At 39.6% G+C, this 72,089-nt stretch overlaps 6 protein-coding genes across 6 annotated transcripts in view; 1 reads left to right on the top strand and 5 right to left on the bottom strand.

The window, feature by feature from the left end:
• Positions 1–688, bottom strand: part of LOC131362546 (polyadenylate-binding protein 3-like) — a 1,535-nt gene extending 847 nt beyond the window's left edge. The window contains exons 1-3 of the mRNA XM_058404604.1: positions 459–688; positions 267–346; positions 19–114 (exon numbers count right to left, since the gene is read on the bottom strand). Of these exons, the coding sequence (XP_058260587.1) occupies positions 19–114; positions 267–346; positions 459–687 (405 nt within the window). The 5' untranslated portion in view covers position 688. The remainder of the gene's footprint in view (positions 1–18; positions 115–266; positions 347–458) is intronic.
• Positions 689–9,885: 9,197 nt separating this feature from the next.
• On the bottom strand, positions 9,886–11,451 carry LOC131362547 (polyadenylate-binding protein 3-like). The gene is made up of 5 exons (XM_058404605.1): positions 11,222–11,451; positions 11,030–11,109; positions 10,782–10,877; positions 10,205–10,454; positions 9,886–10,017 (listed from the first exon to the last, which is right to left on the bottom strand). The coding sequence occupies exons 1-5, from the start codon at positions 11,448–11,450 to the stop codon at positions 9,986–9,988; spliced, it is 687 nt and encodes a 228-aa protein (XP_058260588.1). The 5' UTR covers position 11,451; the 3' UTR covers positions 9,886–9,985.
• A 5,303-nt stretch (positions 11,452–16,754) lies between these two features.
• LOC131362549 (polyadenylate-binding protein 3-like) lies at positions 16,755–18,320 on the bottom strand. The gene is made up of 5 exons (XM_058404606.1): positions 18,091–18,320; positions 17,899–17,978; positions 17,651–17,746; positions 17,074–17,323; positions 16,755–16,886 (listed from the first exon to the last, which is right to left on the bottom strand). Exons 1-5 carry the CDS (start codon positions 18,317–18,319, stop codon positions 16,855–16,857), a joined length of 687 nt encoding a protein of 228 aa, XP_058260589.1. The 5' UTR covers position 18,320; the 3' UTR covers positions 16,755–16,854.
• Positions 18,321–28,370: 10,050 nt separating this feature from the next.
• On the bottom strand, positions 28,371–29,554 carry LOC131362555 (polyadenylate-binding protein 4-like). Its single transcript, XM_058404616.1, has 4 exons — positions 29,484–29,554; positions 29,236–29,331; positions 28,690–28,939; positions 28,371–28,502 (listed from the first exon to the last, which is right to left on the bottom strand). The coding sequence occupies exons 1-4, from the start codon at positions 29,535–29,537 to the stop codon at positions 28,471–28,473; spliced, it is 432 nt and encodes a 143-aa protein (XP_058260599.1). The 5' UTR covers positions 29,538–29,554; the 3' UTR covers positions 28,371–28,470.
• Positions 29,555–46,829: 17,275 nt separating this feature from the next.
• On the bottom strand, positions 46,830–57,786 carry lin28ab (lin-28 homolog Ab). The gene is made up of 4 exons (XM_058404615.1): positions 57,777–57,786; positions 56,730–56,905; positions 49,669–49,847; positions 46,830–47,046 (listed from the first exon to the last, which is right to left on the bottom strand). Exons 1-4 carry the CDS (start codon positions 57,784–57,786, stop codon positions 46,830–46,832), a joined length of 582 nt encoding a protein of 193 aa, XP_058260598.1.
• Positions 57,787–68,504: 10,718 nt separating this feature from the next.
• The window catches only part of maneal (mannosidase endo-alpha like), a 9,941-nt gene continuing 6,356 nt past the window's right edge, over positions 68,505–72,089 (top strand). The window contains exons 1-2 of the mRNA XM_058404599.1: positions 68,505–69,621; positions 70,176–70,285. Of these exons, the coding sequence (XP_058260582.1) occupies positions 69,135–69,621; positions 70,176–70,285 (597 nt within the window). The 5' untranslated portion in view covers positions 68,505–69,134. The remainder of the gene's footprint in view (positions 69,622–70,175; positions 70,286–72,089) is intronic.

Below are 72,089 nucleotides of genomic sequence, written 5' to 3' on the forward strand. Positions count from 1 at the left end.
TTAGTAATTATAGGTGACCTTTGCACTGATGACTCTTCCACATGGCAGGAACGCTTCATGCAGGCGCCTGTCGTCCACACTGTAGTCCAGATTTTTTACAAAGACTTTACACTTCTACAGAACAGAGAGCAAAATCAACATCCAGCGTTTGATTTAGTATTTTATAGAAATCCATCACTCAGTATTAAGACAATCATTAAGCTAAAAATGTCTGACCAAAACATGGGAAATATCATTAAAGTCCTGTAATATAATCAGAAGAATACCTGTGCATCCTGGGACTGCAGTGTGGTTTGCGCTCTGCATATGTTCCTGTCCATGTTTCTCCTCAATTCTGGAGATGCATCTGTAGCCACAACCAAACATTTCACTTTATCATCCAATCAGTATTATAATTGGGACCTACTGAGGCCTTAACAATGTTGTAAACTTAACACAAATTGAGAAGTGTGACTTACTCTGTGCCTGAATGTTCTTCTGAGCCTGGTGTGGATTTGGACAGGGTTTCAGGCTACTCTCTGCCCTCTCTCTGTGCCTTCCTCCATGTTCCTCCTTGCTCTGGACCACACTAATATAAACTGGCCTGCTTCCCAACACCCTGCCGTTCATCTTCATGATGGCATTTCTGGCTTCATCAGAAGATGTGAAAATGACAAAGCCAGTGCCTTTGGGATGGCCATTCTCCATATTGACCTGCGGAGGAAACAGATTTAGAGATGCGAAAAGCAAAGAATGAGCATTACGTGCACTATATGGGAACAATATAATAGATTTCCACATTCAGAAAATAAACCGGTTAAATAGTTAGCAATAAAAAACCCTCTGCTACACACTCATCTTCTTGTGCTACAAGTGCACGGTGATTTTAACCTAAAAGAGTGAGTATGGGGAAGTGAAGGTAGTAATTGAAATTGACCTCTGCACTGATGACAGTTCCAAACGGACGGAATTCCTCGTGTAGTTGTCTGTCATCCACACTGCAGTCAAGGTTCCTCAACAGAAGTTTCACTGTCTGCAGAACAGGGCAGAGTCAACATCCAGACTGTTAATTACGCCAATTTGTTAATTAAAAACAAACCAACAAAAAAACAGAATAGCACAGTTTGAACAATAACTGATACAAATTCTGTATGCTAAATAGAGACACACAAACATGTCCTTATATGGAAATGAAGCTAGAAATAAAGCATGTCCTCTCAGGCCTTGATCTGCAGACAGACTTTACTGTAGTACCTTTTTATTCTTGCAGAGGCGTTCTTTTGGGAGCTTTTTATCACTAACAGGCAGCTGCTGGACTCTGGCCTGCTCCTCTACCTTCTGCTCCTCTACCTTCTGCTCCTCTGCCTTCTGCTCCTCTAAGTTCTTCTCTACTTTCTGCTTCTCAACCTTCTGCTCCTCTACCTGGCTGATGGTATCCATGCTCCAGGGATTCTGGTTTAAACAAAAAAAATGAGAGAGAATGAGAGGATGAAAGACACAACATCCTTATGTTATGTATGCCCAACATATTCACAAGCTTATTGTCTTACATAGAAAGAGAAAGGCTCGACATTCTCCATCTCATTGTCCTCAGCGTCCATGATTTCACCCCACGTGAGTTTTGCAGGAGCTGGAGATGGACACTGTGGTAGATCAGACATGGACTCAGGCTCCATAGTAGGCAGAAAGTTGTAAATGGCCTCTGACTGGAACTGAATAAAGAAAAAGAGTTAGCTTTAAAGAAACTTGGCTCTTGAGACACATAAAGGTAATTTATGTAATCAACAAAACTACTAACATAGCATAGCATATTTGGTTACAATTACCCCCAAAAAAACCCTGAATAGCACAGCTGAACAAAAACTGTTAGAAATGCTATATGCTATATAGAGACACAAACTTGTCTTTATATGGAAATAAAGCATGTCCTCTTAAGCCTTGATCTGCGGACAGACTTTACTGCAGTACCTTGTTATGCTTGCTGAGGCGTTCCTTAAGGAGCTTTGTGTGTCTAACAGGCAGCTGCTGGACTTTGGCCTGCTCTTCTGCCTTCTGCTCCTCTATGTTCTTCTCTACCTTCTGCTCCTCTACCTGGCTGATGGTAGCCATGCTCCAGGGATTCTGGTTTAAACAGAAAAAAGAGAGAGAATTAGAGGATGAAAGACACAACATCCTTATGTTATGTATGTCCAACATATTCACATAGTCTTACATAGAAACAGAAAGGCTCTACATTCTCCATCTCATTATCCTCAGCATCCATGATTTCACCCCATGTGAGTTTTTCAGGAGCTGGAGATGGACACTGTGGTTGTTCAGACATGGACTCAGGCTCCATAGTAGGCAGCAAGTTGGAAACGGCCTCTGATTGGAACTGAATAAAGAAAAAGTTAGAGAAAGGCGGCACTCGCCTCTTGAGGCACATGAAGCTAATTTATATAATCAGCAAAACTACTAATTAACATAGCTTAGCATATTTGTTTACAACTTACCGTTGTACCAAGTCTGAATGATAAAAACAAGAAAATTGTTGGCTCTATCTGAAATCAAATCTACTTTCTGGCGGTGCGATGTGAACTGCTGCTTGTTTTTGCCGAACTCGCCGATGCTCTGAACTGGACTGTGGCTGACCAACACTACGTCATGTTCTGATTCTTTGTATGATGCGTTGTTCCGTCATTGCCATAGCAATGCTGATCTCTCCACTACCCACCCGTCACCTGACCCCCCCCCCCACCCCCCCACCAACATAAACCCCCCCCCCCCCCCGCGGGTCATCAGAAGGTCATTATCAGTGATGGTCAGTAACGAAGTAAATGTAATTCGTTACTGTACTTAAGTGTCTTTTTCCAGTATCTGTACTTTACTAAAATATAACATTTCTTTGAGACCTCTTACTTTCACTCCACTAGATGTTGAAGTAAAAATATCGTACTTTTTATTCCACTACATTATCCCACATCTCTCGTTACTTGTATTAGAAAAAAAGAAATAAATAGCAGTTGTCCAATCACAGCACAGCAAACCGAGCTACAGCGCGCGCAGTGTTTTCGAACCTAGGTATCGTTCCGGTTTCATTAAATGCAGCGAGTGTTAACGGTTCGGTAGAAAAACCCTGACCCCATCCCGCTACCTGCACACACATGACCCATGACCTGACCTGCAGGATTTGTTTTAAGATGTAGAACAGAAGAAAGACTTCATATTCAGATACCTGCTCTGTCTCACTAACATCATCTTTGTGAAAATGTAGAGCTGTAGCACGTGCTGTAATTAACCTTACTGATGTAATACAGCATAATTAACCTTACTGATGTAATACAGCATTATTACTGATGTAATACAGCATAATTAACCTTACTGATGTTATACAGCATTATTACTGATGTTATACAGCACAATTAACCTTACTGATGTTATACAGCATTATTACTGATGTTATACAGCATCCCAATAACCCAATAACTCAACTGTTATTGTTGATATTTGACCAGTCACCAAGTAACATTCCTTTTTTATAGTTTTTTTTATTATGTAATGCAGAATAAGATTACTGCACAAATACTGTAATTGCCCATCACACACCAAAGCATTAGTTACTGAATACTGAAATACTGACTTTGCTGAATTTGAACTTTTTTCCTCTGAATCTGTAGAGCAGCAAGTTTCTGTTGAAGTGAAGCTGCTTAGATCCTCGCTGGTCATTTGTTTAAAAGGACACAGTAGTGTCCAGCACACATTACTTATTCTTTATGAGTTACCAAGTCAGACTGTCCAGCTGTAGTGCTTACTATTTTCTTCTGTCGTGATGTATATATTTTTATTTTTAAGCACTTTATTTAGGAAACAATTTACAAGCTACAGACCCTGTCTTTATATGTGTCCTTTTTCTTTTGTAGTGTCCATGCATATATATCTGTGTCCTGTAAACACTGACACAAATACCCGTGCCCTGTAAACACTGACACAAATACCCGTGCCCTGTAAACACTGACACAAATACCTGTGTCCTGTAAACACTGACACAAATACCTGTGCCCTGTAAACACTGACACAAATACCTGTGTCCTGTAAACACTGACACAAATACCTGTGCCCTGTAAACACTGACACAAATACCCGTGCCCTGTAAACACTGACACAAATACCCGTGCCCTGTAAACACTGACACAAATACCTGTGCCCTGTAAACACTGACACAAATACCCGTGCCCTGTAAACACTGACACAAATACCCGTGCCCTGTAAACACTGACACAAATACCTGTGTCCTGTAAACACTGACACAAATACCCGTGTCCTGTAAACACTGACACAAATACCCGTGTCCTGTAAACACTGACACAAATACCCGTGCCCTGTAAACACTGACACAAATACCCGTGCCCTGTAAACACTGACACAAATACCCGTGCCCTGTAAACACTGACACAAATACCCGTGCCCTGTAAACACTGACACAAATACCTGTGCCCTGTAAACACTGACACAAATACCTGTGTCCTGTAAACACTGACACAAATACCCGTGCCCTGTAAACACTGACACAAATACCTGTGCCCTGTAAACACTGACACAAATACCCGTGCCCTGTAAACACTGACACAAATACCCGTGCCCTGTAAACACTGACACAAATACCCGTGCCCTGTAAACACTGACACAAATACCCGTGCCCTGTAAACACTGACACAAATACCCGTGCCCTGTAAACACTGACACAAATACCCGTGCCCTGTAAACACTGACACAAATACCTGTGCCCTGTAAACACTGACACAAATACCTGTGTCCTGTAAACACTGACACAAATACCCGTGCCCTGTAAACACTGACACAAATACCCGTGCCCTGTAAACACTGACACAAATACCCGTGCCCTGTAAACACTGACACAAATACCCGTGCCCTGTAAACACTGACACAAATACCCGTGCCCTGTAAACACTGACACAAATACCCGTGCCCTGTAAACACTGACACAAATACCTGTGCCCTGTAAACACTGACACAAATACCTGTGTCCTGTAAACACTGACACAAATACCTGTGCCCTGTAAACACTGACACAAATACCTGTGCCCTGTAAACACTGACACAAATACCCGTGCCCTGTAAACACTGACACAAATACCCGTGCCCTGTAAACACTGACACAAATACCCGTGCCCTGTAAACACTGACACAAATACCCGTGCCCTGTAAACACTGACACAAATACCCGTGCCCTGTAAACACTGACACAAATACCCGTGCCCTGTAAACACTGACACAAATACCCGTGCCCTGTAAACACTGACACAAATACCTGTGTCCTGTAAACACTGACAGACACACACATTTCAACAGCAAAGTATTTTATCATCTTTTAATGGTTACTATCTTAAGTATAACATAAATCTTAACAGGAAAACCAAACTTATCTAATGTCCTGCTGTTTTATATAATAACAATAATGTTAACTGACATCTGAATCATGATCATTTCTCAGACCTTGTATTAACAGGCATGTGTGAGCAGAGTGACAGATTCTTCTGACATAAAATGAATATCTCATTACAAAAAATGACAACATTAGAGCTGGGATAAATACTTTAATCAAGTAAAAATTCGAATTGAGGACTTCTACTTTTACCGGAGTAACGTTTTAACTAGAGTATCTGTACTTTTATTGTGTACTTTGTGTACAATAATGTGTACTTTGCCCACCACTGGTCATTAGTGACCTTCACTAAAGCAGTTTCCGTACTGTGTTTAGTACGGAACTCAGACTTGAATTATTATTTGTGTCATTATAAAACGATGTGGTGGCATCATGAGTAGTTTTGAACACCATTTCTGTTTTTGGTCTGATGAAGTAAGGTTTTAACAAGACAAGAAGGGTGCATGGTTTAGGTGTGTCTGTTAAGCATGAACAGTCTTTGTGTCGATGATGAATTAACAGTAACTTCGTATTGCAAGTCTTATCAAAAATAGACGCAGCCTGCACAGCAGCATCTGTTGGAACTCCTCTAAAGTTAAAGTTAGAGTCAAAAAAGCACATATGGGTAAGATGGTCAAGTGCCAATAGACAACCGGAATCCTTAAAAGGTATATTTTATTGTAGTAGATTATGGAGATAGTTACATTTTCTATTACTTTTGTTTCTTTAAATGCCAGATGACCTTGTTCTAAACACTACTATAATACTGGATCTAGAGGTTTAGGTTTGTTTTTTGAGTCCATATAACAATTTCAGATCCATTTTAATATACTACCCATGGTACATTGCTATCAACACACTGAATATGTTCAATGTTGTCTTCTTTCTTTAGAGAACATTGTGATCTGTGAGCAAGGCTACAGCACGCTGGATCATCCGTCATTGGGCTACAGCAATTTTACATGTGTCTCTGTGGAGGAGATGAATCAATTTGGATCAGAAATGCAATCTAAGGATGGGCTGTGGAATTAGAAGCAGGCTTACTTATACTTGTTCACATTTTTTACTTCCATTTAAAGTTGTAATGGAAAGAGGACATGCACCACCTTTACAGATCCTTGTGCTGGAACTGCTAAATACCTCACTGTCTCCTACATCTTGTGGGAGTAATTTTTGAATGGTTTAGAGTGTTTAAGGTGTATATGAATGCATTATGTATAAAACAATTAGAATCAGAGGACAGCATGATTGAGTTGTCAGGCACCACCTCAATTTATTGATCACCTCTATTTACAGGTTTAATAATGTAGGGTTTAACACAAACGTGCGGGATGAGAGGTTTGGGCAATGCTTGTTAACTCTGGGCCGAGATTGCATAGCTGGTATGGAATGAGAAACAGTGAGGGTAACATCAGTTTGGTAGGCCTTTTCAGTGGTAGACCAAACTTGGAGCTGTGCCCAGGGTCATCGTAGCCAGGCCCCGCTATATGGCTGAGAGTACGTGAGAGAAAACGCAATTAAAACTGCAGGCTAGTGCAAATGTAAAGAAAAATACAGCAATAAATTAAACTCAAGCAATCAAAGATGGAGCAGAGGCCCCGAAACTCAACCATGCTGTCTTCAGAGGTCCAGAGTGAACTGGCAAGGAGTGAGGCAACACCCTCTGCAGAAAACAGGAAGCAAAGCAGCGTCCCTCACAGGAGTAGAAGCAGAGCGATGTCAGGGAAAGAAAAAAAAAGATCCTTGAAGGCCAGACTTAAATTGTCCAGAAATATATGCTCCAGAAAACCCTGAGGAACCTGGCTGGACCTATCCCGCTGGGTCTGTGAGTGGCTGAGACTTTCTGTCAGGAGTTGGTGCCTCTACTGGTGCAGAATCCAGACCCAAATGCAGGGATAAGATGAAAAAAACATGCATTTTATTAACAAATGACAAAAACTACAGAGACATGGAAACACTGGGATAAACTAGGCAACTAAGTACAACATAGAAACAAGCAGCAAAAACCAGGAGGCTAAACCACATAACAAATGACAAAGATTCAGCAAAACACAAGCACAAGACAGCAGGAATAAATAGGGAAAGTAATCACTGAAACAAAAGGAACAGGTGTACAAAGGCGGGGAACAGGAGGAAGGATTGGGTGGGGCAAAAACAAAAGCACATGGGAACATCAAGGAACCCTGCTAGACCGCCCTCTGGTGCTCTGGCAAGGAAAATGTCCAGCAGTCCATGACAGCAATGGACTGAAGAGTTGCACTGTCGAAGCTTCCTCCACGGCCTTTACAGATCCTTGTAAAACTACTGCTAAATACCTCACAGTGTCCTACACATGCACCACTGGGCAGTCTTTTTCTTTCTTTTTTTTCTTACCTCTTTTCAGAAATATTGGGTAAACAGGAAAGAAATAAAGTTCTAATGAACTCATGAATGAAATTAATAAATTAAAAATATATATTTTTTAGTCTTATTATACACTATATTGCCAAAAGTATTCGCTCACCCATCCAAATAATCAGAATCAGGTGTTCCAATCACTTCCATGGCCACAGGTGTATAAAATCAAGCACCTAGGCATGCAGACTGTTTTTACAAACATTTGTGAAAGAATGGGTCGCTCTCAGGAGCTCAGTGAATTCCAGCGTGGAACTGTGATAGGATGCCACCTGTGCAACAAATCCAGTCGTGAAATTTCCTCGCTCCTAAATATTCCACAGTCAACTGTCAGCTGTATTATAAGAACATGGAAGTGTTTGGGAACGACAGCAACTCAGCCACGAAGGGGTAGGCCACGTAAACTGACGGAGCGGGGTCAGCGGATTCTGAGGCACATAGTGCGAAGAGGTCGCCAACTTTCTGCAGAGTCAATCGCTACAGACCTCCAAACTTCATGTGGCCTTCAGATTAGCTCAAGAACAGTGCGCAGAGAGCTTCATGGAATGGGTTTCCATGGCCGAGCAGCTGCATCCAAGCCATACATCACCAAGTGCAATGCAAAGCGTCGGATGCAGTGGTGTAAAGCACGCCGCCACTGGACTCTAGAGCAGTGGAGACGCGTTCTCTGGAGTGACGAATCGCGCTTCTCCATCTGGCAATCTGATGGACGAGTCTGGGTTTGGCGGTTGCCAGGAGAACGGTACTTGTCTGACTGCATTGTGCCAAGTGTAAAGTTTGGTGGAGGGGGGATTATGGTGTGGGGTTGTTTTTCAGGAGCTGGGCTTGGCCCCTTAGTTCCAGTGAAAGGAACTCTGAATGCTTCAGCATACCAAGACATTTTGGACAATTCCATGCTCCCAACTTTGTGGGAACAGTTTGGAGCTGGCCCCTTCCTCTTCCAACATGACTGTGCACCAGTGCACAAAGCAAGGTCCATAAAGACATGGATGACAGAGTCTGGTGTGGAGGAACTTGACTGGCCTGCACAGAGTCCTGACCTCAACCCGATAGAACACCTTTGGGATGAATTAGAGCGGAGACTGAGAGCCAGGCCTTCTCGTCCAACATCAGTGTGTGACCTCACAAATGCGCTTCTGGAAGAATGGTCAAAAATTCCCATAAACACACTCCTAAACCTTGTGGACAGCCTTCCCAGAAGAGTTGAAGCTGTTATAGCTGCAAAGGGTGGACCGACGTCATATTGAACCCTATGGATTAGGAATGGGATGTCACTTAAGTTCATATGCGAGTCAAGGCAGGTGAGCAAATACTTTCGGCAATATAGTGTATATTTTTTTTTTTTAAATCTGTCATCTGAATTACTTCAGTTCTCAAGTACATACAGTACACGCAGTATGAAAGGTATTTTAAGTGCTGCACTACATAATTATTTTCTTTCCTGTTCTTTTTATCACTATTGACAGAATACCTTGAAGGATTTGATATTAAAGTGTGAAAAGGAATCAAACCCTGTCAGCTCGATGAGTTTTGGTGTTGGTGTGCTTTATATTTGCATGTTATCAACTGCTGAATTAGCCCCGCCCCCAACCTGTTTATTTGCTTTTACATGCAATGAGTTCTTCCATAATGAATTTTTCTTCAATAATGATTCTGCAATAAATGCAAGCATAACATGGATGAGCATTATGTGTGTTTATATGCCGAAAATTCAGACGGTTCATGTGATCCAGTGCAGTGATTTTTCTGATCTGGGATCTGATAAATAAAGCCCAATAAACATTTCAAACACAGCGTTTAAGAAAAAAGGTGCAAAAGCGTAAAATGCAGGATACAGATCTAGAGCCCACGGCTGTAATACGATCACACGGTGTAGAAATGAACAAATTAGACAAATGATCTTATTTTACTGATGAGACTTTGATGGCTTCAGATTCATTTCCTTAAACATACACATACATCTATATACACACAGTAGCACCAATAAATATTTGGACACTTAACCATTTCATAAATAACAAATATATGAGTTTCACATGCCAAACAAAATTTATAATAATAATTTATTGATAAATATAAATCAATATATATAGATAGATAGATAGATAGATAGATAGATAGATAGATAGATAGATAGATAGATAGATAGATAGATAGATAAAAGGAAGTATGAAGTTTGAAGTATATGGTTCATCTGGTGGCCGGTGCAACAGTGGGACGACCTGAAAGAGAAAAGCAGAGTCATATTACTCTATTACTGTCACAGATACACGCTGTGTGTTCAGAATTATTGTGTAGCTATTCATTTATATATCACAGTAATTCTCAAACTGTTTATCATAGTTTGTATAACCATTACACTTGATATTTTTCATATCTTCTAGTATTACAAGGTCAGCTGTGACTCACGATGTGAATGGACCCTCTGCAAGAAGCTGTGAGGTCTTGTGTGTGGCTCAGTTGGACCGCTGCTTCTTGTACACTGCTCAGTCCGGGTGAGGGAAGCCTTGCGCTGCTTACTGTTGTTAGCCAGCGTCACATACAGTGGCTTCCTGCCCATCATCCTTCCGTTCATCTCTTTGATCGCTTTTTCTGCTTGATTTGGAGAGGAGAAGCTCACAAATCCAAAACCTCTGGAGCGGCCATTCTCCACAGTCACCTGTAGGGGTCAGCAAGGAAATATAGCAAGCACAAAAATTGGTATTACACACACCTACTGTATGTGGCTAATCTTGAGGAAACACTAGCACTGTCATTACATCAAAACATAATGAAAATAGCTATATGTTAGTATCAGGGTTCTGGTATTGCACATTCAATATGAATCTCTTCAGTGTTAATAGTAATTTGAGGTAGCAACCATTCGAAAAAAGCACCCAACTACACACTCCTCTCCTTGTGCACACTGGTTTTGACATAATAGAGCAGGTAAGGAGAAGTAAAAAAATAAAGAAATAAAATGTAGGGTTTAGTAATTATAGGTGACCTTTGCACTGATGACTCTTCCACATGGCAGGAACGCTTCATGCAGGCGCCTGTCGTCCACACTGTAGTCCAGATTTTTTACAAAGACTTTACACTTCTACAGAACAGAGAGCAAAATCAACATCCAGCGTTTGATTTAGTATTTTATAGTAATCCATCACTCAGTATTAAGACAATCATTAAGCTAAAAATGTCTGACCAAAACATGGGAAATATCATTAAAGTCCTGTAATATAATCAGAAGAATACCTGTGCATCCTGGGACTGCAGTGTGGTTTGCGCTCTGCATATGTTCCTGTCCATGTTTCTCCTCAATTCTGGAGATGCATCTGTAGCCACAACCAAACATTTCACTTTATCATCCAATCAGTATTATAATTGGGACCTACTGAGGCCTTAACAATGTTGTAAACTTAACACAAATTGAGAAGTGTGACTTACTCTGTGCCTGAATGTTCTTCTGAGCCTGGTGTGGATTTGGACAGGGTTTCAGGCTACTCTCTGCCCTCTCTCTGTGCCTTCCTCCATGTTCCTCCTTGCTCTGGACCACACTAATATAAACTGGCCTGCTTCCCAACACCCTGCCGTTCATCTTCATGATGGCATTTCTGGCTTCATCAGAAGATGTGAAAATGACAAAGCCAGTGCCTTTGGGATGGCCATTCTCCATATTGACCTGCAGAGGAAACAGATTTAGAGATGCGAAAAGCAAAGAATGAGCATTACGTGCACTATATGGGAACAATATAATAGATTTCCACATTCAGAAAATAAACCGGTTAAATAGTTAGCAATAAAAAACCCTCTGCTACACACTCATCTTCTTGTGCTACAAGTGCACGGTGATTTTAACCTAAAAGAGTGAGTATGGGGAAGTGAAGGTAGTAATTGAAATTGACCTCTGCACTGATGACAGTTCCAAACGGACGGAATTCCTCGTGTAGTTGTCTGTCATCCACACTGCAGTCAAGGTTCCTCAACAGAAGTTTCACTGTCTGCAGAACAGGGCAGAGTCAACATCCAGACTGTTAATTAAGCCAATTTGTTAATTAAAAACAAACCAACAAAAAAACAGAATAGCACAGTTTGAACAATAACTGATACAAATTCTGTATGCTAAATAGAGACACACAAACATGTCCTTATATGGAAATGAAGCTAGAAATAAAGCATGTCCTCTCAGGCCTTGATCTGCAGACAGACTTTACTGTAGTACCTTTTTATTCTTGCAGAGGCGTTCTTTTGGGAGCTTTTTCTCACTAACAGGCAGCTGCTGGACTCTGGCCTGCTCCTCTACCTTCTGCTCCTCTACCTTCTGCTCCTCTGCCTTCTGCTCCTCTAAGTTCTTCTCTACTTTCTGCTTCTCAACCTTCTGCTCCTCTACCTGGCTGATGGTATCCATGCTCCAGGGATTCTGGTTTAAACAAAAAAAATGAGAGAGAATGAGAGGATGAAAGACACAACATCCTTATGTTATGTATGCCCAACATATTCACAAGCTTATTGTCTTACATAGAAAGAGAAAGGCTCGACATTCTCCATCTCATTGTCCTCAGCGTCCATGATTTCACCCCACGTGAGTTTTGCAGGAGCTGGAGATGGACACTGTGGTAGATCAGACATGGACTCAGTCTCCATAGTAGGCAGAAAGTTGTAAATGGCCTCTGACTGGAACTGAATAAAGAAAAAGAGTTAGCTTTAAAGAAACTTGGCTCTTGAGACACATAAAGGTAATTTATGTAATCAACAAAACTACTAACATAGCATAGCATATTTGGTTACAATTACCCCCAAAAAAACCCTGAATAGCACAGCTGAACAAAAACTGTTAGAAATGCTATATGCTATATAGAGACACAAACTTGTCTTTATATGGAAATAAAGCATGTCCTCTTAAGCCTTGATCTGCGGACAGACTTTACTGCAGTACCTTGTTATTCTTGCTGAGGCGTTCCTTAAGGAGCTTTGTGTGTCTAACAGGCAGCTGCTGGACTTTGGCCTGCTCTTCTGCCTTCCGCTCCTCTATGTTCTTCTCTACCTTCTGCTCCTCTATGTTCTTCTCTACCTTCTGCTCCTCTACCTGGCTGATGGTATCCATGCTCCAGGGATTCTGGTTTAAACAGAAAAAAGAGAGAGAATTAGAGGATGAAAGACACAACATCCTTATGTTATGTATGTCCAACATATTCACATAGTCTTACATAGAAACAGAAAGGCTCTACATTCTCCATCTCATTATCCTCAGCATCCATGATTTCACCCCATGTGAGTTTTTCAGGAGCTGGAGATGGACACTGTGGTTGTTCAGACATGGACTCAGGCTCCATAGTAGGCAGCAAGTTGGAAACGGCCTCTGATTGGAACTGAATAAAGAAAAAGTTAGAGAAAGGCGGCACTCGCCTCTTGAGGCACATGAAGCTAATTTATATAATCAGCAAAACTACTAATTAACATAGCTTAGCATATTTGTTTACAACTTACCGTTGTACCAAGTCTGAATGATAAAAACAAGAAAATTGTTGGCTCTATCTGAAATCAAATCTACTTTCTGGCGGTGCGATGTGAACTGCTGCTTGTTTTTGCCGAACTCGCCGATGCTCTGAACTGGACTGTGGCTGACCAACACTACGTCATGTTCTGATTCTTTGTATGATGCGTTGTGTTCCGTCATTGCCATAGCAATGCTGATCTCTCCACTACCCACCCGTCACCTGACCCCCCCCCTCCACCCACCAACTAACCTAACCGCCCCCCCAACCCCAACCCCCCCCCCCCGCGGGTCAACAGAAGGTCATTATCAGTGATGGTCAGTAACGAAGTAAATGTAATTCGTTACTGTACTTAAGTGTCTTTTTCCAGTATCTGTACTTTACTAAAATATAACATTTCTTTGAGACCTCTTACTTTCACTCCACTAGATGTTGAAGTAAAAATATCGTACTTTTTATTCCACTACATTATCCCACATCTCTCGTTACTTGTATTAGAAAAAAAGAAATAAATAGCAGTTGTCCAATCACAGCACAGCAAACCGAGCTACAGCGCGCGCAGTGTTTTCGAACCTAGGTATCTTTCCGGTTTCATTAAATGCAGCGAGTGTTAACGGTTCGGTAGAAAAACCCTGACCCCATCCCGCTACCTGCACACACATGACCCATGACCTGACCTGCAGGATTTGTTTTAAGATGTAGAACAGAAGAAAGACTTCATATTCAGATACCTGCTCTGTCTCACTAACATCATCTTTGTGAAAATGTAGAGCTGTAGCACGTGCTGTAATTAACCTTACTGATGTAATACAGCATAATTAACCTTACTGATGTAATACAGCATTATTACTGATGTAATACAGCATAATTAACCTTACTGATGTTATACAGCATTATTACTGATGTAATACAGCATAATTAACCTTACTGATGTAATACAGCATAATTAACCTTACTGATGTTATACAGCATAATTAACCTTACTGATGTAATACAGCATAATTAACCTTACTGATGTAATACAGCATAATTAACCTTACTGATGTAATACAGCATAATTAACCTTACTGATGTTATACAGCATTATTACTGATGTTATACAGCATCCCAATAACCCAGTAACTCAACTGTTATTGTTGATATTTGACCAGTCACCAAGTAACATTCCTTTTTTATAGTTTTTTTTATTATGTAAAGCAGAATAAGATTACTGCACAAATACTGTAATTGCCCATCACACACCAAAGCATTAGTTACTGAATACTGAAATACTGACTTTGCTGAATTTGAACTTTTTTCCTCTGAATCTGTAGAGCAGCAAGTTTCTGTTAAAGTGAAGCTGCTTAGATCCTCGCTGGTCATTTGTTTAAAAGGACACAGTAGTGTCCAGCACACATTAGTGATTCTTTATGAGTTACCAAGTCAGACTGTCCAGCTGTAGTGCTTACTATTTTCTTCTGTCGTGATGTATATACACTATATTGCCAAAAGTATTCGCTCACCCATCCAAATAATCAGAATCAGGTGTTCCAATCACTTCCATGGCCACAGGTGTATAAAATCAAGCACCTAGGCATGCAGACTGTTTTTACAAACATTTGTGAAAGAATGTGTCGCTCTCAGGAGCTCAGTGAATTCCAGCGTGGAACTGTGATAGGATGCCACCTGTGCAACAAATCCAGTCGTGAAATTTCCTCACTCCTAAATATTCCACAGTCAACTGTCAGCTGTATTATAAGAACGTGGAAGTGTTTGGGAACGACAGCAACTCAGCCACGAAGTGGTAGGCCACGTAAACTGACGGAGCGGGGTCAGCGGATGCTGAGGCATATAGTGCGAAGAGGTCGCCAACTTTCTGCAGAGTCAATCGCTACAGACCTCCAAACTTCATGTGGCCTTCAGATTAGCTCAAGAACAGTGCGCAGAGAGCTTCATGGAATGGGTTTCCATGGCCGAGCAGCTGCATCCAAGCCATACATCACCAAGTGCAATGCAAAGCGTCGGATGCAGTGGTGTAAAGCACGCCGCCACTGGACTCTAGAGCAGTGGAGACGCGTTCTCTGGAGTGACGAATCGCGCTTCTCCATCTGGCAATCTGATGGACGAGTCTGGGTTTGGCGGTTGCCAGGAGAACGGTACTTGTCTGACTGCATTGTGCCAAGTGTAAAGTTTGGTGGAGGGGGGATTATGGTGTGGGGTTGTTTTTCAGGAGCTGGGCTTGGCCCCTTAGTTCCAGTGAAAGGAACTCTGAATGCTTCAGCATACCAAGACATCTTGGACAATTCCATGCTCCCAACTTTGTGGGAACAGTTTGGAGCTGGCCCCTTCCTCTTCCAACATGACTGTGCACCAGTGCACAAAGCAAGGTCCATAAAGACATGGATGACAGAGTCTGGTGTGGAGGAACTTGACTGGCCTGCACAGAGTCCTGACCTCAACCCGATAGAACACCTTTGGGATGAATTAGAGCGGAGACTGAGAGCCAGGCCTTCTCGTCCAACATCAGTGTGTGACCTCACAAATGCGCTTCTGGAAGAATGGTCAAAAATTCCCATAAACACACTCCTAAACCTTGTGGACAGCCTTCCCAGAAGAGTTGAAGCTGTTATAGCTGCAAAGGGTGGACCGACGTCATATTGAACCCTATGGATTAGGAATGGGATGTCACTTAAGTTCATATGCGAGTCAAGGCAGGTGAGCGAATACTTTCGGCAATATAGTGTATATATTTTTTTTTTTAAAATCTGTCATCTGAATTACTTCAGTTCTCAAGTACATACAGTACACGCAGTATGAAAGGTATTTTAAGTGCTGCACTACATAATTATTTTCTTTCCTGTTCTTTTTATCGCTATTGACAGAATACCTTGAAGGATTTGAGATTAAAGTGTGAAAAGGAATCAAACCCTGTCAGCTCGATGAGTTTTGGTGTTGGTGTGCTTTATATTTGCATGTTATCAACTGCTGAATTAGCCCCGCCCCCAACCTGTTTATTTGCTTTTACATGCAATGAGTTCTTCCATAATGAATTTTTCTTCAATAATGATTCTGCAATAAATGCAAGCATAACATGGATGAGCATTATGTGTGTTTATATGCCGAAAATTCAGACGGTTCATGTGATCCAGTGCAGTGATTTTTCTGATCTGGGATCTGATAAATAAAGCCCAATAAACATTTCAAACACAGCGTTTAAGAAAAAAGGTGCAAAAGCGTAAAATGCAGGATACAGATCTAGAGCCCACGGCTGTAATACGATCACACGGTGTAGAAATGAACAAATTAGACAAATGATCTTATTTTACTGATGAGACTTTGATGGCTTCAGATTCATTTCCTTAAACATACACATACATCTATATACACACAGTAGCACCAATAAATATTTGGACACTTAACCATTTCATAAATAACAAATATATGAGTTTCACATGCCAAACAAAATTTATAATAATAATTTATTGATAAATATAAATCAATATATATAGATAGATAGATAGATAGATAGATAGATAGATAGATAGATAGATAGATAGATAGATAGATAGATAGATAAAAGGAAGTATGAAGTTTGAAGTATATGGTTCATCTGGTGGCCGGTGCAACAGTGGGACGACCTGAAAGAGAAAAGCAGAGTCATATTACTCTATTACTGTCACAGATACACGCTGTGTGTTCAGAATTATTGTGTAGCTATTCATTTATATATCACAGTAATTCTCAAACTGTTTATCATAGTTTGTATAACCATTACACTTGATATTTTTCATATCTTCTAGTATTACAAGGTCAGCTGTGACTCACGATGTGAATGGACCCTCTGCAAGAAGCTGTGAGGTCTTGTGTGTGGCTCAGTTGGACCGCTGCTTCTTGTACACTGCTCAGTCCGGGTGAGGGAAGCCTTGCGCTGCTTACTGTTGTTAGCCAGCGTCACATACAGTGGCTTCCTGCCCATCATCCTTCCGTTCATCTCTTTGATCGCTTTTTCTGCTTGATTTGGAGAGGAGAAGCTCACAAATCCAAAACCTCTGGAGCGGCCATTCTCCACAGTCACCTGTAGGGGTCAGCAAGGAAATATAGCAAGCACAAAAATTGGTATTACACACACCTACTGTATGTGGCTAATCTTGAGGAAACACTAGCACTGTCATTACATCAAAACATAATGAAAATAGCTATATGTTAGTATCAGGGTTCTGGTATTGCACATTCAATATGAATCTCTTCAGTGTTAATAGTAATTTGAGGTAGCAACCATTCGAAAAAAGCACCCAACTACACACTCCTCTCCTTGTGCACACTGGTTTTGACATAATAGAGCAGGTAAGGAGAAGTAAAAAAATAAAGAAATAAAATGTAGGGTTTAGTAATTATAGGTGACCTTTGCACTGATGACTCTTCCACATGGCAGGAACGCTTCATGCAGGCGCCTGTCGTCCACACTGTAGTCCAGATTTTTTACAAAGACTTTACACTTCTACAGAACAGAGAGCAAAATCAACATCCAGCGTTTGATTTAGTATTTTATAGTAATCCATCACTCAGTATTAAGACAATCATTAAGCTAAAAATGTCTGACCAAAACATGGGAAATATCATTAAAGTCCTGTAATATAATCAGAAGAATACCTGTGCATCCTGGGACTGCAGTGTGGTTTGCGCTCTGCATATGTTCCTGTCCATGTTTCTCCTCAATTCTGGAGATGCATCTGTAGCCACAACCAAACATTTCACTTTATCATCCAATCAGTATTATAATTGGGACCTACTGAGGCCTTAACAATGTTGTAAACTTAACACAAATTGAGAAGTGTGACTTACTCTGTGCCTGAATGTTCTTCTGAGCCTGGTGTGGATTTGGACAGGGTTTCAGGCTACTCTCTGCCCTCTCTCTGTGCCTTCCTCCATGTTCCTCCTTGCTCTGGACCACACTAATATAAACTGGCCTGCTTCCCAACACCCTGCCGTTCATCTTCATGATGGCATTTCTGGCTTCATCAGAAGATGTGAAAATGACAAAGCCAGTGCCTTTGGGATGGCCATTCTCCATATTGACCTGCAGAGGAAACAGATTTAGAGATGCGAAAAGCAAAGAATGAGCATTACGTGCACTATATGGGAACAATATAATAGATTTCCACATTCAGAAAATAAACCGGTTAAATAGTTAGCAATAAAAAACCCTCTGCTACACACTCATCTTCTTGTGCTACAAGTGCACGGTGATTTTAACCTAAAAGAGTGAGTATGGGGAAGTGAAGGTAGTAATTGAAATTGACCTCTGCACTGATGACAGTTCCAAACGGACGGAATTCCTCGTGTAGTTGTCTGTCATCCACACTGCAGTCAAGGTTCCTCAACAGAAGTTTCACTGTCTGCAGAACAGGGCAGAGTCAACATCCAGACTGTTAATTAAGCCAATTTGTTAATTAAAAACAAACCAACAAAAAAACAGAATAGCACAGTTTGAACAATAACTGATACAAATTCTGTATGCTAAATAGAGACACACAAACATGTCCTTATATGGAAATGAAGCTAGAAATAAAGCATGTCCTCTCAGGCCTTGATCTGCAGACAGACTTTACTGTAGTACCTTTTTATTCTTGCAGAGGCGTTCTTTTGGGAGCTTTTTCTCACTAACAGGCAGCTGCTGGACTCTGGCCTGCTCCTCTACCTTCTGCTCCTCTACCTTCTGCTCCTCTGCCTTCTGCTCCTCTAAGTTCTTCTCTACTTTCTGCTTCTCAACCTTCTGCTCCTCTACCTGGCTGATGGTATCCATGCTCCAGGGATTCTGGTTTAAACAAAAAAAATGAGAGAGAATGAGAGGATGAAAGGCACAACATCCTTATGTTATGTATGCCCAACATATTCACAAGCTTATTGTCTTACATAGAAAGAGAAAGGCTCGACATTCTCCATCTCATTGTCCTCAGCGTCCATGATTTCACCCCACGTGAGTTTTGCAGGAGCTGGAGATGGACACTGTGGTAGATCAGACATGGACTCAGGCTCCATAGTAGGCAGAAAGTTGTAAATGGCCTCTGACTGGAACTGAATAAAGAAAAAGAGTTAGCTTTAAAGAAACTTGGCTCTTGAGACACATAAAGGTAATTTATGTAATCAACAAAACTACTAACATAGCATAGCATATTTGGTTACAATTACCCCCAAAAAAACCCTGAATAGCACAGCTGAACAAAAACTGTTAGAAATGCTATATGCTATATAGAGACACAAACTTGTCTTTATATGGAAATAAAGCATGTCCTCTTAAGCCTTGATCTGCGGACAGACTTTACTGCAGTACCTTGTTATGCTTGCTGAGGCGTTCCTTAAGGAGCTTTGTGTGTCTAACAGGCAGCTGCTGGACTTTGGCCTGCTCTTCTGCCTTCTGCTCCTCTATGTTCTTCTCTACCTTCTGCTCCTCTACCTGGCTGATGGTATCCATGCTCCAGGGATTCTGGTTTAAACAGAAAAAAGAGAGAGAATTAGAGGATGAAAGACACAACATCCTTATGTTATGTATGTCCAACATATTCACATAGTCTTACATAGAAACAGAAAGGCTCTACATTCTCCATCTCATTATCCTCAGCATCCATGATTTCACCCCATGTGAGTTTTTCAGGAGCTGGAGATGGACACTGTGGTTGTTCAGACATGGACTCAGGCTCCATAGTAGGCAGCAAGTTGGAAACGGCCTCTGATTGGAACTGAATAAAGAAAAAGTTAGAGAAAGGCGGCACTCGCCTCTTGAGGCACATGAAGCTAATTTATATAATCAGCAAAACTATTAATTAACATAGCTTAGCATATTTGTTTACAACTTACCGTTGTACCAAGTCTGAATGATAAAAACAAGAAAATTGTTGGCTCTATCTGAAATCAAATCTACTTTCTGGCGGTGCGATGTGAACTGCTGCTTGTTTTTGCCGAACTCGCCGATGCTCTGAACTGGACTGTGGCTGACCAACACTACGTCATGTTCTGATTCTTTGTTTGATGCGTTGTGTTCCGTCATTGCCATTGCAATACTGATCTCTCCACAACCCACCCGTCACCTGACCTCCCCACCCCCCCACCAACAATAACCCCCCCCCCCCCCCCCCCCCCCACCCCTCGCGGGTCATCAGAAGGTCATTATCAGTGATGGTCAGTAACGAAGTAAATGTAATTCGTTACTGTACTTAAGTGTCTTTTTCCAGTATCTGTACTTTACTAAAATATAACATTTCTTTGAGACCTCTTACTTTCACTCCACTAGATGTTGAAGTAAAAATATCGTACTTTTTATTCCACTACATTATCCCACATCTCTCGTTACTTGTATTAGAAAAAAAGAAATAAATAGCAGTTGTCCAATCACAGCACAGCAAACCGAGCTACAGCGCGCGCAGTGTTTTCGAACCTAGGTATCTTTCCGGTTTCATTAAATGCAGCGAGTGTTAACGGTTCGGTAGAAAAACCCTGACCCCATCCCGCTACCTGCACACACATGACCCATGACCTGACCTGCAGGATTTGTTTTAAGATGTAGAACAGAAGAAAGACTTCATATTCAGATACCTGCTCTGTCTCACTAACATCATCTTTGTGAAAATGTAGAGCTGTAGCACGTGCTGTAATTAACCTTACTGATGTAATACAGCATAATTAACCTTACTGATGTAATACAGCATAATTAACCTTACTGATGTTATACAGCATTATTACTGATGTAATACAGCATTATTACTGATGTTATACAGCACAATTAACCTTACTGATGTTATACAGCATTATTACTGATGTTATACAGCACAATTAACCTTACTGATGTTATACAGCATTATTACTGATGTTATACAGCATAATTAACCTTACTGATGTTATACAGCATAATTAACCTTACTGATGTTATACAGCATAATTAACCTTACTGATGTAATACAGCATTATTAACCTTACTGATGTTATACAGCATAATTAACCTTACTGATGTTATACAGCATAATTAACCTTACTGATGTAATACAGCATTATTAACCTTACTGATGTTATACAGCATAATTAACCTTACTGATGTTATACAGCATTATTACTGATGTTATACAGCATAATTAACCTTACTGATGTTATACAGCATTATTACTGATGTTATACAGCATTATTAACCTTACTGATGTTATACAGCATAATTAACCTTACTGATGTTATACAGCATAATTAACCTTACTGATGTTATACAGCATTATTACTGATGTAATACAGCATAATTAACCTTACTGATGTAATACAGCATTATTACTGATGTTATACAGCATAATTAACCTTACTGATGTTATACAGCATAATTAACCTTACTGATGTTATACAGCATAATTAACCTTACTGATGTAATACAGCATAATTAACCTTACTGATGTTATACAGCATTATTACTGATGTTATACAGCATAATTAACCTTACTGATGTTATACAGCATAATTAACCTTACTGATGTTATACAGCATTATTATTCTTACTGATGTTATACAGCATTATTACTGATGTAATACAGCATAATTAACCTTACTGATGTTATTCAGCATTATTACTGATGTAATACAGCATAATTAACCTTACTGATGTTATTCAGCATTATTACTGATGTAATACAGCATAATTAACCTTACTGATGTTATACAGCATTATTACTGATGTAATACAGCATAATTAACCTTACTGATGTTATACAGCATTATTACTGATGTTATACAGCATCCCAATAACCCAATAACTCAACTGTTATTGTTGATATTTGACCAGTCACCAAGTAACATTCCTTTTTTATAGTTTTTTTTATTATGTAAAGCAGAATAAGATTACTGCACAAATACTGTAATTGCCCATCACACACCAAAGCATTAGTTACTGAATACTGAAATACTGACTTTGCTGACTTTGAACTTTTTTCCTCTGAATCTGTAGAGCAGCAAGTTTCTGTTAAAGTGAAGCTGCTTAGATCCTCGCTGGTCATTTGTTTAAAAGGACACAGTAGTGTCCAGCACACATTAGTGATTCTTTATGAGTTACCAAGTCAGACTGTCCAGCTGTAGTGCTTACTATTTTCTTCTGTCGTGATGTATATACACTATATTGCCAAAAGTATTCGCTCACCCATCCAAATAATCAGAATCAGGTGTTCCAATCACTTCCATGGCCACAGGTGTATAAAATCAAGCACCTAGGCATGCAGACTGTTTTTACAAACATTTGTGAAAGAATGGGTCGCTCTCAGGAGCTCAGTGAATTCCAGCGTGGAACTGTGATAGGATGCCACCTGTGCAACAAATCCAGTCGTGAAATTTCCTCGCTCCTAAATATTCCAGAGTCAACTGTCAGTTGTATTATAAGAACGTGGAAGTGTTTGGGAACGACAGCAACTCAGCCACGAAGTGGTAGGCCACGTAAACTGACGGAGCGGGGTCAGCGGATGCTGAGGCGTATAGTGCGAAGAGGTCGCCAACTTTCTGCAGAGTCAATCGCTACAGACCTCCAAACTTCATGTGACCTTCAGATTAGCTCAAGAACAGTGCGCAGAGAGCTTCATGGAATGGGTTTCCATGGCCGAGCAGCTGCATCCAAGCCATACATCACCAAGTGCAATGCAAACCGTCGGATGCAGTGGTGTAAAGCACGCCGCCACTGGACTCTAGAGCAGTGGAGACGCGTTCTCTGGAGTGACGAATCGCGCTTCTCCATCTGGCAATCTGATGGACGAGTCTGGGTTTGGCGGTTGCCAGGAGAACGGTACTTGTCTGACTGCATTGTGCCAAGTGTAAAGTTTGGTGGAGGGGGGATTATGGTGTGGGGTTGTTTTTCAGGAGCTGGGCTTGGCCCCTTAGTTCCAGTGAAAGGAACTCTGAATGCTTCAGCATACCAAGACATTTTGGACAATTCCATGCTCCCAACTTGTGGGAACAGTTTGGAGCTGGCCCCTTCCTCTTCCAACATGACTGTGCACCAGTGCACAAAGCAAGGTCCATAAAGACATGGATGACAGAGTCTGGTGTGGAGGAACTTGACTGGCCTGCACAGAGTCCTGACCTCAACCCGATAGAACACCTTTGGGATGAATTAGAGCGGAGACTGAGAGCCAGGCCTTCTCGTCCAACATCAGTGTGTGACCTCACAAATGCACTTCTGGAAGAATGGTCAAAAATTCCCATAAACACACTCCTAAACCTTGTGGACAGCCTTCCCAGAACAGTTGAAGCTGTTATAGCTGCAAAGGGTGGACCGACGTCATATTGAACCCTATGGATTAGGAATGGGATGTCACTTAAGTTCATATGCAAGTCAAGGCAGGTGAGCGAATACTTTTGGCAATATAGTGTATTTTTATTTTTAAGCACTTTATTGAGGAAACAATTTACAAGCTACAGACCCTGTCTTTATATGTGTCCTTTTTCTTTTGTAGTGTCCATGCATATATACCTGTGTCCTGTAAACACTGACACAAATACCCATGCCCTGTAAACACTGACACAAATACCTGTGCCCTGTAAACACTGACACAAATACCCATGCCCTGTAAACACTGACACAAATACCTGTGCCCTGTAAACACTGACACAAATACCTGTGCCCTGTAAACACTGACAGACACACAAACATTTCAACAGCAAAGTGTCAACTGACATCTGAATCATGATCATTTCTCAGACCTTGTATTAACAGGCATGTGTGAGCAGAGTGACAGATTCTTCTGACATAAAATGAATATCTCATTACAATAAATGACAACATTAGAGCTGGGATAAATACTTTAATCAAGTAAAAATTCCAATTGAGGACTTCTACTTTTACCGGAGTAACGTTTTAACTAGAGTATCTGTACTTTTATTGTGTACTTTGTGTACAATAATGTGTACTTTGCCCACCACTGGTCATTAGTGACCTTCACTAAAGCAGTTTCCGTACTGTGTTTAGTACGGAACTCAGACTTGAATTATTATTTGTGTCATTATAAAACGATGAGGTGGCATCATGAGTAGTTTTGAACACCATTTCTGTTTTTGGTCTGATGAAGTAAGGTTTTAACAAGACAAGAAGGGTGCATGGTTTAGGTGTGTCTGTTAAGCATGAACAGTCTTTGTGTCGATGATGAATTAACAGTAACTTCGTATTGCAAGTCTTATCAAAAATAGACGCAGCCTGCACAGCAGCATCTGTTGGAACTCCTCTAAAGTTAAAGTTAGAGTCAAAAAAGCACATATGGGTAAGATGGTCAAGTGCCAATAGACAACCGGAATCCTTAAAAGGTATATTTTATTGTAGTAGATTATGGAGATAGTTACATTTTCTATTACTTTTGTTTCTTTAAATGCCAGATGACCTTGTTCTAAACACTACTATAATACTGGATCTAGAGGTTTAGGTTTGTTTTTTGAGTCCATATAACAATTTCAGATCCATTTTAATATACTACCCATGGTACATTGCTATCAACACACTGAATATGTTCAATGTTGTCTCCTTTCTTTAGAGAACATTGTGATCTGTGAGCAAGGCTACAGCACGCTGGATCATCCGTCATTGGGCTACAGCAATTTTACATGTGTCTCTGTGGAGGAGATGAATCTATTTGGATCAGAAATGCAATCTAAGGATGGGCTGTGGAATTAGAAGCAGGCTTACTTATACTTGTTCACATTTTTTACTTCCATTTAAAGTTGTAATGGAAAGAGGACATGCACCACCTTTACAGATCCTTGTGCTGGAACTGCTAAATACCTCACTGTCTCCTACATCTTGTGGGAGTAATTTTTGAATGGTTTAGAGTGTTTAAGGTGTATATGAATGCATTATGTATAAAACAATTAGAATCAGAGGACAGCATGATTGAGTTGTCAGGCACCACCTCAATTTATTGATCACCTCTATTTACAGGTTTAATAATGTAGGGTTTAACACAAACGTGCGGGATGAGAGGTTTGGGCAATGCTTGTTAACTCTGGGCCGAGATTGCATAGCTGGTATGGAATGAGAAACAGTGAGGGTAACATCAGTTTGGTAGGCCTTTTCAGTGGTAGACCAAACTTGGAGCTGTGCCCAGGGTCATCGTAGCCAGGCCCCGCTATATGGCTGAGAGTACGTGAGAGAAAACGCAATTAAAACTGCAGGCTAGTGCAAATGTAAAGAAAAATACAGCAATAAATTAAACTCAAGCAATCAAAGATGGAGCAGAGGCCCCGAAACTCAACCATGCTGTCTTCAGAGGTCCAGAGTGAACTGGCAAGGAGTGAGGCAACACCCTCTACAGAAAACAGGAAGCAAAGCAGCGTCCCTCACAGGAGTAGAAGCAGAGCGATGTCAGGGAGAGAAAAAAAAAGATCCTTGAAGGCCAGACTTAAATTGTCCAGAAATATATGCTCCAGAAAACCCTGAGGAACCTGGCTGGACCTATCCCGCTGGGTCTGTGAGTGGCTGAGACTTTCTGTCAGGAGTTGGTGTCTCTACTGGTGCAGAATCCAGACCCAAATGCAGGGATAAGATGAAAAAAAAATGTATTTTATTAAAAAATGACAAAAAATACAGAGACATGGAAACACTGGGATAAACTAGGCAACTAAGTACAACATAACAAAAACAAGCAGCAAAAACCAGGAGGCTAAACCACATAACAAATGACAAAGATTCAGCAAAACACAAGCACAAGACAGCAGGAATAAATAGGGAAAGTAATCACTGAAACAAAAGGAACAGGTGTACAAAGGCGGGGAACAGGAGGAAGGATTGGGTGGGGCAAAAACAAAAGCTAGACCGCCCTCTGGTGCTCTGGCAAGGAAAATGTCCAGCAGTCCATGACAGCAATGGACTGAAGAGTTGCACTGTCGAAGCTTCCTCCACGGCCTTTACAGATCCTTGTAAAACTACTGCTAAATACCTCACAGTGTCCTACACATGCACCACGGGGCAGTCTTTTTCTTTCTTTTTTTTCTTACCTCTTTTCAGAAATATTGGGTAAACAGGAAAGAAATAAAGTTCTAATGAACTCATGAATGAAATTAATAAATTAAAAATATATATTTTTTAGTCTTATTATACACTATATTGCCAAAAGTATTCGCTCACCCATCCAAATAATCAGAATCAGGTGTTCCAATCACTTCCATGGCCACAGGTGTATAAAATCAAGCACCTAGGCATGCAGACTGTTTTTACAAACATTTGTGAAAGAATGGGTCGCTCTCAGGAGCTCAGTGAATTCCAGCGTGGAACTGTGATAGGATGCCACCTGTGCAACAAATCCAGTCGTGAAATTTCCTCGCTCCTAAATATTCCACAGTCAACTGTCAGCTGTATTATAAGAACGTGGAAGTGTTTGGGAACGACAGCAACTCAGCCACGAAGTGGTAGGCCACGTAAACTGACGGAGCGGGGTCAGCGGATGCTGAGGCGTATAGTGCGAAGAGGTTGCCAACTTTCTGCAGAGTCAATCGCTACAGACCTCCAAACTTCATGTGGCCTTCAGATTAGCTCAAGAACAGTGCGCAGAGAGCTTCATGGAATGGGTTTCCATGGCCGAGCAGCTGCATCCAAGCCATACATCACCAAGTGCAATGCAAAGCGTCGGATGCAGTGGTGTAAAGCACGCCGCCACTGGACTCTAGAGCAGTGGAGACGCGTTCTCTGGAGTGACGAATCGCGCTTCTCCATCTGGCAATCTGATGGACGAGTCTGGGTTTGGCGGTTGCCAGGAGAACGGTACTTGTCTGACTGCATTGTGCCAAGTGTAAAGTTTGGTGGAGGGGATTATGATGTGGGGTTGTTTTTCAGGAGCTGGGCTTGGCCCCTTAGTTCCAGTGAAAGGAACTCTGAATGCTTCAGCATACCAAGACATTTTGGACAATTCCATGCTCCCAACTTTGTGGGAACAGTTTGGAGCTGGCCCCTTCCTCTTCCAACATGACTGTGCACCAGTGCACAAAGCAAGGTCCATAAAGACATGGATGACAGAGTCTGGTGTGGAGGAACTTGACTGGCCTGCACAGAGTCCTGACCTCAACCCGATAGAACACCTTTGGGATGAATTAGAGCGGAGACTGAGAGCCAGGCCTTCTCGTCCAACATCAGTGTGTGACCTCACAAATGCGCTTCTGGAAGAATGGTCAAAAATTCCCATAAACACACTCCTAAACCTTGTGGACAGCCTTCCCAGAAGAGTTGAAGCTGTTATAGCTGCAAAGGGTGGACCGACGTCATATTGAACCCTATGGATTAGGAATGGGATGTCACTTAAGTTCATATGCGAGTCAAGGCAGGTAAGCAAATACTTTTGGCAATATAGTATATATATATTTTTTTTTTAAATCTGTCATCTGAATTACTTCAGTTCTCAAGTACATACAGTACACGCAGTATGAAAGGTATTTTAAGTGCCACACTATATAATTAATTTCTTTCCTGTTCTTTTTATCGCTATTGACAGAATACCTTGAAGGATTTGAGATTCCAGTGTGAAAAGGAATCAAACCCTGTCAGCTCGATGAGTTTTGGTGTTGGTGTGCTTTATATTTGCATGTTATCAACTGCTGAAATAGCCCCGCCCCCAACCTGTTTATTTGCTTTTACATGCAATGAGTTCTTCCATAATGAATTTTTCTTCAATAATGATTCTGCAATAAATGCAAGCATAACATGGATGAGCATTATGTGTGTTTATATGCAGAAAATTCAGACGGTTCATGTGATCCAGTGCAGTGATTTTTCTGATCTGGGATCTGATAAATAAAGCCCAATAAACATTTCAAACACAGCGTTTAAGAAAAAAGGTGCAAAAGCGTAAAATGCAGGATACAGATCTAGAGCCCAAGGCTGTAATACGATCACACGGTGTAGAAATGAACAAATTAGACAAATGATCTTATTTTACTGATGAGACTTTGATGGCTTAAGATTCATTTCCTTAAACATACACATACATCTATATACACACAGTAGCACCAATAAATATTTGGACACTTAAGCATTTCATAAATAACAAATATATGAGTTTCACACGCCAAACAAAATTTATAATAATAATTTATTGATAAATATAAATCAATATATATAGATACATGGAGATAGATAGATAGATAGATAGATAGATAGATAGATAGATAGATAGATAGATAGATAGATAGATAGATAGATAGATAAAAGGAAGTATGAAGTTTGAAGTATATGGTTCATCTGGTGGCCGGTGCAACAGTGGGACGACCTGAAAGAGAAAAGCAGAGTCATATTACTCTATTACTGTCACAGATACACGCTGTGTGTTCAGAATTATTGTGTAGCTATTCATTTATATATCACAGTAATTCTCAAACTGTTTATCATAGTTTGTATAACCATTACACTTGATATTTTTCATATCTTCTAGTATTACAAGGTCAGCTGTGACTCACGATGTGAATGGACCCTCTGCAAGAAGCTGTGAGGTCTTGTGTGTGGCTCAGTTGGACCGCTGCTTCTTGTACACTGCTCAGTCCGGGTGAGGGAAGCCTTGCGCTGCTTACTGTTGTTAGCCAGCGTCACATACAGTGGCTTCCTGCCCATCATCCTTCCGTTCATCTCTTTGATCGCTTTTTCTGCTTGATTTGGAGAGGAGAAGCTCACAAATCCAAAACCTCTGGAGCGGCCATTCTCCACAGTCACCTGTAGGGGTCAGCAAGGAAATATAGCAAGCACAAAAATTGGTATTACACACACCTACTGTATGTGGCTAATCTTGAGGAAACACTAGCACTGTCATTACATCAAAACATAATGAAAATAGCTATATGTTAGTATCAGGGTTCTGGTATTGCACATTCAATATGAATCTCTTCAGTGTTAATAGTAATTTGAGGTAGCAACCATTCGAAAAAAGCACCTGGTTTTTGACATAGAGCAGGTAAGGAGAAGTAAAAAAATAAAGAAATAAAATGTAGGGTTTAGTAATTATAGGTGACCTTTGCACTGATGACTCTTCCACATGGCAGGAACGCTTCATGCAGGCGCCTGTCGTCCACACTGTAGTCCAGATTTTTTACAAAGACTTTACACTTCTACAGAACAGAGAGCAAAATCAACATCCAGCGTTTGATTTAGTATTTTATAGTAATCCATCACTCAGTATTAAGACAATCATTAAGCTAAAAATGTCTGACCAAAACATGGGAAAAATCATTAAAGTCCTGTAATATAATCAGAAGAATACCTGTGCATCCTGGGACTGCAGTGTGGTTTGCGCTCTGCATATGTTCCTGTCCATGTTTCTCCTCAATTCTGGAGATGCATCTGTAGCCACAACCAAACATTTCACTTTATCATCCAATCAGTATTATAATTGGGACCTACTGAGGCCTTAACAATGTTGTAAACTTAACACAAATTGAGAAGTGTGACTTACTCTGTGCCTGAATGTTCTTCTGAGCCTGGTGTGGATTTGGACAGGGTTTCAGGCTACTCTCTGCCCTCTCTCTGTGCCTTCCTCCATGTTCCTCCTTGCTCTGGACCACACTAATATAAACTGGCCTGCTTCCCAACACCCTGCCGTTCATCTTCATGATGGCATTTCTGGCTTCATCAGAAGATGTGAAAATGACAAAGCCAGTGCCTTTGGGATGGCCATTCTCCATATTGACCTGCAGAGGAAACAGATTTAGAGATGCGAAAAGCAAAGAATGAGCATTACGTGCACTATATGGGAACAATATAATAGATTTCCACATTCAGAAAATAAACCGGTTAAATAGTTAGCAATAAAAAACCCTCTGCTACACACTCATCTTCTTGTGCTACAAGTGCACGGTGATTTTAACCTAAAAGAGTGAGTATGGGGAAGTGAAGGTAGTAATTGAAATTGACCTCTGCACTGATGACAGTTCCAAACGGACGGAATTCCTCGTGTAGTTGTCTGTCATCCACACTGCAGTCAAGGTTCCTCAACAGAAGTTTCACTGTCTGCAGAACAGGGCAGAGTCAACATCCAGACTGTTAATTACGCCAATTTGTTAATTAAAAACAAACCAACAAAAAAACAGAATAGCACAGTTTGAACAATAACTGATACAAATTCTGTATGCTAAATAGAGACACACAAACATGTCCTTATATGGAAATGAAGCTAGAAATAAAGCATGTCCTCTCAGGCCTTGATCTGCAGACAGACTTTACTGTAGTACCTTTTTATTCTTGCAGAGGCGTTCTTTTGGGAGCTTTTTATCACTAACAGGCAGCTGCTGGACTCTGGCCTGCTCCTCTACCTTCTGCTCCTCTACCTTCTGCTCCTCTACCTTCTGCTCCTCTGCCTTCTTCTCCTCTAAGTTCTTCTCTACTTTCTGCTTCTCTACCTTCTGCTCCTCTACCTGGCTGATGGTATCCATGCGCCAGGGATTCTGGTTTAAACAAAAAAAATGAGAGAGAATGAGAGGATGAAAGACACAACATCCTTATGTTATGTATGCCCAACATATTCACAAGCTTATTGTCTTACATAGAAAGAGAAAGGCTCGACATTCTCCATCTCATTGTCCTCAGCGTCCATGATTTCACCCCACGTGAGTTTTGCAGGAGCTGGAGATGGACACTGTGGTAGATCAGACATGGACTCAGGCTCCATAGTAGGCAGAAAGTTGTAAATGGCCTCTGACTGGAACTGAATAAAGAAAAAGAGTTAGCTTTAAAGAAACTTGGCTCTTGAGACACATAAAGGTAATTTATGTAATCAACAAAACTACTAACATAGCATAGCATATTTGGTTACAATTACCCCCAAAAAAACCCTGAATAGCACAGCTGAACAAAAACTGTTAGAAATGCTATATGCTATATAGAGACACAAACTTGTCTTTATATGGAAATAAAGCATGTCCTCTTAAGCCTTGATCTGCGGACAGACTTTACTGCAGTACCTTGTTATGCTTGCTGAGGCGTTCCTTAAGGAGCTTTGTGTGTCTAACAGGCAGCTGCTGGACTTTGGCCTGCTCTTCTGCCTTCTGCTCCTCTATGTTCTTCTCTACCTTCTGCTCCTCTACCTGGCTGATGGTATCCATGCTCCAGGGATTCTGGTTTTAAACAGAAAAAAGAGAGAGAATTAGAGGATGAAAGACACAACATCCTTATGTTATGTATGTCCAACATATTCACATAGTCTTACATAGAAACAGAAAGGCTCTACATTCTCCATCTCATTATCCTCAGCATCCATGATTTCACCCCATGTGAGTTTTTCAGGAGCTGGAGATGGACACTGTGGTTGTTCAGACATGGACTCAGGCTCCATAGTAGGCAGCAAGTTGGAAACGGCCTCTGATTGGAACTGAATAAAGAAAAAGTTAGAGAAAGGCGGCACTCGCCTCTTGAGGCACATGAAGCTAATTTATATAATCAGCAAAACTACTAATTAACAAAGCTTAGCATATTTGTTTACAACTTACCGTTGTACCAAGTCTGAATGACAAAAAACAAGAAAATTGTTGGCTCTATCTGAAATCAAATCTACTTTCTGGCGGTGCGATGTGAACTGCTGCTTGTTTTTGCCGAACTCGCCGATGCTCTGAACTGGACTGTGGCTGACCAACACTACGTCATGTTCTGATTCTTTGTATGATGCGTTGTGTTCCGTCATTGCCATAGCAATGCTGATCTCTCCACCACCCACCCGTCACCTGACCCCCCCCTCCACCCACCAACTAAAATAACCCCCCCCCCAACCCCAACCCCACCCCCACCCCTCGCGGGTCATCAGAAGGTCATTATCAGTGATGGTCAGTAACGAAGTAAATTACTGATGTAATACAGCATAATTAACCTTACTGATGTAATACAGCATAATTAACCTTACTGATGTTATACAGCATAATTAACCTTACCGATGTAATACAGCATAATTAACCTTACTGATGTTATACAGCATAATTAACCTTACTGATGTTATACAGCATAATTAACCTTACTGATGTTATACAGCATTATTACTGATGTAATACAGCATAATTAACCTTACTGATGTTATACAGCATAATTAACCTTACTGATGTTATACAGCATAATTAACCTTACTGATGTAATACAGCATAATTAACCTTACTGATGTTATACAGCATTATTACTGATGTAATACAGCATAATTAACCTTACTGATGTTATACAGCATAATTAACCTTACTGATGTTATACAGCATTATTACTGATGTAATACAGCATAATTAACCTTACTGATGTTATACAGCATAATTAACCTTACCGATGTAATACAGCATAATTAACCTTACTGATGTTATACAGCATAATTAACCTTACTGATGTTATACAGCATTATTACTGATGTAATACAGCATAATTAACCTTACTGATGTTATACAGCATAATTAACCTTACCGATGTAATACAGCATAATTAACCTTACTGATGTTATACAGCATAATTAACCTTACTGATGTTATACAGCATTATTACTGATGTAATACAGCATAATTAACCTTACTGATGTTATACAGCATAATTAACCTTACCGATGTAATACAGCATAATTAACCTTACTGATGTTATACAGCATAATTAACCTTACTGATGTTATACAGCATTATTACTGATGTAATACAGCATAATTAACCTTACTGATGTTATACAGCATAATTAACCTTACTGATGTAATACAGCATAATTAACCTTACTGATGTTATACAGCATTATTACTGATGTAATACAGCATAATTAACCTTACTGATGTTATACAGCATAATTAACCTTACTGATGTTATACAGCATTATTACTGATGTAATACAGCATAATTAACCTTACTGATGTTATACAGCATAATTAACCTTACTGATGTTATACAGCATTATTACTGATGTAATACAGCATAATTAACCTTACTAATGTTATACAGCATAATTAACCTTACTGATGTTATACAGCATTATTACTGATGTAATACAGCATAATTAACCTTACTAATGTTATACAGCATAATTAACCTTACTGATGTTATACAGCATTATTACTGATGTAATACAGCATAATTAACCTTACTGATGTTATACAGCATTATTACTGATGTAATACAGCATAATTAACCTTACTGATGTTATACAGCATAATTAACCTTACTGATGTTATACAGCATTATTACTGATGTAATACAGCATAATTAACATTACTGATGTTATACAGCATAATTAACCTTACTGATGTTATACAGCATTATTACTGATGTTATACAGCATAATTAACCTTACTGATGTTATACAGCATAATTAACCTTACTGATGTTATACAGCATTATTACTGATGTTATACAGCATAATTAACATTACTGATGTTATACAGCATAATTAACCTTACTGATGTTATACAGCATTATTACTGATGTAATACAGCATAATTAACATTACTGATGTTATACAGCATAATTAACCTTACTGATGTTATACAGCATAATTAACCTTACTGATGTTATACAGCATAATTAACCTTACTGATGTTATACAGCATTATTACTGATGTAATACAGCATAATTAACCTTACTGATGTTATACAGCATAATTAACCTTACTGATGTTATACAGCATAATTAACCTTACTGATGTTATACAGCATAATTAACCTTACTGATGTTATACAGCATTATTACTGATGTAATACAGCATAATTAACATTACTGATGTTATACAGCATAATTAACCTTACTGATGTTATACAGCATTATTACTGATGTAATACAGCATAATTAACCTTACTGATGTTATTCAGCATTATTACTGATGTTATACAGCATCCCAATAACCCAATAACTCAACTGTTATTGTTGATATTTGACCAGTCACCAAGTAACATTCCTTTTTTATAGTTTTTTTTATTATGTAAAGCAGAATAAGATTACTGCACAAATACTGTAATTGCCCATCACACACCAAAGCATTAGTTACTGAATACTGAAATACTGACTTTGCTGAATTTGAACTTTTTTCCTCTGAATCTGTAGAGCAGCAAGTTTCTGTTAAAGTGAAGCTGCTTAGATCCTCGCTGGTCATTTGTTTAAAAGGACACAGTAGTGTCCAGCACACATTAGTTATTCTTTATGAGTTACCAAGTCAGACTGTCCAGCTGTAGTGCTTACTATTTTCTTCTGTCGTGATGTATATATTTTTATTTTTAAGCACTTTATTTAGGAAACAATTTACCAGCTACAGACCCTGTCTTTATATGTGTCCTTTTTCTTTTGTAGTGTCCATGCACATATACCTGTGTCCTGTAAACACTGACACAAATACCCGTGCCCTGTAAACACTGACACAAATACCCGTGCCCTGTAAACACTGACACAAATACCCATGCCCTGTAAACACTGACACAAATACCCATGCCCTGTAAACACTGACACAAATACCCATGCCCTGTAAACACTGACACAAATACCTGTGCCCTGTAAACACTGACACAAATACCCGTGCCCTGTAAACACTGACACAAATACCCGTGCCCTGTAAACACTGACACAAACACCCATGCCCTGTAAACACTGACACAAATACCTGTGCCCTGTAAACACTGACACAAATACCTGTGCCCTGTAAACACTGACACAAATACCCATGCCCTGTAAACACTGACACAAATACCCATGCCCTGTAAACACTGACACAAATACCCGTGCCCTGTAAACACTGACACAAATACCCATGCCCTGTAAACACTGACACAAATACCCATGCCCTGTAAACACTGACACAAATACCTGTGCCCTGTAAACACTGACACAAATACCCGTGCCCTGTAAACACTGACACAAATACCTGTGCCCTGTAAACACTGACACAAATACCCATGCCCTGTAAACACTGACACAAATACCTGTGCCCTGTAAACACTGACACAAATACCTGTGTCCTGTAAACACTGACACAAATACCCATGCCCTGTAAACACTGACACAAATACCCATGCCCTGTAAACACTGACACAAATACCCATGCCCTGTAAACACCGACACAAATACCTGTGCCCTGTAAACACTGACACAAATACCCATGCCCTGTAAACACTGACACAAATACCCGTGCCCTGTAAACACTGACACAAATACCCGTGCCCTGTAAACACTGACACAAATACCCGTGCCCTGTAAACACTGACACAAATACCCATGCCCTGTAAACACTGACACAAATACCCATGCCCTGTAAACACTGACACAAATACCCATGCCCTGTAAACACTGACACAAATACCTGTGCCCTGTAAACACTGACACAAATACCTGTGCCCTGTAAACACTGACACAAATACCCGTGCCCTGTAAACACTGACACAAATACCCGTGCCCTGTAAACACTGACACAAATACCCGTGCCCTGTAAACACTGACACAAATACCTGTGCCCTGTAAACACTGACACAAATACCTGTGCCCTGTAAACACTGACACAAATACCTGTGCCCTGTAAACACTGACACAAATACCTGTGCCCTGTAAACACTGACACAAATACCCATGCCCTGTAAACACTGACACAAATACCCGTGCCCTGTAAACACTGACACAAATACCTGTGCCCTGTAAACACTGACACAAATACCTGTGCCCTGTAAACACTGACACAAATACCTGTGCCCTGTAAACACTGACACAAATACCTGTGCCCTGTGAACACTGACACAAATACCTGTGTCCTGTAAACACTGACAGACACACAAACATTTCAACAGCAAAGTATTTTATCATCTTTTAATGGTTACTATCTTAAGTATAACATAAATCTTAACATGAAAACCAAACTTATCTAAAGTCCTGCTGTTTTATATAATAACAATAATGTTAACTGACATCTGAATCATGATCATTTCTCAGACCTTGTATTAACAGGCATGTGTGAGCAGAGTGACAGATTCTTCTGACATAAAATGAATATCTCATTACAAAAAATGACAACATTAGAGCTGGGATAAATACTTTAATCAAGTAAAAATTCCAATTGAGGACTTCTACTTTTACCAGAGTAACGTTTTAACTAGAGTATCTGTACTTCTATTGTGTACTTTGTGTACAATATTGTGTACTTTGCGACATTGTGATCTGTGAGCAAGGCTACAGCACGCTGGATCATAGTAAGATCTCTGCTTCCTTATGGTTGGGCTGATGAGCATTTTACTTCTTTTGATGTTTCTATTGGGCTACAGCAATTTTACATGTGTCTCTGTGGAGGAGATGAATCAATTTGGATCAGAAATGCAATCTAAGCATGGGCTGTGGAATTAGAAGCAGGTTTACTTATACTTGTTCACATTTTTTACTTCCATTTAAAGTTGTAATGGAAAGAGGACATGCACCACCTTTACAGATCCTTGTGCTGGAACTGCTAAATACCTCACTGTCTCCTACATCTTGTGGGAGTAATTTTTGAATGGTTTAGAGTGTTTAAGGTGTATATGAATGCATTATGTATAAAACAATTAGAATCAGAGGACAGCATGATTGAGTTGTCAGGCACCACCTCAATTTATTGATCACCTCTATTTACAGGTTTAATAATGTAGGGTTTAACACAAACGTGCGGGATGAGAGGTTTGGGCAATGCTTGTTAACTCTGGGCCGAGATTGCATAGCTGGTATGGAATGAGAAACAGTGAGGGTAACATCAGTTTGGTAGGCCTTTTCAGTGGTAGACCAAACTTGGAGCTGTGCCCAGGGTCATCGTAGCCAGGCCCCGCTATATGGCTGAGAGTACGTGAGAGAAAACGCAATTAAAACTGCAGGCTAGTGCAAATGTAAAGAAAAATAGAGCAATAAATTAAACTCAAGCAATCAAAGATGGAGCAGAGGCCCCGAAACTCAACCATGCTGTCTTCAGAGGTCAGAGTGAACTGCTAAATGAAAAAAGCCAGAAAGTGCCACTGATAAGAGCACATTATTTTTTCATATGACTGATCTCGAAAGTCCAATTATAATGGAATGTGAAAGAGTTAAAAATGAAAGTGATGTCCATAAAGAACCCGATATTCCTAAAAAGAAAACAGGTGGGACTTTCTCAGTGAAGAGGGTTTGGTTTGAATATTATGAAAAGATAAGAGAAAAGAATAAAAAGGCTATGTTTTGTGATGATTATTTCAGAGGTTGTTGGGATGTTCATTCGTGAGCAGCTCAATTCTTGAAACCAGTGCTGATTGCAAATAAAACCTTGTATCTGCATTCATCCAGTCTGCATGATTCGTCTTCTTTAGTTAGAGTCCTGCTTGACTGAGCTGTCGGGTCAATGTGGAGTTTGGAGTCATATTATTATAGCAAAGTATTAATTGAGTAGTGTTAAGTAGCACATTATAGTATGCGACAAAAATATTTTCCACATTGTTTTGGTGACCCCGGTGTGATAGAATATACGCAACTGGAACAAAGCACAGCAGAGCCCCGGACCTGGGACCTGTGGTCGCAGCAAGGCAGAAGCCTGTTTAATCGAAATTCTGCATCAGTTGTGTGTGGTCTGAGGGAGGTGGAGTCGCCCGGTCCGAGGACGGATCAGCTCTGTTTCGTCTTGATAGAGTAAATTGATAAAATTGCATGATTAATGCATGATAAAGACTGGATGGTGTCAGAACTAAAAAATGCCCCTGCAGGGTTCAGTATGATGGAAAGTCCTGGTGGGTTCCAGGTGGTATGAGAGAAAGACCTGTGAAAAAGACTTTGTTTGGAAGCAAACAGAGCGTTCAGTAGCAGAAACTAAATTCTGTGAACAAGAACAGTGTCAGGGGGAGAAAATCAAGAGTCAAGTAACAGGTGTAACGAGTAAAAATTCCTGATACGGTGATACGGTGAAAGGAATAAAGAGAAATACAGAGAAATAAAGGGAATAAAGAGAAATAAAGAGAAATACAGAGAAATAAGACATAAAATTCCCGGGTCCAGGTGATAGTGATGAAAGAGAAGAGAAAAGAAGAGAAAAAGCGCTGAGTAGAAGTTCCTGGATCCAGGTGATAGTGAAGAGAGAAAAAATAAAGACAAAAAACAGAAGAAAACAAAACAAATAAGTTGTAAATAAGGTGTGTTTGTCTTTGTTGTTGTTGTGGTGTATCTGAGAACTTCTGTGTGGCTTTGAATCTGGATGATGGTATCGTATGGCTAGCTGTGTACACGCTTGACTTTGTTATTCTCGGATGCTGAGAAAATCGCTGTGTAACGGTGAAGTGTGTTCTGAATCTGGGGGGAGATATTTTGCTGATTGTGCTGCGTTTGAAATGAAGCTGGATTGAAGTAGTGATTGCACTGGTATTTCTTGCGTTGTGTAAATACATTGCGGGGTATGGAGTGTATACAGGTTGAATTTGAAACGTATATTTTGGAGATATATCGTAGAGATAATGAAGAAGGTGTTATTGGAATGGTTCCGATTTAAAATGAAGTTAAATATTGTGTTGAAACGAGGTGGAAGGTAACAGACGATAAATAGACCCCGGTACTAAGGCATGAGCTTATGGCGACATGTTTATAGTGAACTCTGACAAGAAGCGGCTTTGCATTTACACCCACCCTTAGAAGAAATCATGCTCTGTCAGAGCTCATTGAAATCATGCTCTGTCAGAGCTCACTGACCGCAGTGAAAGAAAACAACATTTTCGGAAAAGACCCTATTGTAGTGGCAAGAAGTGTCATTGTCAGGAGGCGGCAGAATGTGGCCCATAACTCCAAGAGGTCCCCGATACTCCGAGGTCTGGATCAGCGCCTGGCGGTTGGGACGGGATCGCAGGCATAGGAGGAGCTTTATTGCAGGTGACCTTACAGTTGACCCACAAATATTAGTAAAAAATTATTTCGTGAGACCATTTATATCCCTATCTTTAAGAGTTTAGTGCTATTCACGTGAAAATACTCGAGGAAAAGCATTCAAAGCATCCTATTACTGTGATTGAGAGTGTGTGTGTGTGTGTGTGCCGAAGAGATTTCGCTGTGTAGGGGTGCGAGTGAACTGTGTGCGAGTGTGTGTGTGTGTGTGTGTGTGCGCGCGCACGCGTGCTTAAGGTCACTGCACGAGAGTGTGAGTGAGTGGGTGTGTGTACAAATTCTGTGTGAATGAAAGAGAGAGAGAGAGAGAAAGTGAGAGAGAGAGAGAGTGAGAGAGAGAGAAAGAGAGAGAGAGAGAAAGTGACAGAGAGGGAGAGAGAAAGTTAGAAAGAGAGAGAGAGAGAGAGAGAGAGAGAGAAAGTGACAAAGAGGGAGAGAGAAAGTTAGAAAGAGAGAGAGAGAGAGAGAGAGAGAGAGAGAGAGAGAGAGAGTGGTTAGATAACAGGGATTTTCGCTTTGAAGGATTAAGAGTGCATGGCATGAATGAGCTGTTCAGGAAAAAACTAAAAATATTGTATTTTTACCCCAAACAATACCCAGAACCACTTGTAATAAGTTTATCACAAAGGGAAAGGGTAGTTAAGAAGAATCCACCTAGAACTTGGTTCTGTAGGAACTTGTAGGAGCTGTGATCCAGACAAAACTACACTGCCTTTATTGAAACACTGAGATACCTTACTGGTGTCCTCTGCTGGATGTGTATTGTTATCTTTTTCAGATTGTATAAACTTGGACGGCCCTCCGAGAATTAGACACAGAGACCAGAGGTATGCACACACTTTTGGGATGAGCGAACATACAAAGATAGAGACGGTGTAGAGCAGGGCTGGGCAATTCATTTCTACAGGGGGCCACATAACAAGTATGAACTGTGTTGGAGGGCTCAATATTAATTCTGGTCAATATTAATTTTCTCCCATTCTAAAAAGCAGTAAGTTATATATTTTGATTAGCTGCTACTGGTAAACAGAAGAATAAGGATATTCTGTAAATATTTATGTAAATTTATGAATTATCGTGTAGGTCAAAGAGGAAAATAATCCTGTAGAAGTAATAAACACTTTAAAACAAAAACAATCGTTGCATCACTGTTTCATTTTATTTTTAACTTGTTAAAAATAGGGGCATGTTCTTAAATGCGGGTCCATCATACACTCCTAAATAAACTCTCAGTCAGAAAACGCTTTATTTTTCTAGTGATTTTCTGAGATATGACATAACTCGTCTTGACAGCTGCATCTCTGGGTGTGGGAGGTTTTGTAAAAAGTCCTTGTCGGGTTTGCAGCGTGGCTAGGATAGCCTCCAACTCCTTCGCGCACTCTTCATCAGACAATTTCTGCTATTTCTCCTCGTGTTTGGTCACGTAGTGGCGATTCAGATTGTAATCTTTGAACACAGCGACCTGTGTACCACAAACCAAGCACACGGCTTTACCTTTGCTTTCTGTAAATAAATATTTTGCAGTCCATGTCTTGTTGAAAACGAGAGCTGACATTTTTAGGGGTAGCTGACCAGCATTAATGTGCCAGCATCACCTGTTACTGTTCAGACACGTCCATACGGAAATAATAAAACTCCAGGCTTTTCAAGATAAAAGAAACACAGTTATATTGCGTGCACAGCATAAATACTTGTTCATTTATGTTTATGATTGACTTAACGTGGGGACGTATCCAAAGGGCCAGATGTGGCCCACGGGCCGTAAAATACCCAGGTCTGGTGTAGAGCGATGGCAGACGAGCGATGGCAAAGTTTGAAGGCTTGTATACTTTACAGAGAACTTTCCCCGACACAGATTGGTATGAAGAAGTTTGGAGGCCCAAATTATTGAGTCCAGTATGGCGTGCATTGGTTGAGGTCTCAACCCACAGCAAAGCCACTATTCTTTTGTTTGATTACATTGGGGACCCACACAGAGAAGATGATAAACCATTAGTGGAATTGTTCAATCTGAGACCAGATCAATATAATTATTGTTCATAATAAACAGCATCTGTAACAGTAGAGCCCATGATTGGGAGAGAGGATTGGCAACATTAATATTAATTGATAAGATTAATATCATTGGAGAGAAGTTGAGGAAAAATCTAGTAAAACCCTGTGTGACAGTTTATTCACCGTGAAGACCTATGTTGGTAACGTAGCTGATAGAACTTTTGTGGACAAAAATTAAATTTAAGATATTTATTTAAATGCAAAATGCAACTTTATAATATTAATTTTCATACGTATTTAGAAAGTTGAATTAAAATTGAAATGGTTCACTTTAATTGCCTTTTCTCAGTATTTTGAAATCCAGGCTCGCTGAAACTGAAAAACGGGCACAGCAAAAACTCTTAATTTAGACACATTATGGTAACTTTAAGATAAATGAAACATAGGGTTCACTGAATGTTTATGGGATAACATGCTTTCTGTTAATGTGAAAAATATACCCTGAACAAAATTATAAACGCAACGCAAAATATCAGCACACAAAATCCATCTTCAATGTTTTTAATGTTAAATTGTAATCTAAATGAAAAAAACAAAAGAGGAGATTGAGATGTTTGTCTCACAACCCCATCTGAAAGTCAAGCCACCCAGACTAGGGTCATATCCCTTTGTTTTGAACACCTTGGCATATATATTTGGACCATATATCACTTCTCAAGGGAAATTTGGCAATGCCTGCTCAAATAGTGCATCTTTAAGATTTTCCGGTGTTTCAGTGAAGAGCTCCTGCGCGTGTTCTTCCTTTGTCCATGTGGGTTTCTTCCCACTACCCCAAGTTGTTCGATCGGTTAAGATAAATTGCCCCTAGGAGTGTGTGTGTGTGTGTGTGTGTATGTGTGCGTGTGTGTGTGTGTGTGTGGTATCCCATCCAGGGTATATTCCCACCTCACACAAACCAAAAATACCCTTACCCCAAACCAAAAATAATCTTGGACAATAAATAATCCATCCATTCTATTTTTCTTTTTTTTCCTTTCCCTAAAGGATCCACATAAAACACAAAATGTTGATGTTTAATGATTTTCAAAGATTTCTTGATACCAGTGTTTTGCCCAATTTGTCCTGATTATGTTATTAGTGAAAATGAAAAACAATTAAAATGGATGTATAATATACACCGACCAGGCATAACATTATGACCACCTGCCTAATATTGTGTTGGTCCCCCTTTTGCTGCCGAAACAGCCCTGACCCGTCATGCACTGTGTATTCTGACACCTTTCTGTCAGAACCAGCATTAACTTCTTCAGCAACAGTAGCTCATCTGTGGGATCCGATCACACGGTCCAGCCTTCGCTCCCCACATGCATCAATGAGCCTTGGGTGTCCATGACCCTGTCGCCGGTTCACCACTGTTCCTTCCTTGGACCTCTTTTGATAGATACTGACCACTGCAGACCGGGAACACCCCACAAGAGCTGCAGTTTTGGAGATGCTCTGATCCAGTGGTCTAGCCATTACAATTTGGCCCTTCGTCAATCTCGCTCAAATCCTTACACTTGTCCATTTTTCCTGCTTCTAACACATCAACTTTGAGGACACTTGCTGCATAATATATCCCACCCACTAACAGGTGCCATGATGAGGAGATCATCAGTCTTATTCACTTCACCTGTCACTGCTCAGAATATAATGCCTGATCGGTGTATACAGTAGGTATTAAATTATTAGGACATTTTGATTTAAATATTTATTCTCAGTAGGTTAAATAGGCTTCGTATAAGTTTAGCTTAATATCTGTAGATCCATTTCCTTTTTGTAGGTCAGCAGTATGTGGGCCAAAAAGGAGCCAGAAATTACTCTGGAGACATAAAAGTAATTCTAATGTGTCTATGTAATACAGCAGAGCTAAAGGAAATCTCCTGACTGGGTACCATTTCAAGGAGTCTATTATTAATAGTTATTCTGACCATCCATTTGGTATAGCCTGAACTACGAGGGCAATAACAACTGAAAACAAACAAGGGCAGGAGGAAATCCAACTCCAATCCCAGCGCTGTGGATTTCTGCGGTACGTCGAAGGAAAACCAACTACTCCAGTGGCAGCCTGCATGAGCATGTGAAGAAGGAGGGATCCAGGGGTTCCTCACCACCAGTGGCATTCAGGAGGGGTGAAACAGAATTAATATTTTATGTCGTGTCTGGTGTAGAATTTCAAAACCAAATCCAGATGTGGACATTTCTGAGCATAGCAAGGTGCTAAATATTTCTTAATAGTGAGACACGATATTCATTCAGTTAAAATCAAGAAAAACTTTCAGCCAGGGTGTCGTATTTATAGATGTTTATTCACTAGAAAGCGAGTAGTGAATAGTCACACTAAAACATTCTTGGTCACAACATTCTTTGCATGCTTTGTCACGATATGTTGAAAAATGATCAAGCTGACAGCGGAACCCATGTACTCGGGTGACTGTTGAGGCCATTCAGATGGGGGGGGGGCTCCTTAATGAACCCGCTATCTTGCCACAACATGGCTACATTCTTTGGTCATTTGAATACAAAATAGTGATTTCAATCCTCACTGAACACTGAATGTAATGCAGGGCAACATAAAACGTACAAAAACAACACAAACTCGTGCCACAAAGAATGAGACGTGATTCCTGCTTGTGCTTCGAAATAAAAAAAATTTAAAAAAACATCAATTATTACGTAATACATAATGTCAGACTGAAGCCATTAATGAATAAGACAATTTCATTCAAAGTTCGGATATTTCAGATGGCTTGAAACAAAAGTACCCACTGTGCAGTATCTATAGGCACATTTTAAGATATTTTAAGACATTTATGAACTTGTTTAGAAATAACGCTAAAGTCTAAGCCTCATCTTAATATTTCCGTCCGTTAATGTTTATGACAACTATATTTTATTAAGCTCACAGCAATGCTAACGTGTGTATTTTAACCTCACGTGAACTTCTAACAGCATTTCAGCTTTTGTTCTAAATCTTGCAAAAGAACTTGCCTTCCAAGTCACTAACAACTAAATAACATGCACACACACACACACACACACACACACCCACACACCCACACACACACACACACACACCTTTCACATTACACATTTAATTGGACACTGCACCGGTTAGAGGGGCAGACTCGGTCCAGGTCCACTTACATTTCAACATCCTGAGGTAGACTTGTATAGATTCTGAACAAGGTACATGCCTTGTTTCTCTTTAAAAAAAAAAAAAAACTAAAGAAGAAGAAGAAGAAGAAGAAGGAAGAAAGAACCCAGTCTCAGAAAAAAAAAATAACGGTTAAGACAGAGCTGGAATACTACTCATCAGCAGCTTTGCTGTCAGCTACGATGCTACGACATGGCACTACTACTTCTACTCTAACATCAACTACCATGCAAATAGAGAATAAAGCAATTATATTATTATGTGGGGAAATATACAAGAACAATATACAAGACTGGAGCAGGTCTCATGCATGATTGATTTGGCAGCACAATTCTGTTTGTGGTTCAGATCACGCCTAAAAATGTCCGTTTAGGCTCAAAGTCACATCATCTGCCACATTCACACCTACAATGTTTCTTAAAATAATCATATTCAGTGTTTTTTTTCGGTAATAAAACTGCATAAGACAGGGTTTAAACTGCCATTTGGATTTCCTAACACTCTGTAAAACTGAGAACGCTCTTTAGTTAAGGGGGGAGATATCTGCAGGGTTATACAAATCAGTCACTTCAATTTTTATCAATTTGCTTCTATGAGACATTCGACATGGCCTGAAAACATTATTTTAAAGTAACACGGCTTTCCCGATTTCAATATACCAGATGATCGTTGCAATTTTGGCTTGGCTTTGGGTTAGCCAAATCTTTTTCCAACCAAGCTTTTTCTATCCTTTTTCCAGAAATCTGTGGTTTTCCCTGAGACTGAAACAAGCAAGGTACTCTCAATTACCTGACTGCAGTCATAACGACAATGTAGATAAAAAATATTGAACTAAAATAGGTTCCCTTTCAATATATAGTTAGTGTCTTGCTTCACATTTGGCATAGATTAAATATATATATATATCGAATACACTGACCTCAAGCTTATACCTGCAACGAACATTCGAAGAAATCTAAATCTAGTTGAGACTGAAAGCTAATATCTCCACCATGGTAACATAAATTCTGAGGTAAACCTGAGCTAGAAAATAAATAATCATGTTATACAAAGATTACAAGTAGTATTTATATTAGAACCTGGTCGAGTTCATCGGAGTCCCCCTGGAAGAGAGGAATCGGCTCTGACGAATCTTACCATTCACTCTAAACCTGGAATAATAAGCAAAAAAATAATCTCCTCTACTAACCATATCTAAACAGGGTTTATATATATATATATATATATATATATATATATATATATATATATATATATATATCTATCTAAAACATGTTTCTCTGACCGGCCCTGATCTGATGGGATTTGAAAGTTTTATGTAACCAGCTAACATTAAATAGTCACCAATTTTAGTTCTCTGAAATGAAATGACAAGTTACAGTGCAATAAGTTATAAAATAAAATAAACCAATACTGCTCTCAACACCGCACTTGACTAGGGGTCACATGACCACACACACAAGAGCGGACACTGTGGTCTGATGCAGTGGATGATGGAATATAAACATGAGGAAAGAATCTCTTGCACATTTTGATAGATGGCTTTCAAATTAGTTGGTTTATATATTGGATTTCCATACTATATATATATATATATATATATATATATATATATATATATATATATATATATATATATATATATATATATCTAGAGAGATAATTTATTCTTGTACCTCATTTGCAAGTCAGCTTTGTGGCTAGTTATCCTACTGATTTGTGTGTGTGTGTGTGTGTGTGTGTGAATAGAGCTTAAATGACACCAAGGAAATCACTGCTAAAGCCTTGTGCTCGCTGCCAAGGGTTATGAGAGGATAAGTGCGTGTTAAGAACAGTATTGGGACACATGGACAGTGTCATCGTACAGCAATGGCTAGAGATTTGGAAATGCAGGCCCAGGATAATCCACACTGCACAACAGTGCATGTAACGGCATGATACTCACGCGGTTCAACTGCCTTTTAAACATAACATTCGGTTCTGGTTACGGAACCGCATAAAGAGCTCCATAACAAAACCTCCGAATCAAGTATAACAGTAATTGTTAAAGCAGTAGGTTCTTTGGTGTTGAGAAATGAAATAACAACACTGGCTTCCTAAAATAAATGTGCTTCACAAGTGTGATTTACCATCCAGGCTTATTGCGATATGTAAACATAGTTTGTTTTTGATTGTTTCCATACAAATCTAAGACACTTAGCTAGCTAAAACAACAACAGCAAAAAAAAAAACACAATCCCTTCTACTATCCTGCAAACGAAGATGAATAAAAAAATTGAAAGGACCCGATTTCCTCGATCTTCATCCGGCTTGAATGAAATAATTAAAAAAATACGGAAGAGACCAAAAAGCAACAGTTCGATCCCTACTACAAGGTTACATAGTCTTTAGTACACTGAAGTATTTAAAAGAAAAATCTCTCACCACTCTAAATGACTGATTTTTACTATAACGTCATGCTAGTGAGAGACGACATTCATTAACGCTGTTAGAAAAGGAAAAAAAAAAAAAAAAAACCTGAGATAGGTCCAAGAGCAGCATGATTGGTGCTTGTGTTATCCCTGACTGTGATCCCGTTTCGCCGTCCTGCTTTCAATCCGAGGTATCGGGTGGTGAGGCCTTGTGGCTCAGGATTTCTTCTCCTGCCAGTGAAGTGGAGGTTCCCTGAGATCCCGGCGATGCCTGCTGTGCTTTGATTGGACAGTTGGCTACCATGTGAGACATGCTTTGGCAAAAATGGCACTTCTTGGGCTGAGGGGGCAGCTGGCATTCTTTGGCATGATGATCTGGGCCACCGCAGTTATAACACCTAGACAGGCATGGAGATAAATTCACATTAACTCAACTATTATTTTTCTTAGATTTAACTTGGTTCAACTTCATTCCTGTACTTAAGCACTATACTGGAAAATGAGTACTCTACACAAGTATTATCGCAACTGAATACTGATATTTCTCAAGAAAAAAAGTCCTTGAATTGATTTTGACCTTTGATCAGTTTCTTTTTTCAGCTTGCTAAGGGTTTTATTCCTTTTCTTTTTAAAGCAGTAGAGATTATAAAACATTTACACATTAACCAGGATACATACGTACATGTGTATATACTGTAGATTCATTCACTTAGTGTACATACATTACATATTTACACTATGATTATTGCTTAGATTTTTTACTTGATATCTTATTATTTTACAAGTAATGTAGTGGTGGCGGCTCATGTGGTTAAGGTTCTGGGTCATTTACTGGAAGATCGGTGTTCAAGCCCTAGCACTGCCAAGCTGCCACCATTGGGCCCCCAACTCCAGGGGCGCTGCATCATGGCTGACCCTGTGCTCTGACCCCAACCTCCAAGGATGGGATATGCGAAGAAAGAATTTCACTGTGCCGTAATGTATACGTGACAAATAAAGACAACTTAAGTAAAGTCTCCAGAAGAACTTTGGCAGATTCTGGGTCTCATAAAACTTTATAAAGCGGACCTGACATTACCGAAGCTAGACTACAGGCTTGTCACATCGTATTTTGACATTTAATGCTTATCACTGAAATTTTATGCTGATGTTTGCTTTATGGTCATTTTTTTTTATTATATGTGCCCAAGACTTACTGTACATACATATATATACATACAGACATACATATATAAATACATACAAATTCGAGTCTGTTGTTTTTAATGAGCTAAAAATATTTATCTGCATTCTTAATACACATATTAATTGCAATCTTCTATGTTTAAATATAGATCATTTTATTTTCATTCCCTCCCTACCAGGTAGACCTGGTTAACTTAACTGATTCAGTGTGTGAATGGTTATATATTGCCACTAGGGGGCAGTGCAGTTAAACCTTTCAGATAGTGAAGCAAATTAATGAAAGAAAAATAAAAGCAGCCTTTCTAGGTTTGCACCCAGGTGTGTTAAAAAATAAAACTGGAATTTACAATTAGTTTGCACAACTCGAAAAAATATAAAAACATGGTTCTCAATGTTGTCTCCTCTTGATTATCTAAAACTGGGAGAAACATCCATCTTCCAGAGTAGATAGTTATATTAAATAATCAATATCATTACACATAATGTAACACATTAAGCTTAATACAATTAGGGTTAAAAAAGGAGCCAAATAAGCACAGAACTGTGGCCTCACACACAGGCTTTGACTGAAAGCTGTATTGTACAATGTAAACAATCCCGGTCCAGTCTAAATCTCAATTTATAATATTAGCACATGTGTGGATACAATTTCTTCGATCGTATCAGTATTTAAACCTGTAATGGACTGGCAACACTTTACCTATCTCAGGATCCTTTCTCTTTGCTACTCCAGCTACTCCCAACCCCCCACACACACACCATCTATTGATTAGCTTGAGAGTGGACAGGGAGCTGGAACCAGAAGAGGGAAACGGGCATCTCTTTGGTTCTTTGTTTTAATACATCAGTGTGGCCTTTCCCCTCTGACCCCTGCTCTCTGCCACCCACCCCCCCTACCCTGCTTGCTCACATCGCAGCCTGCCGTTGCTATGGGAACGGTCACCTATGACCTTCCTAAGGCATCTACATCTGTTATTAATTAAATAGACAGGATTTGATCCCTGATCCGCACCCGGGTTGGGCGATGACAGCGTCGGTGACTCCCAGCAGGAGAAAGTACACACGGGAAAGCGATGCGATGAGGCTTATGAAACATACACTGCACCGGGGGAGCGGGAATACACCTTGAGAAAAGCGTACTGCTGTACGCAGCAGGTTGTAACACTCGAACCGTATCCGCTCCCCTTTACAACGACATGTCACTCACTCCATGTCGATAAGCAGTCGAGGAAAAGCTCAGATACGCAACACTTTGCTCTGCTCTCGCTCGTCTCAAAGCGGCTATTGAGCGCATAAGATTCAATTACAGCCGCTATTCATCGGCTTCCCAAACTTCGTGGTTTCCGGATATTTTTGCCACTAAATAAAAAACGACCACAATGTTCGATGCGGGAGGGCTCTGGCTATGTGGGGGTGGGGTAAGGCGATCGCTCCACAGGGTTAACTCCTAAACCCTGAGATTTTAAACAACCTATTGATCCAGGTCAGTTACAATTATGGAGGATGGATGGGGGATGCACAACATTTAACCAGCACCTGAGATGCACTTACTTTCCTGCTTTAAACAGCATGAGCCAAACATTGCTCACTTTGGTGTTGTTGTTTTTAACTGATTACTTCAGCTTTCTTCGAACGATGATGAAAGGATTCATTGAAAAACATACCCGAGGCAGAACTAGAAATAATTCTACATATTCACTCATCTGTTTATTGAAACGCTGATAAACAATTATTATCCAATTAGTTTTCATATGAAATTGCATGCCCAGGGAATCATTTATCTTATACGGTTTTATTGGTGATACGAGCAAACAGAACACCATCTCAGTACTTACCGATCCCCTTTAGAGCGTCGTTTCTGGGCACCTTTGGGTCTTTTCTCGCTGCCCGCACACGGAGCACCTCCAGGACCCGTTACACGCAGTGACTCCAGGCCTTTCGATGACTTCTTAAAGGTGAACTCCACCGGTTCGCCCTCTTTCAGGCTGCGGAAGCCGTCCATGTGAAGCTTGCTCTGTTAGACACATGAAGCCGATTCAAGATCATATGCTCTTGGTAAAAATGCCGTCAGTAAACCTTTCATGCATAACATATACAAACAAGGTCATCGAATAACCAGTAATTAAAATGCACTCATTTATCTACTCGTTCAGGCTCTGCTATATAAAAGTACTGGGAAATGACTGCTTAAAGGTTTCATTACTGCGAAGCAAAAAATAAAAGCCAAAGGAAATTGTTCCCTAATTGTTTATTCATTGTATCTTAATGCACCAATTTGGATGCCCCAGTGGTTTCATTCAACCCTTGGTGGCTGATAATGATATATAAGCTATTGCATAAAATGCTCTTAGTTTGAAATACAATCTAATTTTGGACCTTTAAAAAGGATTTCCAGCTAAGAGTATTAGCAATATTTGAACCAGCAGGTGACAAGATTATTACTACTATTTGTACCTATGCTCCGAAATGAAGAAACTAAGCTGATATGATGTGACCTCGACACGGCTATGAATCCATTTAATAAATCGGATCCCGATGGGACTATTTTCAATCTTGTCTAATCAGGTAATTCCAGTGAATGCAGATTTGTACAGTCAGTGGCGCGTTTAACGGAGTTCCCTAATTAAAAGGTATAAATCTCCAACGCGTATAAGTTTGAAGCATGCCAAGAGAGTAAAATGATTAGACAGAGCTCAAACACAACACTCGAATCACACGTTGTGTAAAATCTGCATCCTGCTTGCGTTGACTACTTGTGGACGTCTAAAAACTGGAAATATTTCTAATAATATATCCAAATATTTGAGGTAAAAAAAATGCTATCAAACCCAAGAGTGAAACAGAGTTAAATGTTGGAGAACTGGGTTGCCAGGGTTGCATTTTTTGACACCAAATTGAGTTAGCTTAGCCCCAAAGTTGCATTTATGCACACATCCATGGGTGGTGTTTTTATTTAAAATCATTCCATGGACCGTTTTCGAAGACTAAGACTGTAGATGGATCTCTTTTTTTTTTCTTAAATAAAGAGAGATGAGGCATTAAGAGGACTTTGTAATTACACAATAAAATTGAGCAATAAAATCAGAGCTGTGGGGTATGTAAATGATGTAATGAACTATTCTGTTCTTATTAAAAACGATATATTTCTACTTTTAAAATGTTACTACAAGTGAAATAAACGAAAGCTCATCTCTTCTAAGTCTGTAGTGTGACATTCGTACACTTCCGGTCACTGCTTTTATAAAAAATAATCGAAAGTAACACGTCATTGGCTGACGGACGTTCACACAAATCAACAGATCGGTGTTGATAATTGTAGCAAGCGTCTCGATTTCTTTTAACAAATTCTGGAAAAGGTGAAACAGGAAGTTGAAGCGAGCAAAACAATGCTAGCGACGAATGCATTAGCAAAACGCCGCCTCAGCTTGCACCAATGGAGAGCTTCACTGACTGATCGCTGTGCTTGACCGACTGTAGCTATAAAACATAACGACTCTCAGTTGCGTGTGAACGGCACGATTAAATAAATACAAACTCGGCAATTTTTCCAAACACCTCATTTTTGAAACTGCCTCCGCCAATCACACGGCCAATTGTAAAACCACACCCCTCTGCTCTATCACCACTTTTTGGGGTAGTTTCAGTACATTTCAAGATTTTCAAGAATTTTCTTTTGCTGATATCTAGCAACCCTGGAACTGGTGCCAATGACTTGTGCTTTAATAAAATCTATCTATCTATCTATCTATCTATCTATCTATCTATCTATCTATCTATCTATCTGTCTGTCTATCTAATAGGAAGGTGAGTCTTAAAATAAGAACGTTTTCACAGTGAACATTGTGTGGAGAACGTATAATATAAAATACTTTCCACCAAGTTACATTCCATACCAACGAAAATCATGGACTAGACATTTACTTGCCCATTTCTCTCATTGAATATAACACCGGAAAAACAAAAGCTCACTGAAAGCACATCATTCAGTACTAAGTAATTGAATTATGTAACATAAAGACAATTAGTTTCCATTCTTTCAACATGACTTGAGTGTGTATTTTCAAATCCCTGAATAAAATGAAACACCGAGCTCACACCTGAGCGGAGACTGAATCCCAAGAGTTTAATTTCCACTGCACTATTCTACCATGCATGTTTTAATCACCTAAATTTAATAGTATAGGTACAAATGTAGTTCCAATCAGCTCCAACATCCTCATTGCATTATGTAACTGGTTTACAATACTGCATGTATTGATCGCTCTCACTCTATATCCTTCAATCTAGTCATTAGAAACTTGTTTAAATGACGTTCACGGTTTGCTAGATTTTTCCTAAATCTGACTGATGGCACTATTCCTATTTTCTTCCAGTGCAGCAAGGACATCTCTGAACACGCCACCACTCTACTACAGTTTTACATCCATTAAGTGAGCCTGTCCAACTGGACTGAAGTGAGACAATACCAAATGGCTGAATCTCACACTGACCATCGGTGACAAGGAGATATTGAAAGAGAAAGAGAAAGAGAGGGGGGAAGTGTGCATTCCTGAAATGGTTGCTCTACAGGAAAAGAGATAGAGAGGTCTACCTTGACGAACCAAAACCTGGGGCTAAACCAAGGATGAAAATGATTTGTGTTCTGTTAACCTTACTAAAAGATTTTATTAGCTGAGTGCCTTTGTGTAGCTTTGACCTGAGTGGTGAAGTACTTGTCTATGAATTACATAATCTTACACCAACTTGTGTGACCACTGATCATTCTAAACCCATGGATATCCTCTATGACTACCACAGACATTGACTATTTATAAAAAATTAAGCATTTTTCTTTGCACACTTTGACAGGTATTATACAACATGGTCTTAATGGGTCATTTTTTTGGTGCTCAAAATCAGGGTACTTTTAAAGAACATTTCAGACAACTATTATCATTTTCTGATATCTCTGGTCGATACTCATAAAGCATATCAATAAAGAATAACGGGATGGTCTTTTAACGTCTTCCTGGTTTTTTTTAATATCAGTCAGGTAATCCGAATCGTAATCATTTGCAGAGTGTTGGCATGATGTGCCTCAGTGGAAGGTGAAAAAAAGCCTGTGGAGGGCCATTTTATGGCCGCTGCATGTCATCGGGCTTAACCCGGACACCTCTCTCGTGGGGAGGGGGTCGTTGTATGAACCGAGGGATCTTTTGAAGTGAAGGCAGTGGGAAAGGAATTCAATCCTGATTGCTTGACAAGCTCTGCATTCCTCATTCCCAACCCCCACCAAGGTTTCCTGGAACTATCCCTCCATCCCTTCATCCTCTGACCTCTTTCACTAGCCCCCTCCTCCACCTCCTCCTCCTCTTTAAGACTTTTTTATGAATGACTCCAGCTAACAAGACCTCTCCATTTCCCTCCATCCACGCCCTCCCTCTTCAGTCTCCTTCCTTCTTTTTCACACTCCCATAGAGACTATAGTATCTACTTCCGCTCGCTCGCCTTATATCTCCTCTTCGTTCTTCATTTTCACACAGGACGTACACAAACCCTCTCTTCATTCATTCAATCATTCATTTGCTGCTCAGTAACATATCATAGGCAGCAGGATTTCCTCTCTTCCAGCCTGACAATGCAAGCCATTGTCTCCCAAGAAGAAGCCGATTCCCCCAGCAGAGACCCTACGCTGAGCGTGATCGATAACTGTCCTGGAAGCATTGTGAGAAGACTTGCGTCAGGACACCAAAAAAAAAAAACAACAACAAAAAAAAAACAAACAAGCGAGCCGGAACTTTTCAGAAACGACCCTTTTCTATAGCGATCCACGCCAAACGATTCCAAAACCGAGCCTCTCAATTACGGTTGGCTCAAAGTCAACGGCAATAAACTGCTGAGTCATCAATAACAACAGCCTAAAGCACTCAAGCACTCAATGCATATGCTGATTTACACTGAATGAAAACAAAGGCTCAGTGGACATCCAGCACATGCACCCCATACAGCGGCAACATCGACAGGGTCGTTGGAAATGGGCTGTGTCTCTTTCATATGTAGCCACGCAACCACACAGCCTACTGAATGTGACACGGCGTCGCACAAAGAAATCATGCATATGAAGAAAAGACAAAAACAAATCTTTTAAATCATCAGCAACCTACAGGAGATAGAGATATGTATACGTGTCTTCCCTGCAACAAAACACGACATCTTAGCTAGTTAAAATATCTTTGTATCATTTTTGACACACTGAATATGAGATATTTCGAGATGGATTTTTATTATGATTTTATTTGTTTTTCTTTCTAGAGCAAAACAGACACAAATTTGCCAATATTTAAACCTTTAAACATGTTTAACAATAATCTAGATTGTATTATTATCTATCATTTTTAGTAATAGCTAAACTATTAGTTAAATATTGCTCTAAATGGATAATAGCTAATAGTAGATACACTGGATTATAATCAAAATATTTCACTTAAAAATAAAAAGGAAATCATTCATTGAGCCTTACTAACGTCTCGTCTTCCTGTTGTTTACTGAAGTCATCTTTACTCAGCATGAGGAGGATATTACCTGATGAGGTTACACAGCCAGTCGTCTGTAAAATGACCTAATCTCTGGGTAATTTTACAGTGACCCGGAGTAGCGGTGATGCGGTCGAGGCCATGCACCGTATACGCAGCTGTTTACTGTGTCGTACTTATTGTACCAGCTCGTATTTATTGTCTTGCATCTTGTCTATTTGCACTTTTTTTGTCAGCCGCTGATTATCTTGTACCTGTACATTTCTCTCTTTCCTATAGTATATTGCATCAAGGCCTTGGGGAATGCTGTTTCATTGCACTGTATACCTGCATAAAGCCAGAGTGACAATAAAGCTCTCTACTCTCCTCACTTCAGTCTGTATGTACGGCGGTATTTGTTCTTTTTGGCAAGATGAAACATCGTTATTTCATTATTGCTAGGGCGAATCTGGTTCAGATAGCAAAAGGAGTTCGAAATATGAATACTTTTTTCTCCGATCACTCCAGCACAGAGCATTCTTCATTTCTTTCTTAATATGCACTTTACAAAATGAAAGAACAATCCACAAAGCCACAATTATTTTAGTGAAATTAAGGTCTACCTTTAGCATGTATAATGCCAGAGAGATGCATATAAAACATCCTGTGCACGTCAGCTGTGAATACGCACTCCTGTGCATTTGTTTGTGTCATAATAATCCTCTCCAAGACGATCTTCTTCTCTATAGTCCAAAACTGAACGTGTTTAAACGAATACACAACCATGTCTCCAGGCGCAGGGATCGAACCTGTGATAGCGTGATTAGCTCAATGATTTCTCCACCATCACATACAAATACAGTGATGCACAGAATATATACGGTTTGTGTAGTGTATATACTGACCTCTAATGATTAATTAGCTCTGTTTGGTTCTGGACTGAGTGTTTGGATGTCACTTGCCCCGAAATATCATTAGAGCTTTATTTCTAGTGCTAATCTGGTTACAATAACACAAGATGTACAGAAGCTGAATGCAAAGAAAGCTTTGTTCAGACACGGCAATGCTCTGAGCTGTGATCCAGGAGTATTGACATTTTCTATTATGATAGCTTAACGTGCACAGGTTGAGCCTAATGCAAAAAAAATAAAAAATCTAAATCTCCAATTGCTTTAGGGGCCTTGAGGCCTGATTTTGTCCCTTTCTTTAACATAAAGGTGGAGAGATTGATTACATACACCCAAACATCAGCTATAAACGCACACTAGTACTGATGTCTGTTCTTTATTCCCTTTTAGACGCTGCATCTTTACAGCCGTGTGCAGGAAATTCACCTGCTCCTCAGCAGGAAGAGAGGATTTAATGTGGATGTACAGTAGAGGCGATGAAAATATATATATATGCATCTCTCAGACTCCTCATGCGTAGGGCTTGTCAGGAGATCGAAGCAGCTTGTGATAGGTTCAGTAAACGATTTTGCACAAATTCAATCGTTTAATTTAATCCAATTTAGTCATATCGATCGCCAAATAAGAAGATACATAGTACCTACAGCTTTATTATAAAACCATGTCTGTATACACATTTCTACCGATGAAAATAGCTCTATCAGTTTCAGGATTGATATGAAGCCATGCTGGAGCTCGTGTGCCATGATTAGAAAGAAATATCATCGGTGCCTATTTTCTGGTTATAATAAAGACAGAGGTACAGAATCTGAAAGCAGAGCAAGCTTAGTTCAATTACTGCAATGCTGTGAGCTGATCCAGGACATCCAGGAGTATTGACATTTTCCATAATGCGAGCTTAACATGCACAGGTTGAACAAAAATAAATAAATAAATAACTAAATAAATAAATCTGCTGTAGGGGCCTTGAGGCCTGATTTTGTTTCTTTCTTTGGCACGTATAAACGAGGAGAGATAGACTACACACACACCACACACACACACACACCTAAACACTAAGAAAACAGGACTTGCCTGTATACCTCAGCTGTGAATGTATCACAGTCTGTGTTTTTGTTGCCTTTAATCTGCATCACCTTTGCAGCTTTGCATTCAACAGAAATGAATGCAAATCTGCATGCAAAACACATGCATGTCTCTCGGACTGATCTAAAATGAAGCATGGATTTAGGGATCTATTTCTGAATTGAGAGCAATTTCGCGATTTATCAGATGGATTAATAATTATGTGATGAACGCAATCAGAGACATGCTGTGACAGCAAATACAGCAGATTGTTTATAAGGCCATTTGTGCATACCCCAGATTAAAGTTTGCGCCCCCCCCCCAAACACACACACACACACACGCACACATACACACACACACGTGTGCAGACGCACTAGGTGATGCACAGTAGGGCTAAACAACTCGTAAGGCTTGGCACCGATGTCTCACCTGATGTACGAAGACGTCGACGGGACGGTCGAGCGGAGCGCCTTCTCTGCTCGTCATGGACAGGAAGCCGAAGCCCATGCGCACGTTGAACCACTTGCACACGCCGCTGCCACTGAACGAGGCCGAGTCTTCTTCGGAGTTCTGCGTTTCTTCGTCCCCGGTCTTCGCACAGCCCCCTTAAAGGAGTACAGGGAAGAGAGCAAAGGGAACAGTTTGGACGGCGAACGGAAGAGCGCGCGACGCTGAAGGCGCGTTAACTCGCGCGAGCTGTTACGCCGCGTGTCACGCGCTCGCCCTGTGCGCGCACTGGCAATGCTTAAAGCTTGCAGAAATGAGGGTACATAATTCTCAAAGTGAGCCATGAGAAACATCACTATTAAATACACAACATGCACCAGATTCTATTATCATCACCATCATTATTAGGACACTACTACCAACCATTTAATAATTTTAAGAACAATTTACACGGAAAATTGTTTACTATGGCGCGTTTTTCCTCCCCCACACAAAGTTGTTTATTTATTTATATATATTTTTTTAAATATCTATTTCTTTCCATGTATATAATTTACTCTTTGTCACACAAAGTGAATTCAACCAGTCCATTAGAAACAAACAAAAAAAAGGGGGGCTTACCTCTGTAATAATCACCAAAAACCGATCCCATTTCTCTCATAATCCCTGCGTCAAATTCAATCCCAAATACCCAGTGAATTTAGATTTTAGATTTTCCTCCTTTGGTCCCTCAGGGGCCCTTCATAAACATGGCGACCCCATTTTCCCTCGGATTTTTCACGCGAACCCTCAAAGTTTCCATTGCAGTAGGTGTAGAAATGCAAGAAACAAAGGAAGTTTTGGGGGCATTTTTTAAGCCTATCAGTGCGAAAGTTGGCGCTCATGTTTAAAAAAAAAAAGGTTGGGGAGAGGGGGGGGTCCCTCAAACCTGAAAGACAATGAAGTAAAGCCAGCCCACCTCCAACTGAGAGATGTGTGAAGGCCTCTTGAAAAGAGAACCCAACAACAACAACAGGAACAACACTATACCTTCAGCCATGGTTCAGGATGTATCCAGTGTGCCTTCTGCTTCTTCTTTAATAACCAAACCCTCTTTAGTAATCCTCCTTGGCTGGGTCATGGAGTATAGATACTGTTTCTGGCTCAACACTCCTGCCCCATGTCCTAACCCTAAGCATCACAGGAACAACCCCCAACCCTTTCGGTCAAGTCCACGTGATGCTCAATTGCTGATAAATTGCGCATTCCGCGGTTATGGGTGCGATAGGTCCCATATTTACGCGGTGACCAATCAGAGAGCGAGAGTAGGACCTGTACCTAAACTAGCAGGTCCTTGGGGAGATTTCTCTCTCCAACCACCCCCAACACACACACACACACACACACACACACCCCGCCCTCTTCTGGGACTGCTTTAAACCACCCTCAACCCCCCACAGTGTTTGGCAATATGAAAATTGCCCCCCAAAAATATGCGCCAAAATATTGCACCATATTGCAAACACTGTTTTATTAACCTGCATCATTATATTTATTTTACACAAGCACTGGTGCAGATATATTGGGTAGTTTTGTTTTTAATTACCACCTTGTCTATCGGCTTTTAAGCTATTCATGTAAAAGACAGTCCTTAGCCTTTAGATTTATTTTGCTAAAAAAGTTCAAAGAACATATTTGGTATCAATAAATCAAATTAATCAGGATTAATAAATAAATAAATAAATCTCCAACTGATCTTCAGCATATTATAATATTGTATGATGACAGTAAATTATATAAAATATAATATATTAATAAATATTAAGATATTATTCATTTCTTGCAACAAAACACTATTTATACATATTACAGGCGGTTGTTGTTATTGTTGTTGTTGTTGTTTTAATTTACAGCCTGTCTAATCTTTCCTGCCATTAATACAACAAAAAATATCCCATTAACCCTCTTTTATCTGTTTATTATCTATCATGCTGTACTATTCTATTATAAACTATTCTAAAGAAGCAGATAAAAAATATGTACTGACATGTTAGATCATTTAGCACATATTTTCAATATGATTAGGCTTTTATTTTTTATATCAGTGGCATTATTATTATTGAAAGCATTAAAAAGTATTTGTAGGATACATGTTTATGGCATCAATAAATCAAATTCCTATTAAAGGATTTTGGGGGTTAAAAAAAAGATCTTCATCAACAGAGTTTAATAGTGCATGAATAGAGTTTAAATAAAGAAGTATACAATATATTAAGACATTATCCTGATGAACAATCTTGGCTAGAATAAATTTTATAGAAAATTAATTTAGAAAATCTTCACTTGTATACAAACGTCTCATGTAAAAGCAACGCTGTAAAGCAAAGATGGCCTTGAAAATAATCAAATTAAACGTGTATATATAGAAAAAGCATTATTTATTTATTTATTTATTTATTTATTTATTTATTATTATTATTATTATTATTATTATTATTATTATTATTATTATTATTATTATTATTTTGAAAATAATGTTGAGAAATATCAAACCAAAACCTTTTTTTGTGCTGACTCAGTAATGGAGAAAAATAAGAAAAAATCTATAACAATCTACCAAAAATAAATAAATATATATATATATATATATATATATATATATATATATATATATATATATATATTAAGAATATATATATATATATTAAGAAGATTTACAGCTTTGTAAATGTACATGTACTCAATTTTGCTTTGTAAATACTACTAAACCATAAAAAATAAAACAGGCGGATATTAAACCTGTTTGAGGTCAACAATTTGTTGTTGTTGTTGTTGTTGACTGGCATGCTGCACATCCTGACTGTCAGCTAGTTTTGACAACTAAGGAAGCCACAGATACAAAACCATAGTGCAAAGAAAAACCCCATAGAAGCAGAAAACACTCACAAAATTATTCTCTATAGATGAATATACGCTTAGATTTCTATGATGCACTGATTTCTAATTTTGCTGGGAACCTGATCTCCATTCAGGAGTCCATGAAGCTTAACCAGGGGTTACAATGATCTTTGAATGTAATTGCAATAGTAGGAATTTTTTTCCAGCATATTTTTTTTAAAACACCTACCTGAGTTCTGAATCAGACATTTCTCATGTGATCACAAGGTTTCCTTCTGCTGAATATTTATTGATATAAAATATATAAAATAGATGTGAAGTACACTCAACTATTTCTGCTGCTGTTACTCACTGTCCCTAACCCTGTTTCTTCTCTACACTGTTCTTTGGCACACAGTCGGCGTTATGTGTCTTGTTTGTCTGCGCTGTCATCCTGTGCACTTATGTTTAGTTTAGCTCGATGTTTGTCCGTGTCACCCTGTACTTTGTTTTTGTTCTGTGTAGCACCTCTGGTCCAGGAGGAACGTTGTTTCGTTTCACCGTGTACTCCATCAGCTATATATGGTTGAAGTGACATTAAAGCTTCTTTGACTTTGACTTGAGTAATCACATATAGGAGAAAAGGAGGGGGGGATCACCTTTCTTTATGTAATGCCTTGAAATATCACACAGGAGCAAGCATATGTGATTAACGTGATCACACGTCATAGGATCATACGTGAGATCTCATATCAGACGTCAGACAGGTAGAACTACATGCACTGTGTGTGAAAAGTGACACGTGAAGTGTATAAAGCCACACCCGACTATAATTTGTGGTTATTCACATGCTGAATTTTCATGTGACTTTTCTCTAAGGCATGCTTATAATAATTTAATTGAACCATTTCTTATTGCTAGTGTTATTCCATCCCTTTAATTGAATGCATTTAATCTAAACCTTAATAACTCGAAAACAATTAGCCTGCATATAAATACCCTCAATAAGGACGTACTATGCTCTCTCAGTGGATTATTCAGGATTGGAAAGATCTATAGCTAGGATAATTACAAACAAATAAATTGACTATATTGTACAAAAATGTTTATGAGATAAAGCTGCATTGTCTTCTGTAGCTATCAAGCATTTTTTGTGTTAATAATGGATTCATGATTATTACATTTGTTTCTGATTGATGGAGGTTTCATTTAAGTAACTGGACAATACAATAAAAGAATATGTCTCTCAATAAGTCAGTGATAAACATAACTTGATGTCTTTAAAAGAGGTGTGTTGTGTGACTGAATGTTACAAAATAGAATATTTTCTCAGACCCCGGTGGATCCCAAGATTAATGTAGAAATGATTAATTATAATTTTTTATTTTGAATTATTTTGTGTGCATATTGTTGCCTAATGAACAACGGCTATCAGATGAATACTTTAATTTTTTCCTCATATAATATACACCGATCAGGCATAACATTATGACCACTGACATGTGATGGCTAGACGAGCGTCTCCAAAACTGCAGCTCTTGTGGGGTGTTCCCGGTCTGCAGTGGTCAGTATCTATCAAAAGTGGTCCAAGGAAGGAACAGTGAACAGTGAACCGGTGACAGGGTCATGGGTGGCCAAGGCTCATTGATGCACATGGGGAGTGAAGGCTGGACCGTGTGATCCGATCCAACAGATGACCTACTGTTGCTGATGCTGGTTCTGATAGAAAGGGGTCAGAATACACAGTGCATCACAGTCGTATGGGGCTGCATAGCCGCAGACCAGTCCGGGTGCCCAAGTGGTCATAATGTTATGCCTGATTGTTGTATAGTGTCTCACTGTAATATTCATTCTTATTAATTAGCACAAAGACCCATTAAGAATCCATACACTCACACAAACCATTGTTTTTCTTTTTCTTTTTCTTTTTTGTTCATCTGCAAATCCTAAATGACACATTTGTAGGTTATTTCAGCTGTTATTTGTACAATTTAATATAATTGCTTTCACACTTGAAAGGGTTTGCAAGTGAATTCATATTTAGCAGATTTAATAAATCAAGAAGCAATCAAAAAAAGTGGAAATATTATGCTTTGCGCTTTACATCGAACCATTTTTTTTATCCCTTTTACCACAGACAATGACAAACTGTCCCCAGTTATCCACTTGGTTTACTTTTTACCCTTATGATCAGCGTTTCTGAGCCAGTTTCTTGTGCCAAAGTGTCCAAGGGGAATGTTTTCTTCCCTTTTAATCAAAGCATACTTGAAGTACATACTCTAGCTTGTGCAATACAAAACCAACATGTCCGTGGTCATGATCAAATTAATCCCATCCTATGTTGTGTGTGTAGTTTAACCACTACAGGAATGATTTCTTTTCATATATTTTTCTCCATCAAGGTCATACACAATGTCCCGGTAATTCAGTACATTTAGAATGTTTTACACTCGAGCCTTTTCAGTTTGTTTATCTCTCTCTCTATCTAACATTTAATAATTATGGACAGGACCGGTAAAAAATCTTTTGATATCATCTTACTCAATATTAGTATTGTGTTTAAGTCGTGATCTAATAGAAACAAGTACATATTTCAGAACAAAATACAACATGGAACTTACCTCGACTATGCCACGCTTTCTTTTCAGCTTCTCAATAATCCAGATGGTCAGGACAGAAGTATGAGCCTAGCAATGACTTTCCAATGCATTTTATACTTTAGTGAATAAACGAATAGCTGTGAGTCACACTGCCGTTGCGATCGCATTCAGTCGACTTTATCAGCCTCCTAAGACGTGCGATGGCCTACTGTCTAATGAATCATTTATCCCTACTTCCCGCTTGTTATTTATCATCATCCCAAAACTCTCCACTTTAAAAGGAATCGGGTTGCAGGGTCTTTCAGACGAGCACCTGTCGTAGTGGAGAGTTACAAACTCGCGTGTCGTGTGAGCTTATTAGTCATAAACCCCTTTCTAATTAATAAAGGGGCTTTTCACCAGGAAGAATTAGGAGACAGTTGGACAATTGGTATGACTCATGTGACACAGAGACGACCGTTGAACGGAAAGCAGGAGTCAGTATGATAGAGATGCGAGGAAGAAGCTGCTGATGAAGGGAAGGGATCAAGTTTCGTTAGCTTGAAAGGAAAAATCTAAACTGTTTTATTTGTGTCCTCAGAATGAATAACGTGAGATATAAGTAGGTATGCAGCATGGTGTTAGGAGAATGGAGGAGAAGGTGGTAATCCAGTGAAGGAACAGTGTTATATATTGCCAAAAGTTTTGGGACACCCCTCCAAATCATTGAATTCAGGTGTTGTTTTTCAGGGGTTGGGCTCGGCCCCTTAGTTCCAGTGAAAGGAACTCTTAATGTTTCAGCTTCATACCAAGACATTTTGGACAATTTCATGCTCCCAACTTTGTAGGAACAGTTTGGGGATGACCCCCTTCCTGTTCCAACATGACTGCACACCAGTGCACAAAGCAAGGTCCATAAAGACATGGATGAGTGAGTTAGGTGTGGGGGAACTTCACAGAGTCCTGACCTCAACCCCATAGAACACCTTTGGGATGAATTAGAGCGGACCAGACCTTCTCGTCCAACAGACCTCAGAAATGTGCTTCTAGAGGAATGGTCAAAAATTCCCATGAACACACTCCTAAACCTTGTGGAAAACCTTCCCAGAAGATTTGAAGCTGTTATAGCTGCAAAGGGCAGGACAACTCCATATTACATTCATGTGCATGTAAAGGTAGATGTCCCAAAACTTTTGGCAATATAGTGTTATATGGAGTTAAAGGTAAACATGCCTCAGTTATATTTTGTTCACAAGAATTACAAGAATAAGAAGTTCCAATATTTTTAGTAGATTTCTTATTTTGCGTTTACACAATCAGAACCAATCAGAACACTGTTTGTGTTCTGAGATGCTTTTCTGCTTACCATGGCTGTAAAGAGTGATTATTTGAGTTACTATAGCCTTTTTTCATCCACTCTCCCTCTGTCTCTCTCTCTCTCTCTCTCTGTCTATCTCTCTGATTATAACCACTGATACCATCAGTAGACAAGTATTGACAATAAAAGTGACCATGCCTAGAATGTTGTCCATCAACAGTTCTTCCAATGACGTCTGCTACACAAGAAGTTAATAAAATTGTATTTTTTTGTACTCAGGTATGATATAAGACCTCCGTAAGAAGTCCTGACAGTGTTAGCAGACATATTAATGCGTGAGGCTTTGTACATTATATTACATGTATTGATTTGGTAGCCCCTTTCACCTACAATCAAATAATGTAGCTGAACAGTTGTGGGTTAGAAGCAGTGATGTAACTAACTACACGGACACCAAAGTCAAGAAGGTTTTAGCTTCTTTTACCTTTCACATAGCACTCTCATATTTAATCGGAGCTGATGATTGGGATTGCTCTTGACTGACCTCAGAGCAACTGACCCGTAGACATAAGTGTCCATAATTTAGGATTTTCTCTATATCTCTAAATCTTAAACTAACAGACTTCTTGTATGGAATACAATAGCTATGATATAAATATCGGCTTATATGCAGAAACATACATGTAATATAAATATTTATGTCAACTATTTTATATATATATATATATTTTTGTTAACATGTAGAATATTCGTAACATTGCTAGTTGCAGTAATAGTAGCTGATTGGGCTACTTATGTGGTTATAAATAAATAATTAATGTCAGCTCAATTTTAAGATCATCAGGTGCACTCATTAATAACATACTACAAGCATGTTAAAGCTTATTATTAACTGTTGTATTGACAGAATGGTATCGTGGACTCAGATATAAACAGATTATTAAGGCTGCCTCGTTAAAACAACATCCATCCATTTTCTATACCCTCTTTATTCCTAATTAGGGTCATGGGGATCTGCTGGAGCCTATCCCAACACATATTGGGTGAAAGGCAGGGGTACACCCTGGACAGGTCACCAGTCCATCGCAGGGCCACACATATAGACAGACAACCACACACACTCACACTCACTCCTATGGGCAATTTAGAATTACCAATCCACCTAACAGAATGGCAAACTCCACACAGAAAGTCCCCTGCCTGTTCAAACCCAGGATTCAAACCTAAAACCTTCTTGCTGTGAGGCAACACCACTAAGCCATCATGCTGCCCTTAAAACAACATGTTTAACCCAATTAAAGTGGATTCAGGGCTTATCTAGGAAAAGATAAACCACAGAGAGAAAGTAGAAATTAATGGGTGCATTGGATGCTATTTTCAACATTGTAGTATATGATCTCTGACTCATTTCTGGAGCTTGGACCTCGCAAAAATGTCGATCATGGTTAGAAACCTTGCAAAAAGGCTTATTAATGCCTCTTTTGCAGTCGTAGGATTTGAACCCTATCTGTTAAGCTACGAATTTGCAACTGCAACTGCTTTGCACTGTATGCAGGTTAAGACAGTAAGCTAGTAAAATGCACTGAAACAAAGCGAAAAACCACTGCTGTTCAGTGATGGATTCTGGCAGTGATTTCAGTTTCGTTTCTATATTGCATGTAGTATATTGCATACATCAGGCAGCTGGTTGCATTTGCTAGGCCTCATTCAAATGAGTCGATTGTAGGATCACTATGGAGATCTCCATGGAGACGAATTGCTCTCACCCCCAATGGCAACCAGGAAGGAGGTCTCGATGTGACCTGAGTCAGTCAGAGGTGCCTGAGGACAATGATCCGGCACGTGGAAACGTGTACACACACACACACATAAATATCTTTCTGTCATTGTGGTGACAAAAACCGTCAAAAGTATCAAATATTTCTTTCCTTGTGTGAACACTTCATGTGTACACTTATATAAATACATATCTTATATACACACACCCCCAACACACACACACATACACTCGTCATATTCTATGCAAACTATTACGCATCATGTTTATATTAAACTGTGTATGTATATATGTATTTAGTATGTGTTAGGTGTCTAAACAACCCTGACAACAGACTGAACATCAGGCAAGCATCCCAAAAGGGAAGATGTCAGCTCAGTGCTCTCCCAAAGTCCCCATGGAACCAGTAGATAATCAATAATTTAAATGCTGGTGTGAAACGATTAAGCTCAGTCATAATCTGACTTCAGTTTCCTGTCCGTCAAGGCTCACACTTAGATTTATGATCCAACTGTCTAAAGGCATATCATATCTATATGAGGTTTTGTACAAAATCAGTTACGCCTTCTTGTTCTAATCACATGGGTTTTATTTATTTAATTGTTTGTTTATTTATCTTTTCTTTTATGTCACTTAATTCTTGCTTGTTACAGCATAAGCAACTGCTGAGTCAAATCCCTTGTAAGCAATTCGTATTTGGCCAATAAAACTGAACCTATATCGTTCCATAATGTGACAGAAGGACAGAAGAATACACGTGTTCAGCACCTTGGAGAGCTCTATCTACATCATTTCAGCTTCACCTGAACCTCCAGCTGTAGTCCTTTACACCCAGACAGTCCAATACTCTATGATATATGTTGTAATGGGTATGTAATGAGATCTAAGCTCACAACTTCCAAGAAGAAAGAAATACAATAACATGTCAATAATTAAAGGTACAAGGCTCAAGGTACAATGAGTCATGACTCTTCTCCTTATTGGCACCCAGGTGGTGCAATGAACTTTTCACTTACCTCATTTGGCTGACACCTTTATCCTGAGTGAGACCGGATACAACTGAGCAGAGTTTTAGCTTGATGCTATTCTTAGTCACTGACTAGCATTAGAAGATATTTTTCTATTAAGAATTACAAAGCACATCTGGAAATCTGTCTGGAAATGTGACGTAGGATAAATTCTGTAAATAGAAATGATTCATTTACAGAAATAACTAGAAACAGACTTTTTAAGAGAAAACTGACTCACTATATCAGTATATCAGAGTCTAAATAAAGCTCATAAAATGATGATTTGATGCTTTTACATGTTTATAACAATCAAACGTCGATCCCAGTTTCAGAAAAACATCAGAAATTGACAGTGATTTGCTATAATAATCGTTCGAATAGTGTTATCTCTTTTAGATCGTTTTTAACACGTATACTTAAAAATAATAATAATTAATCCAGATCAAACTCTGTATTTTCTATCATATAGGAAAAGACTTCTTCTTTCTTTAATCCTACTGCCCCCTAGTGGCAGTACAAACACACATCACGTCTTCATTTATTTATACTGTCGATTTATTTAGCATTTTATTTTCAGTCATTTCTGTTTTATTCACCGAGTTAAACAAGAGATGAAAATTGCTATTCATGGTGCCATTCTAGTGCTTAGGTATAACACGTCCTTAAACATGTTAGCGAGATTTATCTAATGACTGAATATTTATTAAATGGCACTGGGAGAAAAGATATCAAGGACATCAGACATGCTTATTCAAGCTGTAAACCTGAGAGTATGATACGACCATCAGTGTATGAGATGTCGAGCACACAAAATATCACACATCATAAATCAGTGTATTCTGTTCCTATTAAATAACTGGTGAAATATCTGATGACTCAGAAACCCAGCAACCTCCGAAGCTCTTCACATGACTGAATATTCCTTTAACACCGCAGTTAAGAGAGGTATTTGTATTGCTAATGTTTGAAAGCAAATTCTTTCTTTGGTTGGATTTCTTTTCTTTTTCAAAGTTTTAAAGCTTATTGTGGCTCATTGTGGAGGACATGGTGAACCACTATTTCAGGTGTGAGCATAGACAGACTGAATTGGACATGAATATTCTTTCATACACGTGAAATGCTTTGTAAAGTTAAAAATTACACTTAATGAATAAACTGCTCTCAGATGCTTAAACACAGATCCGATAATATGAAGCATGACATAATAATGTCATGTCATTTTTTTTTAAAAAACACATTTAAATCACATCTCTTACATCCTAACTGCTATCTAAAACACATTCTGGATTGGATTTACTTCAAATCAGTGTCATATCAACTGCTTATCAACTTTCTCAAGCACATCACATCAAAACTAATATCCAGGCCACTGATATGATGTAGGAGACCAGGATCAGGAAATTCATTTGAAAAATGTTTAATCACACATATCTACATGTCTAATGAGAGACATGTTGGAAGAAATGCGAAGAAAGATTAAATTGGTATATTCTGAACTCATTGGTATTGGTAGCTCAAGTGGTTAATGCTCTGGGTTGTCGACCGGAAGAACAGGGTTCAAGCTGCCACTGTTGGGGCCCTTGAGCAAGGCCCTTAACCCTCTCTGCTACAGGGGCGCTGTATCATGGCTCTGACCGCAACCCCTAAGGATGGGATATGTGAAGAAAGAATTTCACTGTGCTGTAATGTATATGTGACAAACAGAGACAACAAAATGCCATTGTTTATTTCTTGCAATTCATGTTTGTCATTTTTATTTTAATAATTCAAGTCGTTAGCTTGATATCTTTGCTTATCAAGAAAACATGAAACCAGTATAAAGCTTCAGAGTTTTAACTGATATTCTTACATGCCATTACCAGTGAGGGTAAGGGTTAAAAAAAGAAAGAAATGTTTTAATAGTTATTCTTTATGTATTATATCATTCTATAATTCTCTATATAGTGATATATTAATGGCATAAGTTGCTGAAGAATAACAAGAAACGACAATTTGATCGTGTTTATTTATTTTTCTTCAGATTCCTCCTAAACCCCGCCCCCCTCGAGAGCAGAATCATCCAATCAGGTAGCAGTGACGCGGCGAGTCTTTTTCAGCAACAAGAATATGGCGGGATCCCAAATGGCCTCCTATTGGACATAAAGTGCACTACATGGAGCGTCACATCCTTTATTTAGTACCCTATAAAAGGGCACTTGCATAGTAAAAATGAAGTCATTTGGGATTCAGCTTGTGGTCCATAGAAAAAAAAATGCAGAAAATCCTGCTATCCTCTTCATCGACCAGTGGACCGGAAGTCTTTATGGAGCTGATCGATTCCATAATTTTGGCATCCAAAACAGATTAAAGGCCAGGACTGGGGAAGGAAGAAAGACAAGAAGAATCATTTGTAGCAGCTTTTAATCGGATGAAGGAAGTAAAAGATGGAGCATCAAAGGAAGCATCAGTCGTGGGATGGAAATAAAGAGCAGTCCGCGGGGAGTGAGGAAAATCCTGCCTTTCTTCTTATGGAGGTTGAAAAAGCCGAGCTGGCGTTCTGAAATAAGATGGATTAACAGAAATGAGATGGATTTAACTGAAATGAGATAAAAAGCAAAAAAAAAAATCACTTGCACTTTCTTTTCCCATAGATTTCATGAAGCGCATTTACGCAGCAAACGTGTCCATGGATCCAGACACTTGATCTACATAGGGTGCGAAACCATTCGTACCCTGTTTACATGTTTTTTGTTTTTTGTATCTGATCGAAACACGCTTTTATTATTATTATTATTATTATTATTATTATTATTATTATTATTATTATTATTAAAACGCCTGCGCCTTTCAGCACCATAGACAGCAGCAATGACTCGCTTGCGCAGGAAGTTCTGCGTGGCCCTCTTCCTCTTCGCTCTCTTCATCTTCGGCACCATGATGGGTTTACGAACCCTCAAGCCCACTGATGGATTCTCAGATCTTGCGCCCGGGATGGAGCTCGCACCCTTCGTAGGTGGGAAACTGCTGGACCGGCGACCAGCTCCAAACCATGTGGACGTAAGCGACACCAAGGTCGTCTTGTCCAAAGCTGGCCATGAGCACAGCATTTTCTACGACGTTCACATCTTCTATTATCTGTGGTACGGTGCACCGCCTGTGGACCATGGTTACATCCATTGGGACCACGTCCTCGTTCCTCACTGGGACCCCAAAATAGCTGCCAGTCACCCCAAAGGAAGGCACAATCCACCAGAGGACATCGCATCCAGTTTCTACCCTGAGCTCGGACCCTACAGCTCGAGGGATCCCAATGTACTGGAGGCACACATGGCACAAATCGAAGCAGCTGCTGCAGGTAAGCAGGTCATTTCTTCTTTTGTTTTTCAATAATGTGTGGCATGTTGGTGCCACCTCACATCTGCAGGGTCTCAGGTTCGATCCTGAGCTCCGTTTACTGTCAGTTTCTCTGTATGTTCTCACCCTTTCTGTGTGGGTTACTTCTGGTTTCCTCCCAATAGCAGTGTGTTGGATTGTCTATGCTAAATCTGTCCCCACTGTCTTTGCCCACAGTGTATTCCCACATTACATCCAGTATTCAAATGACAAGTATAAAGCCTTTACTTCACATGAATAAAAGAATTTCAGCCCGTGATGTTTCTTACTAGTCTTTTATATGGTACATAATTTGTTAACAGTAATGATGACTTTAGCATTGAAGGTGCAATACATAAACAAGCTACCAAATCACCAAACACTGTACTGGGTGTAAAAGCAGAGCTGTGAAATTCTATATGCAGAAAAGTTTAATTTTAAAGTCAAACGCACTTTATATATGGTAATAATGATAATATATGGAAATTAAATAAACAGCACAGATTATGACAGAACTATTCATCTTCATTTTGCTAGGTGTTGTCGTTCTCTCTTGGTACCCGCCTGGTGTGGCAGATGAACACGGAGAACCTACTGAGGATCTGGTGCCTTCCGTGTTGGACGCTGCCCATAGGCACAGTCTCAAGGTAACTGGTGAGCGACAACACTTCTTTTTTTATTTCTACCTTTTTAATATTGCACTTTAAAAATACAGTAGTTGATCTGTCCATATTAGTGCATGGTCATGTATAGTCTTGCATGCATCTGATGCTATTATTAGTTTGAATTCATGGTAAGAGTTTGTAGTATTTATGATGACCAGATTATCGCTTACTAGACAGGCTGGTTCTAGGTTTGGGATTTATATAATTTAATTTAAATTATTTTGGAACTAACAGTTAATTAGACCATGGGTGTTGGAATACATTTAAATGCTTAGTTGCAATGAAAGCCTGCACCTACACCGGCCCTTTGTGGATAAGATTAGACTGAGGGGGAATGGAATGAGGGGAAAGTGGTTGGAACAAATCAAATCACTTAAGACAAAAGATATCAAGAAAATATTGACTGATGTCTGTTATCTGAATCTGTTAAAGCTGTTACCAAGTGTAGAAATGAACTTCAGCCATATTTCAACCATACTGAAAATCGTTTTCTGGTAATACGCTGTATTGCCAAAAGTTTTGGGACGTCTGCCTTTACATGCACATGAATGTAATATGGAGTTGTCCCGCCCTTTGCAGCTATAACAGCTTCAACTCTTCTGGGAAGGTTTTCCACAAGATTTAGGAGTGTGTTTATGGGAATTTTTGACCATTCCTCTAGAAGCGCATTTGTGAGGTCAGGCACTGATGTTAGACAAGAATGTCTGGCTCTCAGTCTCCGCCCTAATTCATCCCAAAGGTGTTCTATGAGGTTGACGTCAGGACTCTGTGCAGGCCAGTCAAGTTCTTCCACACCAAACTCACTCATCCATGTCTTTATGGACCGTGCTTTGTGCACTGGTGTTGGAACAGGAAGGGGTCATCCCCAAACTGTCTTGGTATGAAGCTGAAGCATTAAGAGTACCTTTTAAGGGCCGAGTCCATCACCTAAAAAACAACACCTGAATTCAATGATTTGGAGGGGTGTCCCAAAACTTTTAGCAATATAGTGTTTATTATTAGAAAGGGGACACAGAGGCTTAGTGCTCAGCACATTTGCCACAAACTCCAGGTTTAAGGGTTTAATTCCTGCCTCTGGTCTCCCTGTGTGCCAGAGGTTTCATGTTCTCCCAGTGCTTCAGGGGTTTTCCTGGGTACTCCAATTTCTTTCCCAAGTCCAAAGACAGGCACTGTAAGATGACTTAGGCCTCTCTAAATTGGTCATAGTGTGTGAATAGGGGTGTGTGAGTGTGTGTGAGATTGTGCCCTGTGATAGGTCGGCACTCAATCCAGGGTGTCCCCCAGAACCCACCTTGTGCCCAAGTCTCCTGGGATTAAACTCCAGACCAGTTTATTAATAACAAACCTTATTGTAATACACCATGGCCATTGCATGGATATTAGCATGGATAGTAAACTGAAATGTGCTGGGAATAGGCATTGTGAAGAAGATACAGTTATATGAAAGTGTGTAGAAAGCACACTGATGAAAGAGCGTATCCCTGAGCCAAGCGGAAAGATGATTCAACAGACACACAGCGAGAACAGAAACCTTTCATTTGGCAATTGTGTGTCAAAGCAAAATGCTTTAAAGAGCATGTCTGTCTGTTGTGCGCCATCAAATGAATGAGTTTTCTGCTTTCAGATCCAGCGAAAAAAACAAGCAGTTAGCTAGATGGAAAGACTGGAAAAGTCAACAAAGAGAGAGAGAGAGAGAGAGAGAGTGTGTGAAAGAGTGAGAGAGAGAGAGAGAGAGAGAGAGACAGACAGACAGACAGAGAGGGAGAGGAAGAGACAAAGAGAGTAA

This window comes from Hemibagrus wyckioides, linkage group LG12, assembly GCF_019097595.1.
Source record: "Hemibagrus wyckioides isolate EC202008001 linkage group LG12, SWU_Hwy_1.0, whole genome shotgun sequence".
Lineage (NCBI taxonomy): Eukaryota > Metazoa > Chordata > Actinopteri > Siluriformes > Bagridae > Hemibagrus > Hemibagrus wyckioides.

Coding starts and splice junctions, on each gene's coding strand:
- LOC131362547 (XM_058404605.1), bottom strand. CDS start 11,450: ATGGAGAATGGCCATCCCAAAGGCACTGGCTTTGTCATTTTCACATCT. Junction 10,878..11,029: donor TGCAGTCCCAGGATGCACAG/GTATTCTTCTGA, acceptor TCTGTTCTGTAG/AAGTGTAAAGTCTTTGTAAA. Junction 10,455..10,781: donor GAAGAGTCATCAGTGCAAAG/GTCACCTATAAT, acceptor TGACCCCTACAG/GTGACTGTGGAGAATGGCCG.
- LOC131362549 (XM_058404606.1), bottom strand. CDS start 18,319: ATGGAGAATGGCCATCCCAAAGGCACTGGCTTTGTCATTTTCACATCT. Junction 17,747..17,898: donor TGCAGTCCCAGGATGCACAG/GTATTCTTCTGA, acceptor TCTGTTCTGTAG/AAGTGTAAAGTCTTTGTAAA. Junction 16,887..17,073: donor GCAGAGGGTCCATTCACATC/GTGAGTCACAGC, acceptor TTTCTCTTTCAG/GTCGTCCCACTGTTGCACCG.
- LOC131362555 (XM_058404616.1), bottom strand. CDS start 29,537: ATGGACAGGAACATATGCAGAGCGCAAACCACACTGCAGTCCCAGGAT. Junction 29,332..29,483: donor TGCAGTCCCAGGATGCACAG/GTATTCTTCTGA, acceptor TCTGTTCTGTAG/AAGTGTAAAGTCTTTGTAAA. Junction 28,940..29,235: donor GAAGAGTCATCAGTGCAAAG/GTCACCTATAAT, acceptor TGACCCCTACAG/GTGACTGTGGAGAATGGCCG.
- lin28ab (XM_058404615.1), bottom strand. Junction 49,848..56,729: donor TCGACGTCTTCGTACATCAG/GTGAGACATCGG, acceptor TGTGTCTAACAG/AGCAAGCTTCACATGGACGG. Junction 47,047..49,668: donor CGACGCTCTAAAGGGGATCG/GTAAGTACTGAG, acceptor ATGCCTGTCTAG/GTGTTATAACTGCGGTGGCC.